This window comes from Cryptomeria japonica, chromosome 4 (assembly GCF_030272615.1).
Source record: "Cryptomeria japonica chromosome 4, Sugi_1.0, whole genome shotgun sequence".
Taxonomy (NCBI): domain Eukaryota; kingdom Viridiplantae; phylum Streptophyta; class Pinopsida; order Cupressales; family Cupressaceae; genus Cryptomeria; species Cryptomeria japonica.
The window spans coordinates 628,710,009-628,782,097 of NC_081408.1; the positions used below are offsets into that span (position 1 = coordinate 628,710,009).

At 36.1% G+C, this 72,089-nt stretch overlaps 1 protein-coding gene across 4 annotated transcripts; it reads right to left on the reverse strand.

Moving 5' to 3' along the window:
- Nucleotides 1-7,268: 7,268 nt before the first annotated feature.
- LOC131079037 (probable E3 ubiquitin-protein ligase ARI2) lies at nucleotides 7,269-43,224 on the reverse strand. 4 transcript variants are annotated; one of them, XR_009113897.2, is made up of 9 exons: nucleotides 42,754-43,224; nucleotides 39,963-39,995; nucleotides 39,501-39,780; nucleotides 38,908-39,388; nucleotides 37,644-38,192; nucleotides 37,337-37,533; nucleotides 8,088-8,296; nucleotides 7,902-7,956; nucleotides 7,269-7,768 (listed from the first exon to the last, which is right to left on the reverse strand). XR_009113897.2 is itself a non-coding variant. In XM_058016914.2 (8 exons), exons 1-7 carry the CDS (start codon nucleotides 42,862-42,864, stop codon nucleotides 8,100-8,102), a joined length of 1,848 nt encoding a protein of 615 aa, XP_057872897.1. In that variant the 5' UTR covers nucleotides 42,865-43,224; the 3' UTR covers nucleotides 7,269-7,788; nucleotides 8,088-8,099. The 4 variants fall into 4 exon arrangements, 2 of the variants coding, with proteins under 2 accessions (XP_057872897.1, XP_057872896.1); XR_009113896.2 differs by lacking the exon at nucleotides 7,902-7,956 and having other exon boundaries at nucleotides 7,269-7,493; nucleotides 7,660-7,768; nucleotides 42,754-43,223; XM_058016914.2 differs by lacking the exon at nucleotides 7,902-7,956 and having other exon boundaries at nucleotides 7,269-7,788.
- Nucleotides 43,225-72,089: the final 28,865 nt, after the last annotated feature.

The window sequence follows — 72,089 nt, forward strand, 5'->3', positions numbered from 1 at the left end:
TGCCATCTTTCTATTTCAAATAAATAAAGAATTTTATTTTTTATTTTTTGTATTTTCTGTTTCACATGTTTGTTTGTTTTTAAAGGGGCAAAAAAATTTAAACATAAATGAAAAATATTGCTGTGGAAAATATCTCCTATTTATTATTCTTATCCTCCCCAACTAATTAAATAAGTTTATGAGTTAATTAATTAAGGCTATATGCCTCCATCTTTTCTATGAATGAAAGAGTGCCACTAAAGACATTTGTATCTCACATTTCTATGGTTGCAACAAATTACTATTCTTAGTAGATAAAAATATAGTTGTAACAAATTACTATTCATAGTAAATGCAGTTTTAGCCCTTCATTTTTCAACTAACTCAGTTATGACCCTTCATTCTTTTCTTATGAATGTCCTATTGTTCATTTTCCACCAATGGCCTTCTAATCTAATCTCTACTATCCATCTTATTTTCTAAAAATCTATAAATTGACATTTAATATTATACATTTAACTCATTTTTATTCTAATTATATGTTATCGAAATAGGTAACGTTTGTGCAAAGAACATCCACATACCAAATCATTCAAAACAAATCATAATTGTAATGAAGTTTTGTGGTAGCACTTGTTTTGTTTCCTTTGTTTCAATTCTAGTTGCATATTCTATCTAATGTTTGTGATAGTTTGAATAGGAAGCTTTGTTTTGCACTTGTCCCTTTGGTTCTCCAACTTGTATCTCAACGACTTCTAAAGATTTATTAGGCCTTATACTCAAAGACTCTAAAAGATTGATCAATGAATGAGAGACAAGTTTCACACCATTCTCCTCTACACTTTAGGTTCTACAAGATCAAGGTGGATTCCCCTTTGTGACACTAAATGAAAATACATAATAAAGTGTAACGTAGTACCTAGTAGATATGGAGCTTCATACGTATTGATAAAGATTTGTAAATGTGTACATGTAATTGATTCATTCTTTGTAATCCTTGAAATCCTAGTACGAAGGAAGCAAATATTTATGAATGTTATTGATGTCTTGCAATTTATTATTATCAAATTGTTTGTTGGGTTGAAACAATATACAAAGACAAATTTGTGCCTACCAAGGATTACAAAATCACAATTCTATGCAACATTTGTCCTAACACTTAGCATTTTTTATGGTTATTTCAAATTTATTCAAATATTATTGCCTTACAATAACATGACCTGATGATGGCTTAAATTTGTGTTATTCCACTTAATAATCCATTGACAATGCAAGCAATCTAAATATTTTTCATGAAAGATATTATCGTAGTGTCGTAAAGTATGGCCCCCTTACAATTTCACACTCCTTTTTGTGCCCATACCTTATTGTGTATCCTTTTAACTGTTTTCCAAGCCTATTTCCGACTCTAATGTCATGTGATGTATGGTGATTTGGGCCTCTATCCTCAACTTGTGTACACTAACTCCACCTTTGATTCACCCCATTTTGGGTGGACTAGGGCGCTAGGTGCCATAGTCCTCTCAATTTGGGCCCATTTTTAAATGTCGGTGTACAAATTCTAACAAATTGATTTTCAATCTCGAGATTGTAAAATGATCATTGGAGGTTGGCCTAATTTATGAAATACCTTGGCAACCCTATATAAGAGCATTTTTCCTAATTCAGTTTCATTTGTAAAGTATCAATTACCATTCAAGCAATTCTTAGAGAAAGTATTATGAACAAATATCCTTTCGATTTGAGCATTATGGAGCAGCAAGTTGCAGCAATTTTCATGCAAGTGGTGTTTTCATGATTGAATCTTTTATGCCTTGTCATGTCATGTTATTGCATCAACATTTGTGGGTCTTATTCAAAGAGCATAACATTGCATCTTTGTCTTCATCAACATCAATATCAACAAGCTTGAGGTATAATATTGTGGATCCAACATTTTACTTCAAAGCTTTCCTTTCATCTATTTTCATTAAAGGGTCAATTCCAAACTCAAGGTTTTACTAGGAAAAACCCCTATCAACGCATCTGTTTTTATCTCTTTTGCATGTAGGTGATAGTTTCAGAAGAGAAGAAATATAGATCCTAAAAGTATAGACCGAGACAAATCGAACCAAATTTTGAAGAACGAGAAAACCCTGGACACTAGCAATCAATGAACAGTGTCTGACACTTTTCCAAGAAAACTTCAAGAGGATATTTTGAGTGACATTTTGGTCTTGAAACTATTTCCAATATCCAAATCTGAGACCTTCAAGACTAGGTCATGGAGCCCCATTGTCCAGCACTTCTGAACTCAAATTTTAGGCACAAGTTCCTCTATATTTCCCATTTCCATATATGTGCTTAGTGTCTACATATATGTTCTGAAACTCTTTATTTATGTTGATTATTGTCAATTTTCCATAATTAGCTTGAGTTCACATCATTTTCCAATCAAATCAACTCAACGAAAAAGAAATTTTCAAGAGTGTCTAACTCCCCTTTCAATAGGTCTTAAGTAGGGCCTATTGAAATTCATTCTCCTTAATGAGTTGGGGTGGTAAATGATTCCTATTTTACATAATTAGACTAGTGGATCCCATTTACACAAACCCTCTACATTTTGGTGAACCCAATGTGTCTTATGCTTGCATTAACTTTTGATTTTCATTTTCAGATCTGATTTGCCAGTCTTTAATTGATTCATATTTGCAATCATTTCCAAAATATACCATTTATGCATTTAGAGATCTAGTTCACCAAACCTATACATATTGGTGACCCTGATGCTTCTTACATTTTGCATATTTTTGATTGGGTGTTTCAGATTTGATTTTTTGCTATGAAAATTACAAAATCTTATTGTTCTGCTATTTCACATGTAATTACAATGTTTATCAACTATATGTATCAAAATCATGAGTTGTGTAATGTCCCCTACTAGGGTTTGGTCAATTTTAACCATAATTAATCTATTTTCAAAGTACTTGTGACTTGAACTAACTTGATTAAGAATCGAGACTATTTTAACATGAATCAAATCTGAGATGTTTTATCCTTTCTTTAGTCTATGAAGAATTTGTTGTCTTACTATACTAAATACTTAATCTTATTCTGATCCATTATAAATTCTTTACGTATTTATTAATTACTAATTATATGAATTATTACTAATTTCTAAAGGAATTAATTATTATGTTTAATTATTATCAATATCTATATTTACAATCCTAGGCTATATCAAGGGTTGTAGGAGAATTGCAAATATCTTTTGGTCTTGTTTTTCTTTGGAGGTTCTTTGGCTTATATGGAAGTATCGTAATGATGACATCTTTAATAGCAATACCAGGCACCTCACTGAGTCTCTTAGGAGACTCATTGTTTACTCTATTTCTATGCAAGTCACTGTTATACTTAAGCTGGACTCAAACAAGTTTGACAGGTGGATCAAGGAGGGGGCTACTATTGTTTACATCCATGAATTATCACATGGATTCACTTGGGAGAGGGATTAATTGGGCAATGCTACATTTGAGCAAGCACTGATGGCTTTTATGAGGCACCTGGAGCGTAGGCAGATACACATGGAGATTACTCAGGAGGATGTTGACCTGATTCGTGAGCGCACCTCCCACCCCCATAAACAGGACATACTTGATGGTCGGGTGGAAGTGTGGCGGGATGGAAACTTGGGGTGGGTGGCTTGGATCCCTCCACTGGGAAACAACACTTCACCGGATGTTGAAATCTCATTTTCCTAGACTGATGCATATGTTTCTTACATAGACTGTTGCTGACATTTTTGTTTACAAATATGTATATCTAATGTAATCATCCTTGTTATAGTGGAGGTGCCCGATAACTGCATATTTTTGTGCATGCACCTTCCCTTGGTGCCCTTGATACTGCTGAACTCAGTTTTTCTGATGCTATGTAATGGTTTTTATGATATCTAATCCAAAAAAAATCCTTATATTCTTCCTTACTCTGATTTGGATATATATATATATAAAGTAATAGTACCAATTATTTATGTATTAGCTCATATCCTTCTATATAATTTATATAATACTACTACCAACTTAAAACAATCCTAGTTAGTAATATGTTTGCTGGCTGGTAATGGCAGACAGATCTGACGCATGTCAGATCTTGTCTGCCACTGCCATGATACTTGGTATCCTTACTAAGTACATATTAATAAATACATATTGCACTCTGTTAATATTTCTATTAATATTAAATTCTGCATAGAAACATTATCATACTTCATATAGTAAAATACATTCCTATGCATACCATCAAGGTCAAGATGTTACTGCCTGTGACTTAATAGTCCTGATCTAATCTTTATTCTTAATTAGAACGCAGGCATAACTTAATATTCAACAGTTATTAGTTAATGAGTAGTTGCAGCATGTTGCCCGTGATGTAATAATCTACTAGTAACTTAATGTTCTATTCCTTCCCTAATACGGTCTGTAGTGACAACAATAACCTGTAAGTACAATTCGAACTGTTGTATATTTATTTGCAATCATCTGGTGTGCCAAAGGCAATTGCTCTTAGAAGAGCGATCCAACTGGAATAATAATATATATATATAGCCCAGCATTTGTCAGTATATCCGATATCCTTTTCTGCTCTTATGAGCAAGCCCATACTAGACAATGAAAACAAACATATAATTCTCCACGTCCTCTTGGAATGAATCCAATTGGTGTCTTGTAGTTTGCGAAGTGAACAATTACCTTGTTTGGTTTGAGAAGATATCTCCCTTCACTCGCACCTTTCCATTATTGTTAGTTAGCTAATCAATATCGGTTATATGCATTAGTTAAGGTAATCCCCTGTTTGTCGGCTAGATTCTTTCTTGATCATAAATGATATTGTAGGTATCGGTGGGTTCAGATCCTCCTTGGTGCAGATGTCTTGCCTTAATCGATTATAGATGTCTTATACACAACTTCATGAGTGTATAATCATTGGTATTCTCATGCATATTTGGGACTGAAGAGGGATATCTTTGCCCTAGTTCAATATCTTCATATATTAATTATATTGTTTGCTCAACCCGTACCAACTAATCGTAACTCATTAACCTGTGTAGATTCATTAGTGGTATTTGATACATAGTTATTGGCTCCCTTATGGAAAGTTGAATTACCTTATAATTATCTGACTCGTATCTAATCATTGCATCTTCTTGGAATGGTCTTTGATGAAATTTGTAAGAACATAGTATATGGATTATGGCAGGGACATGGCAAGTTGCATGATCGCTTGTTTCATTTTATGTTGATTGCATTCATTCATAGCACACTGATATATTACATCATGAGGATTTCAAATATGTTTCCTACATTTACTCTATTTCTTAAAGCTTTCATACATGTTTTATGTTGTTATATGATAACATTTTTAAGGAACTTAATGGAATGTTTGGATTACATAAAAGCTTTAGTAGATGTTTCAAGTGATAGCTTTGATAATCCTAGGAATGATATGGAAATGAATCATACTAATACCTATCTTAGAGTATCTCTTATTCATGGGGAAATGGTTAATACTTTCATTAGTGATCTCTGCAATGGAGACGGAGCATTGAAGAGTATGGATGAATCCTCTTCTCACAAGGATAATTTGGTACAAGAGGGACAAGCTAAGCATATTGATAATCAATTTTTTAATACTTCCATTACCTTAGATCTTCCTTACTCTCCAATTACTTATCTTAGCCATCAACATGCTTTGAGACAAGATGATGTTATTCATTTCCTTCATAATCTATTCATTCCTTTGAACCTTAAAAGTATAATTATACAACAAACTTTAATGAGATCTATAATGAAAGTCTTTCTTCTTCACAATTGCATACACATTATGAGATTGGTTATATCCTGATATCTAAACAAGGATATAATGGTGAGTTGCTGCTGCAACTAATTGAAAAGCAGATTCAAAATCTGCTTCAAAGCAAAATCTGGCAGGTAGATGAAGACGTTATAAAAAAACCTTGTTCAGGCAAGGATGCAAAGAAAAATAAGTGGCCAGGAAAAAGTTACTAAAAAGAGAAATCCAGATTATAGAATGAAATGATATCAGATTCTGCATTCGCTCCTACCGTATTAGATCCTACTTCAATATAACATGATAATTAGAATCTGTAGGTAATGCATCGTATCACACTTGGACCAAATAGCAGTTCACGAGTGTCCATGCCTCAAATTCTCCAGTATATGCAGGGAATTTGCCCTCTGAAAATGTAAATGATTGGTGATGATGACTTTGCAGTTCCTACCTTCAGCTCTTTTTCAAATCAGCTCATTTTTTTGTTTATTGGTTGTCTTGCTAAAATGATTTTCTTGCTGACAGGCTGGCATTTCTACATACCAAGATAAGCCCAAATAATGACATCTATGTAGAAAAACCCACCCACACAAAATGCTTTCAATATATCATTACCACATCTATTTAGACATCAAATTCTAGGATAGTGCAGAAACCCAAAAGCATCCCCCACGCCTTTCCCCCTCCAGCCGCCCAATGAAAAAAAAAATTAGTCCATCCATTTTTTACATTAAGTTTTATGACACAGAATGCCATTGCAATAACTATTTTGTGTAATGCACACCATAGAGACAACTCCTATAAATCAACAGCTCATTAATGGGAATTGGAAACCCCTTGACTCATCTTGCCTTCATATTCTGAGGAATGAAAATCCAAGTTCTGACAATTATGTATGTATTGAAAATTCCAATATTAGATTATAGTTAATTCAAAGCTGCAAATAACTCTTTCTTAAATGAGAAACCTAAAATCATTCTTCTAAGCTGTAAAACAAGTATTGTCTTCCTCGATTAAACAAATTGCATCCAATGATATTCCTGAAACATACTTCTGAAAAAAGCTGTTGGGCATAGTCTATGAAGAGTAAGATAACCCAAGTCGCTAATCCTTTAAAATTAAAAAATACCCAGATCATCATTATTCTGGTCCACCATAATCCTTACCCCTTAAAGCTCCAGAGGCTTCAGAAAATCTTCTTTTAATTTTTTAACAGGGTGACTCATTCAAGAACCCTTGATTCAGACACAATCACACAAACAAACTCAGAGACAAAAATCAAGATTTCACTGCTGAGATCAGGTAAGGCATCACTCTCTTTATGAATACCTTAAAAACCTTCTGCCAAACCCTTATGTCATACAAGGTTATATATCTAACTATTACTGAAATCGAACCAGAAATGTCTAAAACCAGAGTAGATAACAATGCATATGTCAATTTGCCAATAAGCCCCAGCAAAAGCAACAAAAGGTTGAACTTTATTAAATTGAACTATATTTGCATTTTAAAATGCATGTCATTTTTACATATCAAAGGAAATCCTTTCCAAGAAAAATCTACATCTTTGGCAGATTTCCTGAATCCAATCATTTAAGCGAGGCGAAACACCAATTGATATTCTTCCAAAGGTCTGTAAGTTCAAGCTATCACCATCAACAATTGCTGCACACAAGCTTCATGTCCTGAGGTTTTTGCAATTTCAATGAGCAAGTGCACCTTAGCAATCTAGATTTTAAATTTTATACTCAGCCCTCTAATCAAGACTAAGAAAGTAAACCACAGTAAAATAAAGCATGGCATTCTTCGTTAATCAAAATAAGCAATTCCAGCCATTTTCACTTATCGTGCCTGTATGAGGTGACCTTATAAATGGTTATAGCATGTAACATCTCCATCCCAAGAAAACTTCAGAAGCTAACTTTGATGACCCTGTTAGTCAAAACTGTACAAATGAAACCTGCACAAAGAATGAGCAGTCTATACCAAATCAGTCCAAATTGTACATCTAAAACTTGCATAGACTTGGGCACTTTACATTACAGTGTGTATTAAAGATTATTTCACTTCATGTATCAAAACTTATAAAATACCTCTTGAAAGATTTCAATCCCACACCCATTTTTATGCCAATCATGCAAATTATCTCTAGAATTCAAAGACATCATTTAGCAGATTGACACCATTCAAAACACTAACGTGAAATCAAGTTTTATATGTCTAATTGGAATAATATTAAAGTAATAAAAATAAATAAAGTGAAGCACATCAGCACTAACCACAACACACTTCTAATCATCCTGCAGCCCCACAGCAGTATCTTTCATATCCATGGTTTCAGCTGGCATATTTAAATCAAATGAAATGCCTCCAGTATTTTCTTTCCCAGCATTATCTTCCCGAGAACGCTTTCTACTTGAGATTGAACAATTCAATACTGGTGAAGGATCTTGATCACTGTGTGACCTCTTTGACATTACTTCTGTACCTGCATGTCCATTATAATATAAACAAATTGAAGAAATGTTTTCTAACATTCACAACAAACAATGCATACCGCAAAAAAAATATAGCATTCAGAAAGCATTTTTATTCCTCTAATGAAAGTCAAGTTTGACGAGCTAATTAATTACAATCAATATATTATTAACTATGAAATAAAAGATGCATCAGAATATAAATCTCAACTTGAAAGACTACACAGTAACTTACTATGTATAACTGGGCTATGGTTGCAAATAAAATAAGCAGCAATTCTAATTCAGTAGAATATTTGCTGCTTCCCAGCATTAACTGAAAAGACTTTGTAAAGTAGATATTATATTTGCTGCGCTCTTTTGTTTGATTTCATAGACTCTTTGAAAGGAGCCTAACACTATGCGAAACATTTCAATAGACTGAAGAACATTTCAAATGGTTACTCATCATCCTTAAGGAGTTTAAAGTTTATGAAGTTTTATGGCATTGAACTTGCCTTCTTGGCTATTGGTAGAAACTTCTAATAACTTTCCATCTAACCGTTCATTTTGTTATTGGATGCTAACATGTATTCAGGATCCTGCATTAGCAAGATTTCAAATTTTACACAGACCTCTTCCAATTTTAAGATTTCAGTCACAAAATTTGAGAACGATGCAATATTCATTATGTCTCACTATATCCATATATTATGAAAGGCTAATGATAAAACCAAGGCAACCATTTTATCAATATATCAGGATAATGACAAATCTGAGACAACAATCCTATAAACAAAAATTCTGTAATAACCATAACAACTTAAAGTAAGGAGGCTCGGTAGGTCTGAGAATAAAGGATCAAGAGACCTGTGATTACTCACCCCTTTGATATCCCAATGGCATTGCATGTTGTTTATCAAGTTTATGTTTGTTGGTCTTAAAGACAATCGTTTCCTGCTTATGTTGTTAACTCAAAATCAGAGCACCTCATACAATAGAGCGGTGTAAGTGTGAAATATGGAATCAATTGTAATGTAAAATCTTTGCAGAAATGACATCTGAGAAGAGTGGAAAAGGTTAGTGTATCAAGAAGTTGTAAACGATACAAATGACCAAAAGCTTTGAGAAGGTAATGATATGAATGAAGTAAAGTGGAAAATTGTAATGCCCCCTCTTGGAATATACCTGATTTTGCCCAAAAATAACAATTCCAACAAATGCAATTTATTTACAAATAGAATTCTATAATAAAATTGCAAAATTGAAATGCCAATTTAGAGAAAATCCTAATTTAGGTCTTATAAACAATACATCAATGCATTACCATCAAGAATCTATGATCATATACAAATAATCTTTATTAAAATCAAAGTATCCTGAAATCATTCATATCTTTTTCATAGCTTATTCCCATGGTCAACAATATCAGGAATCCAATGGAAAAGCTTGATAGAATGCCAGGAGATTGTCTTCCTCAACCAAGCCCAAGGGGCACGAAATGAGCATCCAAGTCATTCGGCCCCTTGGCCCACAAGTATGGCAGGACCTTCAGTCCATTCATCTTGAGGTGGCATGCTTGATGAGGGAAGACCGGAATTGCTGCATCTTCCTATAAAATAGTTCAAATTGATTTCAAACATAATTGCTTGATGGAAATCGGGCAATTAATTACTTATCCTATATTATTTCTTAATAGAATGTCGGAAGACTGTCTTCCTCAGCCAAGGCAAAGGGCACGGAATGAGTGTCCAAGTCATTCAGCCCCTTGGCCCACAAATATGGCAGGGCCTCCAGTCCATCCATCCCAGGGTGGTGTACTTGATGAGGGAAGACCGGTACTGCTGTATCTTCCTATCAGATTTTTGTTGAGATAGATACAAAAATACTTGCATACCAATTACTTCCTTAAATATTATAGACTGCTCTTCTTAATTTCTAACTCAGATTTATTTCTGAATTTTTCTCCAATTCAACTTGATTATTCCATGCCACTTGATTGATGGATTATTGTTGAATGATTGATATTTGTATAAATGATTGATTGAATGAACGAATTCCTTTGATTGTATGATTTGAGTTATCGGTGAGTGATGATTAAGTAATTGTTGATTAGATAATTGACGAGTGATGATGTAATGAATACTGGTTTGATATATTGCTGAAATATGATTTCATGAGTGATGATTGATAACTGACCCCTAAATGCTTGGAATGATTTCTCCTTTATACTTTATTGGTGAAAGGGTCACCACCTTTCATAAGAATTGTCGCCACCCTCCAATTCTGGCTTTTGAGAATAATAAATTATTTTCCAAATTGATCTCCATTGGATGTCTTTCTCAAATGAAACCTTCTCCTCTTTATATCTTCCAATGTGAGGGGGAAGTCACACATCTTCATCATGTCTACCCTTTTGCAAGAGTCGCAACCTCTCAAAACATTATCACCCTTTAAAATAGTACAAACCTTCATAATTTCTGCCCCTTGAAAGAGTCACAACCTTTCACATTTAGCACCCTTTAAAAAAGCACAACCCTTCATAATTTCTGCCCTATAAAAGAGTCACAACCTTTCACAATTAGCACCTTTTCAGAGAGTATAACCTTACTGGCATTGGGTTGTCATTGATGTCAACCGGTATGGGATGACTACCAGTATGAGAGATGTATGTGCAACAATGTCATGCAGGAGTACAGGTTGAGATATCTTTGATATCACTTTGTGTTGCAAGACACCGGTAAGGTAAGGAAGAGAATGTCATTCAGATGGATGACCACTGGTGTTACCGGTACACAAGTTAGTGCCTAACTTGTGTGGATGAGGTAGATAGGTTACCGATACAGTGTATCACCGGTAAGGAAAAGATGTCAATTGGTAAGTGATGTGTTGACATGGAGAAGTCAAATCAACCAAGTGAGTGGTTGTCAGCCTGCAAAAGTCATGACCAGTGTACAAGTAGGATGAGCAAGGTGCTTGGATGTTGTTTGTGATGAAAAGGCAGAATGTTACCTAAATCACATCAACACTGGAGGAGAAGAATGAACAGGTCACAGGTATGCTGTGAGGTTGCAGAACAGCAGGACTCCCACCGGATGAAGATGCAGTCATCATGAGAAGCAATGACTGACAGTGAGTGTGCCCACACCGGATCTATCAATGAAACAAAGGAATGCCTTAAGTGCATGAAATCAGAGTTATACATTGACCATCAGAGAAGGCATGTTGAGATGCCAGTACAGATGAAGTTTGGATGGATGTTGTGTGCTACTATAGCACTACTTCCGGTTGTGATGCAGAATCCAGAAATGAAAGGACCCATCAGCAGCCTGAAAATGGGAAGAAAAATAAGACCAAGCAGGCATGGAGGAAGAAGACCATGGACTGGCACTGTGCATTCAATGCACAAGTGATATCTCCTAAGACCTAAAGGAGATGCAGGATCTAAGGGGGAGTAATACACTGAACTTATCATCAACCCCCAAAGTGGAAGAGAACACATGGAAGAACAAGTTGTTGTCAGGTATGAAGGAAGAAAATGAGATAACGAGTGTGTGTAGAGGCTGCCTTGACTACACGCCTACAGATGAAAAGTTGGATCACTACTGCATGTGTCAACGGATGGAGATTAACAATTGGAATCAGATACAAGGTGACACAAAATGTCAGGAGTCACATGAAGGTGCTCCGGTAGTGATGATGGACTAGTGGAGGAAATTGGTATGTGCAGGATGTTACCGGCATGAATGCTAACTGATACTTGCAGGTTATGTAAGACAATGAGGTTGGAAACCATTGCAATAGCCCTGGTAGCATGGAATGTGAAGCTTATGTCTCAGGTGCTATTGGGAAAGCCCTGAATGACATAAGTTGGCCAAGCGGTTGACCATGCAGGCATGCATGTCTTTGGGCCAACCGGTTTAATTTACGGCATGGTGATGTCATTGTATGGCATTGTGTGGCATTGTGTAGATTTGGGATCATGTCATAGGTTGTGGTGGATATGATGGAGCTAAAGATCATCAAATGATCAAATATGCACAGCTCAACCGGTACATGGAGATGATTGGAGCCCCAGTATTGGACCTGACCAGAAATGAGGACCTGAGAAGTATGACTCAAGAGGAGTTCAAGTGGTTATAATGCAAGGCCGGCATGCTTGAACTTGAAACTGTAAGTGCATTGATTGCCCAAACTGCAGATGATGGAAATTACAATAGGAATACCCAGGAGAATTTCATGGTTATGGGTATCTACTTGTCATTTGGCTGGTTGTATTCATAGTACAATCACATTTGATTCTAGAGAAATTTGGGATCAAACGGCAAGTGATGCAGTTTGACCGGTTGGTGAGTAGCATTCACTGACACATCCCTCTGCAATTGAGTATTTTAACAAACGGTATAAAAGTTGCATGCTCAATTGGTGTCAATTGATGGTTGAGTCCTCCATCTCAAGTGCGGTGACTTGAGAAGATGTAATAATTTGTAACAACTGGTATCAAAGGAGGAGAGACATCCAGTAAAAAAAAAGGGGGAGAAAGAATTCTATCAGTGTCTTGTAAATGCAAGGAGGAATGATACCCTAACAGTGCCCTTTGCCATTCTGTAGTATACAACATACTACATATGTTGAGAATCAATGGATTAGAGACAAGGAGAGAAGGATTATGTAGTATGCCGAATACTACATGTGTTGACATCAATGCCAAAAGGGGAGATTGTTGGCATTGGGTTGTCATTGATGTCAACCGGTATGGGATGACTACCGGTATGAGAGATGTATGTGCAACACTGTCATGCAGGAATACAGGTTGAGCTATCTTTGATATCACTTTGTGTTGCAGGACATCGGTAAGGTAAGGAAGAGAATGTCATTCAGATTGATGACCACTGGTGTTACCGGTACACAAGTTAGTGCCTAACTTGTGTGGATGAGGTAGATAGGCTACCGGTACAGTGTATCACCGGTAAGGAAAGGATGTCAACTGGTAAGTGATGTGTTGACATGGAGAAGTCAGATCAACCAAGTGAGTGGTTGTCAGCCTACAAAGGTCATGACCAGTGTACAAGTAGGATGAACAAGGTGCTTGGATGTTGTTTGTGATTCTAACTGGGACTCATCTGTTGAAGTTGTGGTTCATGGGCCCATTTAGATGCTTGATGTGCTACAAACACGAGGAAACTCTAAACCATTTGTTTGTACAATGTGAGGTGACCCGAGTGTTGGCAATCCTTCTTAGGGAAATTAAACTACGGCTGGCTTGTGTCCATGATATTAAGAAAGATATTAACATGTTGGTCAGTTCTCCACAAAGGCACGATATGTGGTGGGTTGTGGTACACTATCTTGGCCACATTGATCTGGCTTCTTTGGAAGGAGAGGAACTGCCAAATATTTAATAATAAGGTTACTAGCTTGACATCAATTTTGAAATTGAGGTGGTAGTCAGTGAACACATCAATACTAAGGTGGCAAACAAGCAACTCCACACATATACATCTTGGAATGATCACATGGCGAAAGAGTGGCCACTTTTAATTCCCTTGAAGGGAAACACGATCACGAACCATAATGCACACAAGGATGCCAAGTGGTGTCTTCCTCCACGAGGCCGACTCAAATGAATTTCGACAACGCTGCACAAGGACATCTGGGCCTATGCGAAGCAGGTTTCTTAATCAAGAATGACATTGGGAAACTGGTATGGGGTGGGTCCATCAAGCTGCCCAACAACATGAACAATGATGTCGAGTACACCACCCTTATGGCTGATCTAACATTATGCAAGGAGAAAGGAATGGTCAATCTAGACATCGAAGGTGATTCATTAAATGTTATCCTTCCTATAATCACAGGCAATGCTCTGAGTTGGAAATTGTGTGTGGCTTGAAAGTACCCGTGAGATGCTCAAAGATTTCGGTGAATACAATATCAAACATGTCTACAGAGAGGCAAATACAGAGACTGATTTTGTCTCCAAACATGCCATCAATCAGAGCAATGTCAATCATTTCCTATGACCCACGAACTTGGAATGGCTTTAACTTAGCAACAAGCTCAAGTGAATAAATAGTTGATAAGATCTACTCTAACCCATAGTTGCATGGGTACTCGTTCCGAAGACTCGAACGTGTATCCCGCACCGGAAACTTGGTTGGAAATGTCTGCATAGAGAGGAGACTTCCTGCTAACGTATCCGCCCGTCTCCCACTATCTCCAAGCCAAACAAAAAAAAAAACACAGGCAACAAAATAATCAAAATGCAGTACAAACGGAAAAAAAAAAATGCAGGTCACAAGGATTTCTTAAAACGTTGCAACAGCCATTACTAAATTATTATATTATATTTAATTTCATTATATTTAATGTTCAATGTCATTATATTTTCAGAATTTATATAAATTATTAGATTATATTTAAAAGAAATTGGCGTCTCCTATTTCGAAAAAATAGTCGTACTGGTACCAGCACCAGTCTCCAAGTACCCCCGTACCCGTGCAACCTTGCTCTAACCATTGCTGTCCCTCAGAGCAGCAATGGTTACAGCCTGAGTAGGAACAATTTAGAAACATATGAATATATGGTGAGCGTAAATGGGAGCATGCTCCCTCCGGAACAGCTAGAGGGATCCCAGAAGGTCGGTGAGGCAATTAGGGTCTAGGTCTTCTCCCTCTACTGATATGTTTATATCTATTTTTCTTTTTTAATGGAAAGGGCGCTACCGCCCTGAAAGCAATTCGCTTCAAAAAAACATATCACTCTATAATATTTATTATAAAATATGTCATGCCCCTGCCTTGATACCTCCTCAAATCTGATACAGCACCGACTAGAAAATTATCTTATTTATAAGACATCACAATTTTCTTATATCTAGCCAACCTCCTTGAGTTCAATAAAAAAAAAGAAAAAAAGATAAGCTGGCCAACCCTTATGGGAACAAAAACAAAGGGGATAAAAATGGCTGAGGGCTGACCTAGCCTTGAGGAGGTACAGTAGTTTGAAAGCAAAAGAAAATCAATAACATAAGGACCAACTCATATGCTGACCATACCCAAAATAAAGGCATATATATAGGGCCAAGGCATAGGACAATTAGTATACAATGAGCAAGATACCAAAAAGGCATTAAATTATTGCAAAGCAGCGATTCCTAAACCTGCACCAGTATACGGCAATCCATAGGCAAATAAGCCACACAGACTAAATTTAAAATGATTAAGGATTGCTACACCAAATAATTAAAAGTGATTACACCAAACAGCCAAAACCTGGCAACTAAGGTCAACTACTATTAAAAAAGTGAGGGCTGACTAAGCCTACAAAAAATAAATAATTATTGGCAAAAAAGTGAATATCATACAATGGCAGACTAGGCTAAGGATTACGCAATATTTAAATAAGTTATATTTAAGGCCAACTGAGTATTGTTTAAGGCACCGATCAGTTTAAAGAGGCATCTCCTTTCAAGAATAGAAGACCCTTGGTAAAGTCAAACCCCTACATGTCCCTTAAGGGATATAAGAGGAGAGTAACCATTGGAGCAAGGGCATCAAGAAAAAATAAATAAAAACAAGCATCTGTATAAACAGAAGCAGAGTTCATCCCTTAATGAATCTGCGATCAGGCATCTAAATCAGACCAGAAATCCTTAATATTACAGGCAGTGGCATTGTTACCCAGATGTGGTATGCATGAAGATGTGCTTAATATTGTATGCTTAATATAGGAAGCCTGATAATGTCCTAATGCAGAATCTCAACATACTAATAGTGGTTGTAATATGTATGACTATATATCTCTAATGTTAAGTGTCTAGATTTCCAATCTATTTGTCAATCTGCTGCAATCAACCATGAAGACGTTAGAAAACGGAATACAAGGAGGGGAAACAGTTATGAGGTCCTCTTCTAAGCACACCACCTCATGGTGGAAGACTGAGTCCCATTAGGCCAAGGGGGTGCAAAAAGTGCACTGCCCTTGGGCTTAGAAGGGAAGGATGCTCCGAACACCCTATTGTAGTTTTCCCACAAGCTTCCACCATGGTTGATTATTAGGTTAAGGAGTCCCAATCCTAGGAAGGGTGATATGATGAGGGGGAACAGCTGCAGGAAACCTCACTAGGTACTTCACCTCATATGAGATGGCGGAAGGCCACATGAGGCCAAGGGGGATGGTATATCCACTCCTAGACCTAGTGTAGAGGATCGCTTTGGGCACCCTATCATGACTCCTTATCCTAACCCTTTCTGGTTGAAGTCCATTAATGAATTAGATCTATTATATGATTAGGATAATGTTTCTAAGCCTAGTAGAAAAGATCAATTTTATGGGTTATGCTTACAATGATTATCTAACATAATTGTGTGTAAGACATGGACCAGCTCTGATACCATGTGAGATTTTGCCAAGATCAAGAGGCAATAGAAAGCACAAATAAGAGAGACAAAATATATGATAGAAATAAACTGTATTCCATCAAAAGAAAATACTGATCAACTAGATCATCAATCGATGTTACATACAATGAATATGAACCTGCTTATATAGGCAAGGCTATATGGATATGTGAGCACACAAACATGACATGTGGCTCAATAAGAAACAAGGGTAGGTAGGAAATAGGTGTGGGTAGGTAGGAGAAACAATATAATATTCCACATGAGGTGGATCACCCACTGAATGTGGAGTGTAACAACAAGATCAACACCATAAAAGGTGGAAATTCTCCTACACACACTATCCCAATGTGGCACAAACACCCAAGTGTCTCATACCCAAACTACTATGAAATGCATTTCCTAAGTAAACTTAAGTAAAGTGTAATAATATCCATGATGAATAATTATTTACACCAACACCCCCCCTTAAGTGCAACTTAGGGGAATGCACTTAAGTCTACAATGCAACTAAGCAATGCAAGATGGGTCCCGGCTACAAGGCCATGTTAGGTACCCATGTACAAATGCAAATGCAATCTCCCATAAAGCGGGGAAAGAGAGAAAAACCCAATGGGAAAAAACCCTCCCCCAAAAGAGAGATGATGAAAGCACATAATGCTCTCGATGAATGAGAAGAACAAAACTGTGTCCCCCCATAAGAGAGAAGAAGAAGAGAGACTAGAAAGCCCCCCCCTCAGTCTGGAATCTACACCAATGATAGAAGCTCGAAGATGAATGAAGAAACTGCTCCATGAACATCGAACCACATTCCTCCCCTTAGGAAGAAACAAAACCAAAGGTGTATCCAAAAAGTCTCCCCAACCATGAAGGGAAGATGAAGCAAAAATACTCATGATGAAAGGAATCTCTGAAAACTGCTCAAGTGTCCCCATGTCGATGCTGAAAGATACCCCCTCCAAAGGTGGTAAACTGTGCCACACTGCTGAAAAAGGCACTCCAAGATCTAGTAGAGATGAATGTAGAACAATATCCAAAGACTCATATGTCTCCTCAAAAGATAAAGAGACCTCCTCCAAGTGTTGTACAAAAGTATCCACAATCATGTCAACCTCTAAAGATTGATCATGTAGAGAATGCACAAGAGGGTCAGAGTGATCCCTCGCAAAGATCAAAGAAGGATCATCTTCATCAAAGAGAAGATGAATGTCATCAATGGTGTCTCCCAAATCTGTAATGTAGGAGTCTACGAACAAACCTGCAATGTCTGTCAAGTAGGCATCCCAATCAACTGAAGCTGGAAGACATGAAATATCCTGCTGCACTGAATCATAAGAAGACAAAAACGTCGCACTAGCTGCATCATCAGGTGCAATAGGTGGTGTGATATCAATAGAAGGAGATGAAATGCAAGGCTCAAGAACAGGGTCACATGTGAGAATCCCCAAGTTCAAATGCCCAAAGTTCTCCTCAAAATCTGAATCATCAACATAGGAACAACCAACCTTATCAATAGGATCAAAATCTGAAAAAGAGTACAACCGAGATGCATAATCAACCACCCCAGTCACAATGATAGCTCCACTCTCCAAGTCTCTAATGATAACTGAATCAGGAGTGAACTCCACAGTTTTCCTAGTTGCCCCATGTGTGATTTGATAGATGGAAAGAAGATTATTTGTCAAGTGGGGTACACACAACACATCATTGAAGGAGTTATCCCCAATGGCAATAGATCCTTTCCCAATCACATCCATGTATGTATGATTGCCCATCAAAATCTGTGGCATGTGGCAGGGCTCAAATGTAGAAAACATAGACTGTGAAGATGCCATATGATGAGAAGCCACTCAATCTAGAAGCCATCTCCCTGAATCATGACTTGTAGTAGCACAAAGAGCTTGTCCCTTTCATTTATCCTTGGAAGAAGAAGCCGATGTAGACATTCTAGAAGGTAGGTTGATTCTATTCTTCTCAAGAAGATTCTTCAACTCATCAATATCCTTCTTATAACAATGATGTTCATCATGTCCTGACTTCTTGCAATATCCACAAAAAAGATTGTCCTTATATGATTTCCTCTTAGGTGAGAATGTTGAATCACCTTGTTGTGGAGAGGAAGATTGTGCTCCCTCTTGTTGAGGTTTAGACTTAGGTTTCTTTTGATTCTTGCCTTTTCCTTGATTACTTTGATTCCCTTTGTTAGCCACCAAAGCTTGTGACTTTGAAGATTTGAGAATCCCCATTATGGTCAACTTAGATTGCTCAAGTATCGACATCTCCATGAATGAATCAAATGAGGGAGAACTGTATGAGGAACCTTGAGCTAACCTATGGGTGTGAAAGCTAGATACAAAGGCTGCATACTCTAAAGGAAGCTTGTCCAACAAGTTATAAACCAATTGAGCATCCTTTTTGTCAATTCCACAATCCTTTAGCTTTGCTCTTAGCTCAGTTGCTTTTGTGACATAATCTTGGATTGAATCAAAATCCTTGGGATCCAAAGTTGTGAGTTCACTATCAAGCTTGTAGCCCTTAATGTCATCAACTTGACCATACAATTTCTTAAAAATATCCCAAGCCTCTTTAATTGTTGTACACTTATCAATGTAAAAAATGAGGTCATCTGATACATACTTTATAAGAGTTCCAAGTGCCATAGCATTCTTAGTAAGTCATTCAATTTGAGCATTAGGATCAGCCTTAGGATCAGGTGGTACTGTAATAGTTTCATTTACATAATGAATGAGTCCTTTTTCCATTAGTTTACTCCATGCCTTAATTTTCCATGATGCATAATTATGAGGAGTTAAAAGTGGAAATCTAGGAGAACCCATAGAACTAAAATGAAAAAACACAAGATAGAGAGAGGCACAATCACACAAGACACCCCCCCAAAATAGTGATTTTGGCACTTTATACTTAGTGCGTATACAATGGGCCACTTGCAAAACAATGCAAAGTGGACTTCTGATTTCAATTTACAACTTCTCAAAATGAGATCTAAGAGACTTCAACAATTATTGCTAGTGATCTAAACTGAGATCCAAGCAAAATACAAGTACCAAATATGCCAAAAATGGCCAAATACTAAAAGTACAATTTCTACTTAAAATCACTGCAAACAAATGGCAGATTATGAAAGTAGATGAAAAAATATGCACTTTCAAAAAAAATGGCACCTGAAAATGAGTCCATATGAGCCCAAACGAAGCCTCCAAAGTTGTAAAAATCGGGATTTCACGATTTCCGAAAAACCTGTATCCAAAAATCAGAAAACTCCTAGACCACTGTACAAATCATGAAATTCTACCCCAAAACAAAAAGAATTGCTCAAAAAAATGAGTCCGGATGAGTGAGATATCGCTATTTGAAAAATGTCTGCAAAATTATAATTTCTGGAAAATTTCCGCCACAACGTCAAACTTCAAATGCCTCTAGATTTGACCTTCGAAGTCCGATTTGGATGAAACAAAAGGCAAAACTGACTTTCTTGGACCTCTTAAATCCAATGGTAACCTCATATTTGACCCATCAAGCTTCAATAATAACCTGCAATAGAAAACTTCAAAATACACAACCCCAAATAGCATCAAATTTCTCTTAGTTAGCAAACCAATGACACTCTAATGGCTCTGATACCATGTAAAACATGGACCAGCTCTGATACCATGTGAGATTTTGCCAAGATCAAGAGGCAATAGAAAGCACAAATAAAAGAGACAAAATATATGATAGAAATAAACTGTATTCTATCAAGAGAAAATACTGATCAACTAGATCATCAATCGATGTTACATACAATAAATATGAGCTTGCTTATATAGGCAAGGCTATATGGATATGTGAGCACACAAACATGACATGTGGCTCAATAAGAAACAAGGGTAGGTAGGAAATAGGTGTGGGTAGGTAGAAGAAACAATATAATTTTCCACATGAGGTGGATCACCCACTGAATGTGGAGTGTAACAATAAGATCAACACCATAAAAGGTGGAAATTCTCCTACACACACTATCCCAATGTGGCACAAACACCCAAGTGTCTCATACCCAAACTACTATGAAATGCATTTCCTAAGTAAACTTTAGTAAAGTGTAATAATATCCATGATGAATAATTATTTACACCAACATTGTGTGTCTTAACCAGGATTCTTGTTCAGCAATTTAAATTGGTAAATATATCTAGTTCTATTTCATCAATTGCTTTACTTGAAATTGTGATATTGGGGCAAAAACTAGAGCATTTACAAAAGGGGACATTTCAAAATAAAAATTGATTTATAATATTTTTAAAGAGAGAATATAATTGTTATTAATTTTTAATATAATTTTTAGAATAGTTTCTAATATGAATTTAGAAACTTAATTTATTTTGAATATTTTGAAAGCAAGATTGTATTAGTGGGGAAGAAAGCTCTCGTGGGTGGTTTCGATCATAGTATTCCATGTTGAAGATTCAGAGCACTGTCAAGGAGCCGAGCTAGGGCATCCGTGCCCTAGCCCATGAGCAGGGGTGTTGGTTGTGCGTAGGGGGGAGGGAAGCTTATGGTCAGAGGAGCAACGTTTGGTGCAGGTTTGTTTGGGGTTGGTGGCGAGTCAACGGTGGGGGTTTGAGTGGCAGATATGTTGGCATGGGTGTTTGCAGCAGCGTTGTGTGGTCTTTGCGGGGAGAGGTGGGGTTTACGGGGAGAGGTGGGGTTTAACTCGGGATATAGTCTCGATGGATTTTGAGTGGAGAGTGTAACGGGTTTTTTCGGGGAGTTGGGCTTGCTCTTCCTCTTTTTCTTGTTGGGTGGGTTTTGAGGCTGGACGGGATGGCTAGTTCTCGAGAGGAAGCCTCGAGGGCTTCTCCCGGCCTGGATTTTCGAGCAGCCGTGGGTTCGCATTCTCCGAATCATGGTGTTAAGACTTTTGATAATAATCTCTTTGCTCCCAACTCAGGGATTGCTGGTGCTGGTGTCTCCAATGGATCCCAGATTTTGAAGTTTAACGGCTGTCTTGAGAGATGCAAAGAGAGGCCGAAACTGGTAATCCCCCCTAAGATGATTGTTGAGGATATGGAATATTTTACAAAGCATTCGCTTTACTGCAAATTTTTGGGGATGAGGGTTTCTCTGCAGTTTCTGGAGAATAGGGCTCAAAGGATTTGGGAGCCGGAAGGGGAAATGGAGATTATGATGTTGGCAAACAACTACTTCATGGTTACATTCAATTGCGTGGAGGATCGCAATAGGGTTTTTGAAGGAGGCTCGTATTTTTATAACCAAGTGGGGTTGTTCATCAAACCTTGGCATGCAGGGTTTAACCCTTTGAAGGAGCTCCCGAATGGGTTCATTTACCACGTTTTCCGGTGGAATGTTGTCGGGAGGATGTGTTACAGATGCTCGCTTCATTGCTTGAGAAGCCGATTGGATCTTCAACGCAAACCTTGGGGAAAAAGATAATGACTTTCGCTTGTCTCTGTGTTGAAATTGATCTTAGTAAGCCTTTGCCAGATGCTATAGATATGTGTGCGGGCCCTTATTCTTGGGTCCAGCAGCTAGATTATGAGACTTCACCATTTCGGTGCCGTCTATGTCATGAGTATGGTCATTTGCAGCGCAAGTGCCCTAAGTATAAACCGATTGTGTGTCAACCTCAACAGCGTTCGTGTAACCTAGATGGGGTTGATAAAGGAAAAGCTGCCATGTCTAATGAGGTGGTGGGTGGTGATGGTTTTGTCCCAGTTAAGATAAAAAACAGGAATCGGGGACAAAAGAGGTCTTTGCAGGAGAGACAGGAGGAGGATACTTTTAACAGATTCGAAGCCTTTGATGATCTTAGCCAACAGGAGGTGAATCCGGGGTTAATTCCTTTGGATCAAAGTGCATCAGGGTTGGTTCTTGATAGTGTGAACTGGGATTCTACCCAGGTTCAGCAAGTGGTTGGGAGTCAGCAAATGGAGATAGATCAGCTAGTAGTGGCTCAGTTGGGACCCAATTCTGGTGCTGAAGTGAAGTTGGTTGGAGGGGATGTTTCTCCTGCAGCACAGAAATTGGAATCTCCTGGGGTCCAAAGTAATAAGATATCCTTACATCTGGGTCTTCATCAGAAAGACATTGAAAAAGGAGCAACGGAGAAGCTTTCGAAGTTTGGCAGAAAGGAGGACTTGGATAAGATCAAATTGATGGGGGAGAATTTGGTTGAGTCAGGGTCAGTAAAGACTCTAGATTCTCATTTTTCCAATCCCCCAAAATGATTGTGCTATCATGGAATGTGAGGGGCTTGAACAGTGGCCCTAGACAAAAAGTTGTTCGGGAGTTGATAAGGAGTCTGGAGGGGTGGCCTGTCTTTGGAACCCCTTGAGTATCCGTCCTATATGGTGGGTTGCTTCCAAATCTTCTTTATCTGGGGTTGCTTCTAGCCTTGAGACTGGGGAACATATCTTGTTTACTAACATTTATGCCCCCACTAATCTTCAGGGCAAGCAGAATTTGTGGTTTCATATTTCTTTTATGCGAGGGTTGTTCCCTTTTCATCCGTGGATTATGGCGGGTGATTTCAATGCCATCCTAGAGTTGAGTGAGAAGAAGGGTAGTGTTATGCGATTGGAACCTTCTTCCTTCCTTCTTCGGGATAGTATTTCAACCTTGCATCTTGTTGACATTAAGCCCAGTAATGGTCTGTTCACTTGGAACAATAGGAGGGTAGGGGAGTATTGGATTGCAGAGAGGCTAGATCGCTTTCTGGTTTCTAGTTTTCGGGTAGGAGGGGGGTGGTCCACATGCTCTGAGATTTTAGATTGGAGAGGTTCGGACCACTGGCCCATAAACTTGGTGTCTTCTTCTGCTCGGGTCACTCCAATCCTTCATTCAAATTCCAGCTTATGTTGTTACGGGATCCTTCTTTGCAAGATCATGTTGCGGAGTGGTGGAGGAAAAGGAGGCCAGCCTTTGGCACTGCTATGTACACTTTTGCCAAGCAGCTGCAATTTGTTAAGTTTCAACTTAAACAGTGGAATCGTCCATTTTTCGGGAATATTTTTCTTGCTAAGATAGCTTGCTCAATTAGAGTTGAATGGCATTACCAGAGAAATAAGAGAGCAGGGTTTGTCAGAAACCTTGCTTAGGAAGGAAGACAGGGCAGTCAAGGATTTAGAGGAGTGGGAGCTTAGGGGGGAAATCTACTAGAAACAAAGAGCTCGTATTGATTGGCTTCAAGCGGGGGATAAGAATACCGCGTTCTTCTTCAATTTAGTGAAAGCAAGAAGACATGTCAATTCCATTCCTGTTCTGGTTAATGATAGAGGTGAGCAGTGTTTATCCTTGCAGGAGATTTCTAGGGAGTCTTTGCAGTATTTCCGGTTCCTTTTTAGTGAGGGTACTCAGGGGGAATCGTAAGAGGAGAATCAGGTTCTTGCTTGTATTCCTTCTCTAGTTACTAGGAAAATGAATGAGCAGCTTATGGGTCCTATTTTGTTGGAAGAACTTGAGAGGATTGTTTTTCACATGAAGAAGGGGAAAGCTCTTGGACCGGATGGGTTTCCGATTGAGTTCTATCAAGATTTCTAGGATATTATCAAATTGGACTTATTGGAGGTGGTCCAAGAGTCCCAGAGGAATAAGCAGATGCTTCGGGCTTTGAAAGCGACTTTCATTGCGCTCATCCCCAAGTGTGATGGGGTTGACCAGTTAGGCCAGTTCCGTCCTATCTCTCTCTGTAATGTGATTTATAAGATCATTTCTAAATTGATAGTGGAAAGGTTGAAGAATTGGCTTGGGGGTGTCATTTCTGAAGAGCAGAGTGGGTTCGTGGAGGGTCACCAAATCTTGGATGGTGTGGTCATTGCTACAGAGACCATTCATTCTATGGCAAAGGCTTCTGATAGAGTTTGTTGGTCCTTTCTCCAGAAGATTCTTAGGGCTTTTGGCTTTGTTGATGAATGGATCAATGGGTAATGAGTTGTGTTTCGTCTACCTCTTTCTCTGTGCTAATTAATGGAGATCATACTGAGTTGTTTGGTGCATCTAGGCGTCTTCGCCAGGGGGACCCTCTCTCCCCGTACTTATTCATTCTTTTGGTTGAGGGTCTAAGGAGGTTGATTAAGTATAATGTGGGTCTGGGTATTATTCAAGGTTGGAGTTGGGGTAATGACATGCCTCCTCAATCCTATTTGCAGTTTGTAGATGACACGGCCCTGATGGGACTAGCTCGCATCAGAGAAGCTATAAATCTGCGTAAAGTCTTGGATGTTTATCTTGCTACTTCGGGCCAATTGATAAATGAGGATAAATCTTCCATCCTCTTCTTCAACACACCTGGAACTATTCAGAGGAGGATTGCTCATATCTTGAGATTCCAGGTAGGTTCTCTCCCCTTGACTTTCCTGGATATTCCTATCTCTATTCCTAGGTATTCCTATCTCTACTGGTAATCCTCCCAGGGACTCGTGGCAAGGTATCCTAGACAAATTTCGCATGAAGATTGAACATTGGACACACAGATGGTTATCCATTGTAGGCGGGTTCAACTGATCAAGTCGGTAGTTCAGGCTCTTCCGATTTATCGTTGTATGCTCCAAGTGGCCCCAATGTGGTTTGTGAAGGGATTGGATTCTTTGGCAAGGCAATTCTTATGGGCAGGCAACCTGTCCTCCTATAAATGGTGTCTTGTTAAATGGGACTTGGTGTGTAGCCCGAAACAGTCAGATGGGCTTGGCTTAAGGCAGTGTACTTTATTTGGGGAGGCTTTGGCGGCTAAATTGTACTGGAGGTGGTGTGTTGAACAAGATCGAGGCTAGGCTAGGATTTTGTCTTACAAGTATATGCAAAGGATCCCGAAGGAGGAAATCCCAAGATATCCACTTGTGGGAAAAGGCTCAGCGATTCGAAGTACTCTCAAGAAAGGGGATACTCTTATAAAGGAAGGACTTTTTTGGATATGTAAGAGGGGGTAAGAGGTGCTTTTCTAGTTCGACTCTTGGGATGGATACCCCCCCATCACTGATCAGTTTCCTAACCTTAGGAATCTTTGCCAGAGGTTCTTGGAGGCAGGGTGGTCTAGAGTGAGCGACTTTAAGACTGTTTATAAGTGTGGGCAATTGGAGATGGAGCGGTGGAAGGTTCCTAATGAATGGTCGGTTGTTGGTATGGATAAAGTTTGCGCTGAGCAGCATGGCATTTTGGTGAGTAGACAAAGTAGTTCCCTTAAGGATAGGGATGGACTTGCTTGGTCCCCGAATCCTAAGGGCGTTTTTACTGTGGCCAGTGGGTAGCAGGAGCTGTTGTCTCGTAGATTGGAGGGGAGGGAGGTGCACTGGTGGAAATGTGTGGAATAATTTCTCTTGGCCAAAGTGTAACTGTTTTGCTTGGACTTTGGCTTTGAATAGATGTCTAACTTGGGACAATATTTGCGAGCATGGGTTCCTTGGGCCTTCCATCTGTGTTTTGTGTGGTAATGGGGAGGAGGATTCTTCACACTTGTTCTTCAGATGCCCTTTCTGGGTGCTAATCTGGCATTACTGGTGGGGGGTGTGGAAGCACCCTTATGTTCACACGAATTCTTTGGTGGAGTTTTGGAGCAGTTTGGGCAGGCCTCCTATTTTGTCCTCTTTTCTCCAGACTGTCTGGCACATTGGACCCATTTTCATACTTTGGTAGATCTGGCAAGAGAGGAATAGGAGGAACTTTAGAGAGGTTAGACTGTTAGTTCAGCAAGTGTGGAATAGAATCATTGGAATGATCCGAGAGACAGTGGAAGCTAAATGTGAGGTGAATTTTCCTCTGGATAGAGGAGAGGCTGATATTGTGAGTAGGTTGGGTTTGCAGGAGATGTCTCCTGTCTCAGCTTGTGTCAGGAGAGGTAGACAAGCTATGAAGAAGGTTCAAAGGGTGGGAAGGTGGATGCCCCCTCAAGATGAGTCCATCAAGATTAACACCGATGGCTCCTCTAGGGGTAATCCGAGTCCTGCTGGGATTGGTGGTGTTGGTAGGGATCGTATGGGCGATGTGGTTTTCTTCTTTTTGATGAATAAAGGGCAGCACTCTAATAATTTTATGGAGGGATTAGCAATTCTCTATGCCCTGGAGCATGCTTTTGAGTTGGGGTGGCGTAAGGTTATCAATGAATCGGATTCGCAGATTATTGTTAACCTGTTGATTGAGCAGAAGGTGAGTGGGATTAATTGGCAGTTGGCAGGGATTGTTCACCAAATTTTGCAAATTAGTGCTATGATGGAGAAGGTGTCTTTCATCCACATTCCTCGTGAATGGAATAGAACAGCTGATTGTTTGGCAAAGTGGGCCTCGAAACATGGTGATGATTGGAAAGCTGAGGGTTGGGAGCATCTCTCCCCGGATTACTGTCAGGATTTGCATAAGATCTTTGCTGAGGATATGGATAGTTATGAAGCTGGTTGATCTTTGGTTGGGCTTGTGGTTCTCTTCTGGAGCTTTGAGGCTCTGGTTTTCTTATGTAATTCTTGATTCTGATTATCAATAAAGCTTTTACCCCTTTATTCAAAAAAAAATGAATATATTAAAAAAATGAATATGAATTTCGAAACTTATTATAAGAGCTAAAACTTAAGATTCTGACCACACACCCAACCCCATTAATTGGGCTCCACAAGTTTATCTGGTTGCTAATCCAAGAAGTGAAACCATATAGTCTCAACCAAAGGAAGGGTGAATTAAAGTGAATTTTAATGGTACTGCTAGAGGAAATCCAAGACCATCGGGGGCTAGTTGTGTTGTCTGAGATTTTGGTTAGAAAACATTTTGGCTATTGAATTAAAGAAATTAATTGAGGGCATTAATGAGCAAAATTTCAAGCAGCATGGTTAGCCCTCAAAACATGTTGAAATCTAGGTTATCGCCAAATACATTTGGAGGGATATTCTAAAACAGTCATGAATGCAACTAGACAAAGGAAAACATCGAATTGGAAATCAAGAAAGATTTTATATCCAATTTGGCAACTTTTGGAAGAATGTGAAGAATTTCAAATTACACAAATTTTTAGAGAAAACAATAAAAGGGCCAATAGGCTAGCAAATTGCGCATTGCATAGGACGGCGGCAAACAAGCGCTGAATTCTACAGGATATTTGGCATTAGATGGACTTAACTCTAGCCAAAGAAAGAACAGGGATTTCAAAGTCATTAAAGACAAGGAGATTTTAAAGCAAATGGCACAATTGTGTTTATGATGGAGGACAATTTTTATAATGGAGGACAATGATATTGGCAGCTAATGCATGCTAACTATCGAAGCAAACTATTAATAGTAATAAGGGGAATTAGAGGGAGACAAAATCATGGAGATGACTTTCACATTGAGCACTAACGCACGACAAGTTGTGTTTAGAGGAGAAATCACAAATAGAAGATTGTGCAATGTATTCCTCTATCACTCTTCCTGGAGATTGAAGATGATGCTGGGAAATGAATACATACAGCTCAACAACAAATACAAGACAAATGCAAATATAGCATCTCTCTTTGTGGCATGGGTTATGGAGTTTGAGGAGAAGGATATGGCTTAGAAATTTATAGAACAGTGTTAAACTTCAAGAAAAATGGATATAAAATATGAAGGTGTTTTTGAAGATGGCGGTGAAGAATGGTGGTTATAGAGCAAGGGCAGGTGTTGGCCTAAGATTTACCAAAAATACAAACAGCCCCTAGTTCCATTTTTTTTATTTTCACCACGACAATGGTTGAAGACCACTAACAAGCATAGGTAGAGGCGGGTTTGGTATTCCTAAAGTAAAGTTGTTGAAAGTTGAGACAAGGAAAGAGGAGCTAAGTGTGGGAGCAAACATTGGATATTTTTCTGCAATGGGGTTCATTGAGTAAGGCTTGAATGGATGAAGCAAAAATTGCAGATATTTTTTTGGTACGACATTATAATACCATATAAATTCAATAAGCTAATTAATACTATAGTTTTTTTTGCTCCTTTTGGCCAATGATAGACGGGAGGATTGTTAAGAGTGCCTTAGGCACAATCTATGTGAACTTGGGAGTGGCCCCTTAGCCACATGTATACATCAAAAAAAAAAATTAAGATTATGACAATTATTACTAATAGTTATCATCATTTAATATTAATAGATATTCTTTTATAATGTTTATCATTAAAATATAAATTTATTTATAATATTTTCAAAATAAGAATATTATTGCTTTTAATTTTTTGGAATATTTTTAACAAGATTATCTTGAATATTTTTTTAATATGAATTTAGAAACTTACATTGGATGCATTAATTAAATGGACCTCAAGCAAATGATGTAAATTGGAATGAGGTATATAAGACATGGAAGAACGCAAAGTCAAGAAGAGTTCTTAACCTTTGATATCATTTTATTTTGGTTTATTTACTGCTTAATGCATCAATAATTTGTGTATCTCAATTTAAAATAAAATAAAATAATTCCTTTCTTTAGGAAAGTTAACTTTAAGTTAAAATAAAAAAGATTTTTAATATGAACATGGGCAGCAAGAGGAAAACCAGGCGGTGGAGGGAAGGCCGAGGGTTTTAGAGACAGTTTCAGCATGGCGGAAAATCTAACATGAACAGTTGGAGAGAACCTTTGAATCCTGGTTATACTGGTAAAAAAGAAGTGCCATTAGAGGCGGAAGCGGAAGATGTGGAAATTGACATCACAAGCGAAGTTGAAGAAGATTTGGATTTGTGGATAAAAAACGCAGTCATCGGCAAATTCATTGGACTCAGATTCAACAGAAATCAAATTAAAGACTGGATGTATAGCAATTGGGATTCCAAAGTGGTTATCAAATTCATGCCTAAAAGATTTTTCAATGTCATCTTCACAGATGAAGAAGTGATAAATAAAATTTTGATTCAACAGAATTGGTTTGTGGAGGAGTGCCCGTTATATTTGCAGCCTTGGCAACCTAATTTTAATCCATTACCCTTGGCAGTATACAATCATCCTATATGGATTCGTTTGTACAATCTTCCTTTAGAATATTGGAATGATTCATGCCTTGAAAAAATTGGAAGATCGTTGGGCACGCTGATTGATATTGATAATGGAATTATGGAAAGTGATTCATACTTGTATGCAAGGCTGAAGATTGCGGCTGTGAAAAAGATTCCTTCTAAACTATCACTTTTATCAGGGGACAATGTTTGGATGCAGCATGTGGAAGTTGAAGCTTATCAACCGACTTGTGGGAGATGCGGTTTAAAGAACCATCAAAGTGCAGATTGCAGAGTCTTTGTCAAACCTGCAAGAAATGCCAAGAAGTGGGTCGAGAAGTTGAACAGTCAGTTAACGGTTACAAATGCAAACAAAGGTGATGTCGTTGCCAAAACTCCAATTCTGGCATCTAAACCACCATCCCCTAAGCAAAATTGCTCTGGTGCACGCTCAGAAAATGCAAAAGAGGATGATGTTAGATTGTCCCCATCCAGTCCAGATCCTATCAATCACAAAGGCCTTTCGGATAATGAAATCAACTATGATTTGGATTCGGAAGATGAGTTTCATTTGGATGACGAATTGGACAACATCGATCCCAGAAGTATTAGCCAATCCGCAAACATTTTGTTGGGAAAGGCTAAAGGTGTCAAAGGTAGGAAAAGCAATCGCCAGAAGAGAGAAAACAGGGCCAAAGAGAAAAGGATTATTAGCGTGTTGGATTTCTTGAAAAAAGCCAAGGGAGATGGATTCTCCCTTGGTGTGAAATGAAGATACCTACTTGGAATGTCAGGGGACTTTCAGCCCCTGACAAAAGTCGCTTGGTCAAACGCGCTTTGGCTAGAATATCGAGTGAAGTTATTTTGCTGCAGGAGACCAAGCTAAATATGGACAAAGCTTCATGTTTTCTTTTTTCATGCAAAAATTGGGATGGTTTTTTTCAGGAAGCCAATGGCTCTACGGGTGGATTGGCAACCTTATGGAACCCTGATAAAGTTTTAATTAAATTGATTCAGAAATCTGAGAATTGGATTTACTACTAAGTCAAATCTTAAAAGAAGACCTCGAGTTTCCATTGTTTAATGTGTATGGGCCTACCAAAACAGAGGACAAACTAAGTATGGACTGAAATTACAGAGCAAATCAAAACTACAGTTTGGGAGAAAGCGATGGTGGCGGGGGATTTCAATGCATTGCTTGATATTGATGAAAAGAAGGGGGGTTTAAGAATGTCCAAGCGAGTTATGCAAGACTACAGGGACTTTGTTTCCAACAATCATCTTTTTGATGTGGTACTGAAAAACGGATGTTTTACTTGGACCAATAGAAGAGCAAAGTTTACAAGCATTTCGGAGAGGCTTGATAGACTTTTTGTAGGACCATTATGGATCGAATCCTCTTTTAACTTGGAATCAAGTATCTTGCCTATTTCCCTCTCAAATCACTTCCCGGTTCAGACTTGCTTCAACGCTTCTCAAGCAAAGGTCAAGGGGAATTTCAAGTTCTTAAGTATGTGGTGGAGGGATCCTAATTTTCACAAAAATCTGGAGACGTGGTGGCTACATAGCAATATTTTTGTTGGCACACCCAGCTTTTGTTTCTCTCAGAGGATGAAGTTTATCAAAAAAGATAAAATAAAACTTTGGAATGTGGCCTCTTTCAAAAACATATTTGCTGAGAAAATCAGAATAGAGGAGGAGCTTGACCGCTTGAATAGTTCAATCATTGTTAATGGCATGTCGGAAGATGATTTCTTAACAGAAAAATAGTTAAAAAATGACCTTTCTGAAATTCTGCTTCGAGAGGAAATCTATTGGCGTGAAAAATCAAGGGAATTGTGGATTAGCGCGGGAGATGTGAATACCAAGTTTTTTCATGCTTCAATAAAGGCCAAACGAGGTAAAAACAAAATTGACTCCATCAAGAATTCGGAAGGGATGCAATTCTCAAAGATAGAGGAGATTGAGGAAATTGCAGTCGAATATTTCAAACAGATTCTGGGATCGGTGGATGGCCAGACACATGGCGGTTTCTCAAATCTGCTGGAGGTTATTGATAGAGAAGTAACTCCAGAGGACAACAAATATCTGATGCACCCTTTCACGATCAAAGAAATCAAGGACGCCACTTTTGCACTCCATCCCCACAAGGCACCAGGCCCGGACGGGGTGACTATGGAGTTTTTCCAGAAGTGCTGGTGCTTCATGGGAGAAGACATCTGGAAGGTTGTTGAAGAATTCCGCAAGAAAGGTAAGTTTGTCAAAGAAATCAACAACACCATGATCGCATTAATTCCCAAAAAGCAGACTTGCGAGACCATGGCCGATTACAGACCAAATCTTGTTGTGCAATTCTCTGTACAAAATCATATCCAAGGCAATGGTCAATAGATTGAAGATTATTCTGGACAAATTGATCTCACCTGAACAACATGGCTTCACACCAGGGAGAGAGATTGCAGACAGTATTATCACTGCGGCAGAGACCATTCATACCATGAGTAGAGATACGAAGCATGGAATGATTTGAAGCTAGATGTTAGCAAAGCTTATGACCGGGTAATTTGGACCTTTCTGTTTTCTATTCTAGAGCAATTTGGTTTTGAGAGAGGTTGGCTAAATTGTATCAAACATTGTGTTTCTTCCATATGCTACTCGATCATTGTTAATGGCTCGGTGTGCGGTTTTTTTCATGCCACTAATGGGTTAAGACAAGGAGATCCCCTGTCACCCTTCCTGTTTGTTCTGATGGCAGAAGCTCTTGGTAGAAATACTAAAAAGTTAGTGGTTCTGGGTAGCTGGAGGGGCGTTTCAATTCATGAAGATCTAAATCCTATATCTCATTCACAATTCGGTGATGACACTATTCATTTTGGAGAAGCCACGAAGAGGGAAGCAAGGACAATCAAAGCCATCTTGGAGGAATATGAGGTTTGCTCAAGGCATAGCATGAACAAAACTAAGTCTGTGGTCTACTTCATCAATACTAGCAAGAGAACCCAATTGAAGATTGCAAATATTTTGGGTTTTCAGATTGGTGAGTTCCCCATCAAATATCTTGGAGTGCAATTGTCTGCAAGGAGATTCCAAAACAAGCTTTGGGAGGAGGTGATCAACAAATGTCACACCAAAGCAGCAATGTGGAAAAACAAATGGCTTACACAGGCTGGGAGGATACAAATGATCAAGTCAGTATTGTTGGCTATACCTATTTATTATACGTCATGTTTCAAATTATCCTCCAAAGCTGCAAATGATCTTGATGGATTACTTAAAAAATTCTTGTGGGAAGGGTCCAAAGACAAGAAGAAAATCCCTTTGATTAACTGGGATACGGCTTGCTTAATCAAAGATGAGGGTGGGGCTGGTCTGAGAAAAATGAATTTGCACAATTTGGCACTTGGTGCCAAGTTGGCATGGAAAATGTACATGCACCCTCAGAAAATTTGGTGCAAAATTTTATCCAGAAAATATCTTGACTCTCCAAATCTGGAAAGAATCTTCACATTAGCAAATTCAGATGGAGGATCCCCTGTCTGGCAATTTATTTGGGAAAGTAGGAGAATCATTACGGAGCATTTGACTTGGAAAATTGGTAACGGCAAAAAGGCAAGGTTTTGGAGAGACTCATGGAATGGAGACACTCCCTTGGCTGAGGCTTTCAAGGACCAAGATCGGGTCAATCAGGTGGAAGCTACAATCGGCCCCTTTGTTGCAGACTATATGCAACACGTGCCTAGCTCTACCGCCCTGATAGACTGGAAAGTGGTGGGCGAATGGAACCAAGAAAATTGGAAGAAATTGGATGAATTGTTATGCAGTTAGAAAAAGATCCACTACAATTGTGAAGATGACAGTTTGTTGTGGTGTGCGGCCAAATCAGGAATGTATAAAGTGCAACTGGGATACGAATTACAAAGACACGGAGAGAAAGATATTGATTGGCCCGAGGCATTGTGTTGGCATAAAAGCATTCTACCTAAGGCGGGTGCTTTTTTGTGGATCGTGTTGCATGGACGTATTCTTACAGGGGAGAGACTAAAATTCATTGGCATCTCGGGACCCAACGTGTGCACATTATGTAAAAAGGATGGAGAGACGGTCAAGCATTTACTTTTTTGGTGCCCCTACGCAAAGCAATGTTGGGATTGGCTTCTTGATTGTTTGTAGTGTCATTTGGTTAGGAATCAGTCGCTAAAAGTCTTCCAAATGGGGTATTCTTTGGGTTGTGAGTCCATCCATGCTGACATGGCACCTTTGGAAGGAGAGAAACCGTCGTATTTTTAATTATGAGGCTATGGAAGTTGATGTCCTCATTCCAAAGATCAAACATGCCATCGAAGAAGTGGTTAATGTTAAGACTCTTGGTAGAACTTATAAATCATATACTAAATGGGATATGGCTATGGAAAACATTTGGCTATTGTCAAAGAACAGCGACTACAAATTCTCTGACTTGAAATACTGTAGAAAAAATATTAAGTGGACTCCTCCTCCCTCTGGGTGTTTGAAAATGAATTTCGATGGGGCTTGCAGAGGGAATCTGAGTGAGTCTGGTTATGGGGCAATTATCCGTGATGAATCCGGCAATTTGGTGGGAGCTAAATATGGTCCGATGGGTGTATCGACCAACAACATTGCTGAAGTATCAGCACTCGAGGCAGGTCTTGAATGGTGTGTGAAGAATAGGGTTCACAAGGTTATGATTGAAGGTGATTCGCAAGTTATCCTCAATGACATATCCAATCAGCGATTCACGGACTGGAAGCTAGATTGTTGGATCCCTAGGATTCAACACCTTACAGGGCTCATCTCTGAATGTACTTTCACACACTCATACCAAGAAGGCAACACGGGGGCGGATTGCCTGGCCAACATGGGAATATCTAGTTCATGTTCCAGACAATTGTCTTCGGTGGATGAGATTCTAGACGCTCTACTGCAGATCTTGATTCGGGAGAAATCATCAATCCCTAGGTCTGGGATTGGGTAGATCCAATTTCCTTGTCTTTGCGTGATCAGGAGATAAGTTGAGATCGAGGGTTTCATCATGTGGTGTGTGTGATGACACGTACATTATACGGCACTCTCCTTTCTTTTCTTAGACAGCAGAGGCATATTTGCTTGGATTTCGTTGGGGCAGAAACCTCGATATTGTTTCCCGACCAGCGATTTTAGGATGTTTGGATGATTCGCAGAGCAGTTTTTGGTTTAGTAATATAATGCAAAGACCGGGTTTGTTTTTGAGGAGGCTTTCTTCACAATTATTTCAGAATGATGGTTCATCACTTTGGACTGAGATGTACGTGTCGTGATGAGACTTTGGCAGAGCAGTGTGACCGACTGTTCGACATTGATGTCAAAGGGCAAGCAGTGATTGTTGCAATTGTTGAGGACGCACTCAATGAAGAAAGGCACCGGTGCAATGGTTTCATTTATGAGATCATTCTTTGCCTGCTAGTGGACATTCTTCCTTCCAAGGAGGCATGCGTTGAGAAAATGGACGGGTTTGTCGAGGATGTGGATGCCAACGCAATAGGCAATGTCGTCTTGGAGCTGGAAGAGGAATGGACGAGCATCTTGGGTCCTTTCTTCAATCCTGAGTGCTTCCTCTCGGATGTGGATGTTTCAGATTCGGAAGATGAGAACCAGGTTGTTGCGGCAGAGTTGTGGACAAAGCGGGAGAATTTTATGGGCAATGCATGGGATGTTTTTCGTGCAGGGGTCTCCACTGGCGAAATGGGTCCATTTCGTAGGATGATGAATGAAGATCTGGGTTGGCTGTCAGACAACAAAATTGAAAAGGTGGCGACTTTGGGTACTCGTATTGCGACTATTTTGAGGCTTCTGTAGCGTCTTTGGCCTTTGATTGGTTGATGACTGTTTTTGTTTTTCTAGTACGGACCATATCCTTTTTGGGGATCCGGTGCATATGTAATACTTTTTATTATCAATATAGGGCGCTATCCCCATACTCGATAGCACTTATCTAAAAAAAAAACTTATACATGAAGATTTATATAAGATTATTGTACTTTGTATAGTTTCTTGGCATTTTTAAGAATTGTGTACTAAATTATTTGGATTACTTTATTAAAAATAGAAATTTATATTTTTCTCATATTTAATATGTATAATTGATAAAACTATTTAAATATAGAAGATCTCATATAAACTTCTTCATAAATTAAACTTTTTTTTTGAAAATTTATATTTTTCTTAAAACATCAAAATAAAGGCATTTAAATGATCAAGCCATCGTAAAAATTTCATATGACAGGTAAGGGTGACTGTCAAATTCTAGGCCTTGTCATATGTATCCTTAGGGAAATGTAAATTAAATATTGACGCACATCAGAGAGACATTAAGAACTACATGTTTCACTGCTATATCCACAATGTGCTTCCAATTTCATCCTTCCATTTATGATCCATATTCAGGTTCATCTTCATCACTTGGAATTAAGCCCCATAGGTCTTGAACTCGCAGCTTAAATTCTTCCAGACATTGTAATTGTCCCCACTAGACATAGGAACCATACTTGAAGACTTACAACAATGGATTAGAGTGCACCAAAAACAAAACAAACTTTTCCAAAAGGAATTGTGACCAGACAAGAATTTTAATCTAGAAAGGCAATTTGATATCTGATTCTATAGAACTTCCCTAGAAGAGAGGTCCTGTTGTCTGTAACTCTTTTAACTGGATTCAAAAATTTCATAAGCAAATGCATTCTGGAAAGGCCTTGAGATGAACAAAACCAACGGTATCAAATAATTCCAGAACATTCAGAAAAACTTCAAAAAAATGAAATTCTATTATAAATTCCTGAAGTGGTAATAACTTGAACAAAACAAAAACGAAGAGTATGGTAGTGATGTTTGCACCACAAAATCTTCACTTCTTTACCAATCATTAGCATGCAACCATTGGATAAGAAAACTCTCTTCTTTACCAATCATTAGCATGCAACCATTGGATAAGAAAACTCTAAGTCTTAGTTTATGCAAGAAACTAACCACACCTCCAAACAAGAGACAAAACCAATATCACAATCATCTACTAATCAGTCTCCAAGCCTCCATACACTTGCAAGCTCTGTAGGACTCATGGGATCTAATGAGGCACCTAAACATAGTGTAGGTTAGATAAAATTAAAATAGTTCCAACTCAAGCACTTGAGCACAGAATGATAGAGGATTAAGATATAATTAAGAAGATATCAATAAGTACCAATGCTAAGCATCATATAGGAAAGATTAATTTGAATAGAAGATTTAGATATTGTAAAGGGGGTACGTACAAGCACCAATGCTACCTGTTATATAGGGAAAATTAATTTGACTAGAAGATTACGATATTGTAAATAAGGTACCAATAAGTACCAATGCTACCTGTTATATAGGAAATATTAATTTGTATTACAAATAAATTGTGCAATGATTTATATACCCCAAGTATATATAGATGATGAACATACATCAAGATTTAACAATACCTTAACATGCATGGAAATACATTAAAAGGGGAAGAAAATAATGAAGAAAATGAACATTTATTTCTCAATATCATTTATAAATTTGTGTTTTCCTTCAATTTTATGATCTCTTTATTTTTTAGTTTTTACTATGTTTGTGGAAAATCCAGATTTGGTTTTATTATTTATATCCTTGTCCCAGATTCAGATGGACCTTACAACTGGATGTTGAAAATTGTGAATGGTATGACTTACCGATTCTAGTTGATACTGAAGATGCTTCAAAATGCCCATTACAATCTAAACTAGTTTTGGTACTTGATGAACTTGGATCGGGCTCTCTATAATCTACTAGCTCTGATGCCCTCAAAACACCCATAGGATTGTAGGGAGCAATATGATGTGTTGTCAGTTCTAGAGAACCCAATAACTCATTTTCAATGCAATCATACCTGTAAGCAATAAATCATAACATTAGGTTGACCCTCAACACAATTTTAGACAAATCAACAAGACAGCAACAAAATAAGCATTACATATAAACTCCAAGCTAATCGCTTACATTTTTTTGCACAGAGTATCATTGAGAACACTCTGATTGATAACTTGCATACGGATCTCCATAACACAGCTTTGGTCTAGATCATTGAAAGGGCCCTCAATAAACTTAGAGAGCCGCTCTACTGCATTCTCCAACTGTTGTTGTTGATCTTCGAAAAGATTCTGTCTCAGAGTCCTCTGATCATCTGTCATCTCATCCCTAAACAAGTCACCTCCAAACATGTAATATGCAAAAGGATAAGAGTACGAAAGGGCACGCCTTGCTCTAAACAGCCTCTGCAATCCATTTGTTAGCCAACTGTAATCTTTTACTCCAGATTCCATCTTTTCTAAATCTAGAATTGTTGTCTGTACCGATTCCCTCTGTTTTGCTTCAAGCTTCAGTGAATCCATATGTGCCTTCCAGCGTGAATGATAATGTATGTATCTTTTCAAGTCACGTTCTGCCTTTTGTGACTCCTTTTCCCTTTCTTCTTTATATCGGCCACAGCTGTGCCCTTCAATGGTTGTCCAAGTATGCTCACGACCAGTCGCACTACCACATAGCCAACTAAAGCCACAACAATAAGAAATACTTCATCAGCACCAAGATATGAAAAGGAAACTAGCAAAAGAAAACATGATGATGGCTAGTTAAAACTAGATGGAAATGACTGTTGACATCTAATATCCATGCAAAGCGAAGAATGAACACTGAATTTTTTAATGAATTAACTGGAGCTTTTTATAATTTCTTATAAAAGTATATGGAATAAAAGTAGGACAGAAATGCCTACTAACAACGTCCATGGAAAGCAGAGACATTAACACACACTAATTTGATTTGTGCATGACTTAATGGGAACTTTTAATAATTTCAAATTTCTGGTTAAATTATATGGAATGAAAGAAGTTGGTTGGAATCACAAAACAAAATTCTGACCCATGCTAATTTGATTGTACCAAATGCAAAAACTGTCTACCACGCACAGCATCAACAACACAATCAACAGTGCAATTTGTTCTCACAGGCTTAAGCATTTATCAGTCAATCGTCATAATGGCAAAAACTGTCTACTATTCACCAGTATCAACTACAAACTTGACAGTATAGTTTGTTCTCACAGGTTTAAGCACTTATCAGTCAATCATTACTGTTCTTATCTAATGCTCAAATAACATTACAGAAGACTACAAAGCATAAACATCTACTCTATTATTCATTGCAACATGAATGTAAGTGATACAGGCCACTAAAAATTGTCTTCATTATTAGTTGTGCATACCAGAAAGCTTGGCCACAAATGCAACTCACTAGATTGCAACCTCCATTCTTTTCAACAGGCTTGTGACACTTAGGGCAAGGCTTTGTGTGAACTGTTAGCCAGTTAACTGTTTCTGACTCATCCTTACATTTTTTGTCCCAAAGCCCCCACATGATACATGAACAAGGAGAATGTGCTTGAGCCAAACAATTGAAACAGAATTGCTGTCCGCAAATACATTCAACTTCAAAGTGCACATCTCCTTCAACACGAATAGCATTTCCACAGTTTGGAATGCTAGGACACCATTTCACCTTCCCATTGTCTTCAATATAGGATTCTAACAAGAAACGCTCAAAGCGTTCAGCCTGCCCAGGATCTTTTGCACTGACAAGCTTTCTAACAATGTCTTCATCACAGATAGCCTTGCATTTGTGTGCCATGCATCTCACTCGCCTACTCTTTCCTTCATTTATCATAATAACAAAATAATTTGTCCAGCCTGACCATAGATAAAGCCATTCAATTACTTACATGTTTTTAAGATATAGAACAGGTGGAACTACTAGAACCTAATATAGCAGATCTTAGTAACAGAAAGCAACATCTCTTACACTCATTGCAAAAACAGTGGCCGCACTCCATCATGGTGACTTCTTCCTGCAATTTGTCATCCATACAAATCTCACACAAAACAGAAGATGGCAGGGATGTAGAGCACGAACTTGTTGGCTCTAGAACCATAACACCTGCTTCGGAAAGGCATCTATCACTTCCTTTATCTACAAATACAGAAAGTAACTTCTCAACATCCCAACGGTGATGAATCAAGAGTGTCCGAGCATGCTGCTCCTTTAGCCGAAGCAATTCCACCACTTTATGTAAATCTTCTCTCTGTCAATTCACAATTAATCAGCTCATGCATGTAAATGCTTGAATTAAAATAATTATAGTAAGTACATGTTAAGACAAACATGATACATAAACACTGCACTGAATTGCAATTGAAATATAATGAACTATTGATTAAATAGAATTTAAAATCGTAGTACAAAAGCTTGACAGCTATTTAGTACCTGTGCTGCCAATAAGGATGCTTTTGTGATCACCTGAAACCAGTTGACAGCAGGTTAGTCTCAATAACACAAAAATGCAGGATTCAAAATGTCTAGACAGCTGCAAATAACAAACAAACAGGTAACAACTGTAACATAAAAGGATATTGTATTACTGTAGCTTAAGGAAGCACAAAGAAGTTAAGAATCCCTTATAAAGATACATAATATCTACTTTTAAAGTTTTTAAGCCAAAACTATGATCTGTTTTTGAGCAGCACATTAAAGATTAAGGAAAAAGAGCCCTAGAGGTAAACAACAAGCTAAAAACATTATCTGAGTTAATGCTACATCCAACCATCCTGAACAGACAAGGGAGAAAAACTCCAAAGGTCATTGAACAATGAAACGTAATGATACGAACATGAAAACCATATAAAAGATGCTGGTCATGGAGCGTAATCTGAAAATTTAAGCAAATTCTTCTACACAATTTTTTCCAACATCTTTATTCTCATTTATCCATGGATTGTGATAATATTCAATGACAGGCTCTGTAATTTTACCTTAAATAATCAAAATTAAAAACATATTACATCCTACTGATCATCATATGCAACATGAACATGCAAACCATATGCAAGATGATGATCATGCAAAATCTCCAATACAGTTTTTTTCTAAAATCTTTCTTTTCCTTCTTCTATGGATGTGATAATATTCCATGACAAGATCTGTATTTTTACTTCGAAAAAATCAAAATTAAAAACATATCACATTCTACAGATCACCTGAAAAATCAGCAAATAAAGAACAACGAATTTAGACTGAGATAGTCTAAACAATGTCTATATTGATAAATGGCATTGAAGACTAAAAATGCAAATCCAGACTAGAAAAACAACAAAACCAAACTCATACTTCCCAATCCATGGAGAACTTTGACATATTGGTCAAACTGTTAACCTGAGATTTTGCCATTTAATTAGTTTTCTAAACTTGAATCTTAACTTATAACAGCAGTATAAAGAACATGTTTATTTGGGTCCAGAGTCACATATATAGCATTCATGACTCCTCTAAACCAGAGTCTTAGAGGTCTTGCTTGCTACAATCAAGTAGTCGCTGCTCACACTACTTCCCTACACTCTAATTTTGCTATGCAAGCCTACTTCAGTTAAAAGCCAGGATTAAGGTCAATGTCATAATTTTGCTTTTCTGCAAATGCATTAAAAAAGGAGAACAAGTGTACAATAAATAGAAGACAACAGATACATCCCAAATTCTGCATCCACTCCAAGACCCAGTGAAAGATGAAAGTACACTACTCCAACTTCAAATACTCTTGATTTATTATTTAAACAATATAAATGTGCTGTTTGTTTCTACTCTACACCACCATTTGAAGGACAAAACAACACAAACATACTTAATATTTATCCTCTGATAATGGTCTAACCAATCAAAAACCAACAGAAACCATGGCTCTCCGTTCTTCATTGAAACTTTCCAAATATTAGCAACTTTGCATCGATAGTGCCAACAGCCAAACACAGCCGCAGATCATACAAACTTCACTGTTACCAAACAAAAATGCATACAAAGCAACTGGATTCATCTTCAAAATGAATATGTCAGAGGACAGTTCATTTGCAGCAAAGGGGTTGATTATTACAGAAAGTGAACCTATTCGAACCCCCACAACATGAAAAGTGATCATTAACTTGGAGGACATGTCACCAGAGATTGCGGAGTATTGAAATCGGCATAAATAAGGTTGTGGTATCAAAATATGGACTACATTTCTAAATCTATTATCCATGTTCAATCCCAATCTGCAGTAAATAGTACATGATCTTTACGGTATACCCCATGCTTCAATGAGGAAGCCCATAATCACAGTGCTCAGCTATGAACCAGAAAATACTTCAAGCTGACAAGTCAATCAAAACAATAGATGCAGGAAGAAAAATTCAAAATACACTGTTCGCCCATTATACAAACAACTACTCAATTCGTGCCAAAAGGAAACTACCTAAAAACTCAATAAAATATATTACATCCAAAATAAACACTATTCACCAACACAGGAAACTACCAAGACAAAGCTAGTTCAATGTGTTTCATTATCATTTTGAAATCCATAATTGCAGGCAAGACTTGCTAAGCGGAGTAAAATTAGGGGATAAAACAAACTAAACCGATGAAATCCAAGTACGTGACCACACATTGAATATTACCCGAAAATTATTTACTAAACAACCCCACAACTTTAATTAAACCGACCAACGAACCACCACACCCAAAAAGGCTAAAACCTCGAAGAATATTGATGCTTCCAAATTTACAGGTACAAACTACAAGATGCACAAAATTAGGGCACAAAACAAACTAGCCCCCTGAAATTCGAAACCACAACGTCCGATTGAAATATGCCCTCAAGTAATCACTCAATCAAAAACCACAACTTCAAACTTACAAACAATCAACGATAAATTTCACAAATTCAGGCAGAAGATCATAATAACAAAAAAAAAATCCATATTTTGCACCATTAAATCAACAAATCAAACCCTTATTGAATCGAACAACAAATCAAGTATAAATTGCTCTTTTTTTAAAAAAATTGCATTTACATTACTTTAGCCGACTGCAAAGTTTCAAATTTAACGCATAGATCAAAATGGCTTCCATAATTTAAATCAGCACAGCAGAAAATCAAACCCTTCAATTGAATTAAAGCATATCACGAACATTTAAATTGTTGAATGTTAAAAAAAAAAATTAAATAAAACCAATGTATTTGCATTACCTTAATCGAGGGTGGTGGAGTTTCCGCACAACTAACTTCGACATCGTCAGCTTGCTCGATTTCGATGCTGTCACTGTCATATTCATCATCGCTGCACATAAAGTCATCCATGGCCGAAAAAAAGAGCGAAATTGACCAAAACCCGGCTAAATTTAGCAGCCCTACTAAATCTTCGGTAGCACAAGGGTTTCAAATTCACAGGGTAACAATGCAATAAACCGATGTACAAACTTTCGCCAAATTTAGAAAGCCATCTCAGAAGCAAATTATAATCTGAATGAAATTTTGCGTTACCTGCAAATTGGGTGAAAATTGTTTTAGTACACTAAATTCAACTGTTATTATTTCGCCATGGAGAAGCCTTGCTCGCATATTTTGTTTGTTTTTTAGTTCCCTCGGATTTCAAATTGCTACTATTTTCCGCACTATAACAACTTTGGCGTCCAACCTAGAAGTTTTTTGGGATTGAAATAATGAAATTATGATAACATGCCATTTTTCATTGCTTTTATATGTTGTCTTAGTGTACCAACCAATTTTTAAGGCCTCCAATTTGAGAGGCTAACCTCATGTTTCCATGCTACTGACTAATGCAATCACATTTTTTCTATGTAAATTTTTAATTAAGAGGAAAGGATAAATTGATATCTTTTCTTATTTAAGTGGACTAGTTGCTGTTTAAAACTTAAAAATAAGCAGTCGCATGGGGACCTGCCTTAAATGGTCGTTTTTTCACTTTTGAACTGTATTTGACAGCTTAAAAAATTAGTAGAACGTATGCATTGACATGCTATTTTTTTTTAAAATCGTACAGATGATACTTCAAATTATAAATAAATCGTAAAAAAATATAGTAGGTAATATATATCATAGAATAATATAATTTATAATAATGATATATATATTAGTTTAGAATGTTTATTATAAAAATATAAATTTATTTAGAATATTTTGAAATGGAAGGATGTAATTGTTTATAATTTTATAATATTTTAATATGATTTTTTAAATAGTTCTATTTTCTCATATGAATTTAGAAACTTGTCATAATTAAAATGATAGAATATAATTGATAAAATATTTTAATATGAATTTTTACAATATATTCTATTTTTTTATATATGAATTTAGAAACTTAGTCAATTTAATTTTTTTAATATATTTAATAAGATTGTTATAGAAACTTGTCATAATATATATAATTTTAAAATTTTAATGTTTATTATTAGTAAATCAGTAATTATTAATTGATTATCGTCTAATGTTAATATATAATATATATTAGTATATTAATTTAGAAACTTATTTAGTAAATTTAGGATTTTTGCATATATTACTAATTTATCATTATTTTCTCATTAAGACAATGATTTTCATTTCTTCCCAAGAAAGATATGCATTGCATTTTCATGTGGCTTCAATCTTCTACTTTTATATTTTTTGACAGTTAAAATTTTTCTTAAAACATCAAATGAAAGGCATTGAAATGATTAAACTGACATCAAAAATTCATATGACAGGTAGGGGTGACCGTCAAATTCCAGGCCTGCTTGCACCCCTTCGTTTATATGTTAGATAGTTAAATTAAATGAGTGTTTTTCAATTAAAAAATAAAATATTAATTTATATGTCACAATTTTTACTTTAAATAAGATATGATGTTTAATTGATCTATACAAATAAACAAGTATTTTACAAATTAAAAAAAAAATTGTAAAAAAATTTGAGAATGACTACTATATTTTAAATACCCTTCTCTTACATGGATGATCCAAAGAATTGAATTAAGTATTGCTTAATATTTATTCAATTTAAATTAGATTTTGTAAACAAAATGATTGGTTTCCAAAATCCATATTATTTCATTTTAAAAATACTTGTTATATTTCTCTTCATAGCATTATATCAAATGATAGTTCAATTTAATTGTATATAAAAAAAAATCATGAAACAAAAGCATAAAAATTGATGCGGAAAAACATATTCAATAGTGGATGATATAACTCTGTAGGAACTTTTAAATAAAAAACTTGGAGTGAATCTTCTATTGATTTCATGTTCCTAATGTAATTCATCACAATAATCTAGAAAAATAATTTCAATAAATTTATCATTATTTATAGTGAATGCAAATGAGTATTTTAATACAACTTGAACAAAATAGGGCGTGCCTAATCTGGCTCTGAAAGTGCATTGTTGTACGACTGATAACTTTTATGTTATGTGGAGACAAAAACTACAAAATGGCTACGGAGCTCGGCATAAGTGCTACGGTCACTGTCCCCCACTATAATATAACACGAAAGTTATCGGTGTATGACTGGGCGTTTTTGGAGCCAGAATAGCTACAATCAACAAAATAGTACATATGAGAGAGGAAAAGGACACCATAACTCTAATGGAAAACTTTTCTACTTTACTATTGATATAGTGTGAACAAAATAGTAGATAGCAGAGGAAACAATACACCAATAGGTCCAAAAAATATGTTCTTGAGGATGTTTGTTGGAATGTTTTAAGGATTGAAATATTGCCAATGTAGGATAGTTTATGCAACAATTCATATAAAGAAAAGGTGAATTAAAAGACAAGTGTCAGCTTGTTTTTTATTAAAATAAGTCGGGAAGGGCCCCAACCCATTACATATCTACCACCAACCATTAAACGCTAAAACTATAACTGAACTAGTCACTAAAAACAACAAAACAGGGCAACTAGCAAAATAACAGTAAAGCTTGAGTCGAAAAAGTTACATCCTATTTTGAATTAGAGCTTTGGGACTATTTATGTAACAACGTAATCTGAGAAGAAGACTTATTTAAGTAAAAATTATTTCCACATTGAACAATTGTCCGAGTTTAAAAATAAATAAAAATTCTCTACAAGTGCCAAAAAAAACTTAAGATAGTTGTAAAAAAGTTTTTTAAATTCTAAAAAAAAAACATTCTGGACACATTGGACATTAGATGACATTTTCACATGACAAAATAATTGACAAGTCTTAGATTAGTTTAGAAATTGAAAAAAATAAGTTATTAAAGTATGATATAAATGTGTACTGAAATTAAAATTATTCAAGGCAATGAGATAAATTTGTTCTCAAAATTAAATAATTACAATCTTTGACTAAAAATATCCTAAAACTAAAATATTTATACATCCTAGCTAAAATTTACTTGAACCTAAGTTAAATTTTCTTCATAGAGACAAAATATATACAAATGTTCTCTATGTAACATGCATCAACCTATGCAAAATTGAAATAACAACTTTTACATATTTGTAGCAGAAAAGAAGGGAAAAACTTACAACTTTTTTTTTTTTGGTTAACAACAATGAACTGAAACTTGAACTTAAAAAATTGAAATCTTGAATTGTTCAGAGATCTAAGATATGAGCAATATTAGAAGATACAACTAAAAACTTAACATTTCAAATTGAAAATCAAAGAGAGGTTTAGAAGATACATTTTTTCAGATGCCAATATTCTGAACTCTCATAACTTTACCATCAAACCAATGAGGAGGGAAAGTATCATTTGGGCGCTTTTCCACCCAGCCACAAGCATAATAGTCCCTCGTGCCTTATCCAACTGGATTGGCCCGACCCTTTGCAAGGAAGTAATAAAAAGTCTAACTCATACCATCTGAACTAGTGGATAATCCTACACATTATAAGCTACCCCTAACTAATGTGACCTTTATCTAGATTAACAAACTGGTCGACGCTTGTAGAAATACCATCACTTTGGTTGAATGTTTTAATATATTAGCAATCACGCTAATTCATGAAGTCATAGTTCATAACCCTACTTGGTCGAATTAAATTCTCGAAGGTGTTCAAGTCATCATGTTTGTCTCTATGTTGACTGCATTCTGACTCTATGGGGCTCTTTGGCTATCATTTATGTTTGGACCCAAGTTTCACATGCTAGTCAACAAACTCGAGGCGACTTATACTCTTAAGGTGTAACATATCTTTTGACAGAACCCTAGTTTAATTAAATTTGGAGTTCACACTTGTGTCCTTGAGCTAGCAACTTGCTCTCTCATGAGTGCAAGAATGAATCCATGCTTAATGGATATGCATAATTCACCATCCTTCTATTAATGTGTCAATGCCCTGTACAAATTTATTAGTCTTTAAATTTCAGCAATTGAATAGTTCACATTTCACACAGTTTCTATATTGTTTACTCATGAAAAGTAGCCCATACTTGATCTTTATTAGTTGATATTGGTCATTGAGTTGCATATGGTTTTTAATCCTTCGTGGTTGCAACTTGAACTTCTAGGACGTGAATTATACCCTAAGAACTTAATTAGCAGATGCTCATTTGTCAATCACTTGGTTTTCAATCACAAAGTATGTATTTTGAGTTTGAATGTTATTTCTCCACCGAATATCATAGCTTACTTGAAATTAGATTTAGCCTTGTTGTTTTTAAAAGGTATTCTTTTTTCCCCCTTAGATTCACTATTTCATGGTCTAAGTCTGAAAAATATTCCTTAGTGTGAAAAAGGGTAACGTAGGCAACATGGTATATAACCCTCATGTTATAGCTAATTTCGATATTCAACATGAATTATGAATTGGAGTTGTCACTGTTCCATTCCAGAAATCTTAATATTAATCATTTATATTTTAAGGAACACCATCGAGTTCCCTTATGTCTGTCTAACCCTTTTCATACTAAGGATTGATTAAGCATTATCCATAAATGAAAGTTGCTTATTAGTTAACTATGACTCTGTGAGCTTTAGAACTAATATAAATTTTCAATAATCATCTAACAACAGAATTAATTTTAGAGATGTTACCAATGTTATGTCTCTCTCTTGGCCCTTATGTGGATTTGACTTACATGTCTAAGTCATATTCCACAAATATCATTTATTTTTTGAGTTGTATTCTCATATGAGGTTTTTGTTTTAACCTTCTCATAAATCATTGCATTAAGTATTATAAAATATAGCTAACCCCTAGATTAGGAAAGGTAAAATGGAGGAAGAGCAGCCAACTTCCTTGTACTCTTTAAGTTTTGAATGAATATAATGCATGGCATGTCTCTGTTGTCATTGCAATATCTTAGTGTATTTTTTTATAATTGAAATGCTAACCGCATTACGACTATTGATGTTCTGCTCTTACCCATTTTCTTTACTAAGCTAGGTTTTAGTTTTATTCACATGCTAGTGAAGGTTAATCTTAGTTGGTATAATCAGCCTCACAGCTATTGTATTTCTCGGTTTTGTTTAATACTGAAACAAATTAAATAAGAAAAGGAATTCTTCGTAATACAAGTTTTTATAGATATGTTTATCCTCAAATCTAAGTGTCTTTATTCTGCTTTTTCCTTACGAGATAAGCTCACCATGATTTCCAAGCTATAATCCACTCTCATGTATTCGTATCTATATATATTTGTATATATATAAATTGTAGCTTAACCCTATTGTTGGATAATTTTCCATTCATATTTTTTTGATTTAAATAAACCTTGAGGTTCTTTCCATTTCATTTAAGAACTAATTTTTGTCATACTAAAAATACACAATCAATATTGTAATATATAGCTATACGGTAAATATACAACCTTTTTGTAATTACACAGCTATACAGTAAACACACAACCAAACTATCTTTCTGGAGAATATATTAGTCACGCCCAAAATGCTTTCTTGTTAAAAATCCTCTAGAAGAATCGGTTCTCTCCTTATCGACTCTATCCAATCTCATTGAATGAATCTCAATTGGAGATTAAAAATGTGTTGTGCATCCTACCTTTCTGCTACGGTGGTCTCTCCATTCGCTTATGCTAGCCGTGAGTGTTCATATTTTCCCCGTTCCCAAAACAAACAATACTTGCACAATAGTTTATATCCATGTCGTCCATAATAAGGTTTGATATTTATTAATAAAAAGAATAGACTTTCAACGAAAGTCTAAATTCTTATATGTTTATTAGTATAAACTTGGTGCTAATGAAACTTTTCATTAGACTTGCACAAGTAGCATGGCGCCCATTAATGAATTTGTAAAAGACCATATCATAAGATTGGTCAAAATATTTAACAACAACAAAATATGATAAAAGGGTGTGAATTAACATTTATATTTTTATTCATATGTATTATATGTATTAATATAACATGTGTAAATTATATGACCAATAAAATGATAGAATTTCATAATTAAAATAATAATAAATTAACTTGGAATCCAATCTATGACTTAAGAGTCGTGAAACCCTAAAAACTCCTACACATACCTAATTAGGGTTACCTAACACCACTGATTGACGAAAAACATGGTCAACATAAGACAACCTGACTCAACTTACAATTAGGGTTTCGAGATGGCATGACTTCTCTTTCCTTACCTCCCGACCTGATGATACTTTCCCTCCCTTCTCGGAGGATGGCGAACTCCTGCACACACTTGGCTAGTTCAAACGAGAATCTTGAAATCTTGTCATAACTCTAACATTTCAAAAATATTATTAACAAAAATAAAACATCTTAAATATCGTCATGTTAAATATCAAAACATCAATTTAACAGTTGTAAGTCATCATTTCATTAAACTTGTGAGATTTTGCCAATATCAAGAGCTCAATGAAAAGTACAATAGAGAGACAAAATAGATGATAGGAATAAACTGTAGTCTATCAAGATAAAAATACTGATCAATTGGATCATCAATCGTTACATACAATGTAGATGAGCCTGTTTATATAGGCAAGGCTATATTTATATGTGAGCACACAAATATGACATGTGGCTCAAAGAGAAACAAGGGTGGGTAGGAAATAGGTGTGGTAGGTAGGAGAAACAATATAATATTCCACATGAGGTGGATCACCCATTGAAGGTGGAATGTAACAACAAGATAAGACCACAAAAGGTGAAAATTCTCCTACACACACTATCCAAATGTGGCACAAACACCCGAGTGTCTCATACCCGAACTACTATGATATTCATGTGCCTAAGTAAACTTAAGTAAGGTGTAATAATATCCAACATGAATAATTAATTACACCAACAAAACTGAACACAAATACCATCTAGGGCATCATCACTCAGTTATAACATGAAACACCTAGGGCACGATCAACATCGTGTATATAGCATTAACAACTAGGGCACAAACAACATGGCGTAGATGTGGCATAAAAATAACTAGGGCACAAATGGGATGTAACATATACTTCCCCTTGTAAATCATCGTCCTTAATGATTCAAGTATCATTTTAAAATGAACATGAAATTAACATTATTTATCCAATATTAAAAGAAACAAGTTCAATTGTTGAGAACATTAAACAAATGAGGGAATCGTTGATGGATCTCATTATAATCCTCCTAGGTGGTGGTAGGAATTGGATGCAGAAAATATCAATTATATGCAAATAATGATTAAACAAAGGGATGAAAAACACATAAATAACAACAAAGGAGACAATTTAACATGGTTCACCCAAACTCGGGCTACATCCACCAAATAGAGAGTCCAATTTATTATTATCCAGTAAATCAAACCGATTACAACCAGTAATCCCTTGTAACTCGATACCACTACAAAATGCTACAAAATTCTCTTCAGAAAATTGTAACCTTTAGCCATTTTATCAAGACTTATGTTGGTTACAAAATTGGGGTTACAATATGTCAACCAATAGAAAAAATAACACCCGACACCTTTATAAAATAATAAGTCATTTGGGGTCCACGGGTCACTGCCCCTCGACCCCGCCCTGTATCACGACAGGGAGCGCGCTAGGGGCGCTGCCCCCAAACCCATGTTAAATAATTTTGAGGGAAACTGCCCCGATAGAAAGGAAAATTTAATCTCTGACTTTGATTAGGCTCCACATAACAACAGGAGGCAATGTCCTTAGTGTACTGATCCCACTGGACCAAGTTACACTGAGTGACTTCTCTATTACGTAAGCGTTGCTTACGTACCTCGAGCACCCTAATTGGCTCGATCATAACCACCCATAGGTCATGTACCTGCAAGGAGTTCCAATAAATCACGTGTGCAAAATCAGAAACATGTTTTTTTTTAAATAGAAAACATGAAACACATCATGCAACTGGCAAGAGTTGTTGGTAGAGCAATTCTATAGGCGATTGGGTTAATGATCTCCAAGAATTCAAAGGGTCCTACATATCATGGGGCTAGGTTTTACCTGTAGAAGCACTTTCTCTCTCACCACAAACTGTCTAGGAGTACGCTTTGCATCTGCATAGATTTTCTACCGATCATTAGCTTATGCTAACCTTTTTCTGATTAGCCTTACTTTCTCTTCCATTTCTAAGAGCATTTTTGGACCGAGGGATATCCTATATTCTAGCTTAACCCAGTTAATAGGAGCTCTACACCTCCTTCCATATAGTGCTTGGAAGGGTGCCATCTTAATGGATGACTAGCAGGAATTGTTGTAGGCAAATTAAACCAAGGGAAGATAATCTTCCCATTTGTACTACTGATCCATGCAGTACATTCTTAAAAGGTCCTCTAAGACCTTATTGACTCTTTATGTCTGGCCATCTATTTCAAGGTGATATGCAAAGCTAATGTTCAACTAAGTTCCTAAGGCTGCAAATAGAGTATGGAAAAAATTGGATGTCGTTTTGGCATCCCTATTAGAGATTATTTTCTCTGGTACTCCATATAATTGAAATATATCTTGCACAAATTTATAGGCCATGATAGGCACTCCATCTAATAGGTTTCCCAGAATAAAGTGAGCTACTTTGCTTAATCTGTTAACCACTACTAGAATGGCATTATTCTCATTCCTAGACATAGGCAATCCTTGGACAAAGTCCATGCAGATTATCTGTCATTTCTAGTTAGGTACGACATTAGGTTGTATCAACCCTATTGGATGTCGATGTTCGACTTTAATTTGCCGACATTCAAAACAACTGGTCACAAATCTTGCGGCATCTTTTTTCATCTCTTTTTAGAAATACAAAGGTTTGATGTTATCTAGAAGTTTAATAATTCCTAGATGTCCAGAGTAGGGTGCAGAGTGTACTTCTTTCCACACTAAATTTATTAATTTGGAAGACTCGGGTATATACATCCTACATTGGTATATTGGAAGTTCATCAGTTTTAATCCGGAAACCTTCATACATTGGATCCTAGGGATCAAGTTGTAGGGCTTCTTTTACCTATTGACAATATTTATCCCCTCATAATAGTTGTAGGACACAATTTCTGAAATCAGTATGTACTGCAGTGATGACACTAATGTGGCGTCAATGACTCGATGCATATGCCACTCGGTTTTCTTTACCCTTTATGTAATTGATCTCAAAATCATAATAAAATATTAGTTCGAACCACCGTCTCTGTCGTGCATTGAGATTGGGTTGAGTGAAGACGTATATCAACCCTTGGTGATATGATCGAAGCTCAAATGGTTTACTTAGCAAATAGTGATGCCACATTTGTAGGAAACGAACTATTATCGCGAGCTCCAGACCATGCAGTGCATAATTATGTTCATAGTTTTTAGGACTCATATGCTATTACCTATCCGTTCTGCATAAGAACTCCACCCAGTCCTTCCCCCGAAGCATCAATCACTATCATAAAATGGTCTTCAAGAGCTGACACCTTTAGGATTGGATTGGTGTCATGGTCAACTTCTATTCGAGGAGCTCAAAATCCACTAGGCATTTTCAAACCACTCAAATCTATTTTTCCACGTTAAGGATTTATTCCAATTCACTCATAGATTTATTGATATCATCAAGTTCTCCACGATTAACTGTTCTCTAGCTTTATTCACCTGATTAGATTTTCATAATTAACATACTCAACTAATTTAACCGGTTGTATGCTCTTCTTGATCATCAAATCAGAAGGATTGAGAGTGTATCCTAGAGTGAGAAGTTGAAGGTCTTTCTAACCTTCTGGACCTCTTTTCTTCCTTAGTCACTTTATTAGTTGAGTTTTTGGTTGACTTGATTAAGGTGTGCTTCCAATTGTTTTCTAGTTGATGGGACCATCTCCGCCTCTCTTCCGAAGTCATTGGATAGCTTCTGCTAGGGTCTCATTATCAAGTGAAAAAGAATAAAAGTAATCATACATGGTTTTGATCGTCCATAGTCAATGGCTAGTCAGCTCATAGCCCTTTTTTAAAGGTTTGATTCCATATCCAAGGTTCCCAAAGTGCTTGGTTTCACATATTCTATTATTAGAAGAAAATAGATTGTACGATTTGTATTAATATAAAACTTGAGCTTTTTGATAAATATAACTACTTCTACCAAAGTTGCAATCTGACCTATTACTCTTCAACAAAATAGGAATCTAGTCGATTCATTTGAAGGGAAGTTAGTTCTCTATGACCAAAGCATGGAACATATAGCATTTTTATTAAACACTATAAAAAGGTATTCCAATGGAAACTTCCATTTTCAAGAAAAGGTAAAGGTTTAGAGGTTAAAATCATTAAGCTTCCCAATTGGATATTTTCCTTATCAAGCCTCGACATAGTTTAAAATAGGAAGAGTTTTATCAGGGATTTTTCCTTCCTGCCTTAGACTTGGTAGTCTCTTGTGCCCCATTCCCACTGGATGTGGTCTAACCTTGCACGAGGGTGCAAACTAGGGATGAGACTTAGTTGCCAACATTATCATCTGAGCCTAGTGTCTAGGACCTATACAAACTAGTCGGCCATACACTATCGGTATCCCCCAACTAGTACGACACTTTTGTCTAGAGGTGTATCTAGTTCTAGTGATCTAATGGTTGCTTGCATTATGCAGCACCACCTTGGCCAAGGTTTTAACATTGCAAGCACATTAAACACGTTGTCAATAATCACCACCCTTGTTCAACTTGTACATACTGGAGTTCAACTGACTCACATAACAATTAGGTATAGTTGACCCATTGGCCCTTATTCCATTTAATTATAAATTGTCTTATGTCTACTAACATTAACGGTCTTCAATGACCTTCATGGTACCCTTACATTAATGGTCAGCCTATTGTTGTCTACTAATTCTTAACAAACTCACCTACCTCAAGGTTACTATTAGCTAAGTTATTCATTACACTTTAATTTATTGAAGGTGAACTCTCAGAGCTTCCACAAGGAGTGTTATTTTCTTTCCATAATAGTGTTCCTTGTGTTGGAAGGAAGAATCTAATAGTATACAGAGCTCCAATACTTTTGCCAAATCAAACTCCCCAAAAAATACAACAGAAGAATGTGTATCACTCCCCTCGCATGATACCCCTATACCCCACGAAAAGAATGTTTTTTTTTTCATTTTGCCCTCATTTCCTTTGTATATCTCAAGCGAATTTCATTTCCAAGTATTCACACCAAAAATACTCCCGTGTCCACACAAAAATCTCGCCCCAAAACCCTTGTCTTCCTATATAAGATATTAGTCATGCCCAAAATGATTTCTTGTTAAAAATCTTCTAGAAGAATCGATTCTTCTTATCGACTCTATTCATTCTCATTGAATGAATCTCAATTGGAGATGAAAAATGTGTTGTGCATCTTGTCTTGTTGATATGGTGGTCTCTCCATTCGCTTACGCCAACCGTGAGTGTTTTTATATTTTCCATGTTCCCAAAACAAACAATACTCGCACAATAGTTTATATCCATGTCATCCATAATAAGTTTTTCTATTTATTAATAAAAAGAATAGACTTTCAACAAAAGTCTAAATTCTTATATGTTTATAAGTATAAACTTGGTGCTAATCAAACTTTTCATTAGACTTGGATAAGTAGCAGGGCACCTGTTAATGAATTTGTAAAAGACCGTATCATAAGATTGGTCAAAATATTTAACAACAACAAAATATGATAAAAGGGTGTGAATTAACATTTATATTTTTATTCATATATGTTATATGTATTAATATAACATGTGTAAATTATATTAAAGCATGAGCGATAAAATGAATATATTTTATCATTAAAATAATAATAAATTAACTTGGAATCCAATCTAGGACTTAGAGTCGTGAAACCCTAAAAACTCCTATAAAAACCTAATTAGGGTTACCTGACACCACTGGTTGACACAAAACATGGTCAACATAAGATGATCTGACTCAACTTATGGTTAGGGTTTCCAGATGGCATGAGTTCTCTTTCCTTACCTCTCGACCTGATGATACTTTTCCTCCCTTCTTGGAGGACAGCAAACTCTTGCACACACTTGGTCAATTCAAATTGTTAGCCTGAAATCTTGTCATAACTCTGACATCAATTTAATAGTTGTAAGTCGTCATTTCACTGTACTGAGCATAAATACCATCTAGGGAATCATCACTCAATTATAACATGAAACACCTAGGGCACGACTAACATCGTGTAATATAGCATTAAACAATAAGGCAAAAACAACATGACATAAATGTAGCATAAAAAAAACTAGGGCACAAAAGGGATGTAACAGTCTAAAATTATAACAAGATCAAAATGTCCACAAATCTAAGCTAAAATTATTCCTTTGATATAATATGTGAGTATCCAAGCTAAAAATTTCCACTTGATTAAAAATAACTAAAATTACCCAAGGGAGACATATATGAGTTTTTTACTACACAAAATAAAGAGATATTTGTCATTCGAGACTAATTTTGTGTCAAAAATAAAACAACACAAGTATGAGATACATTTTTTAGTTAAAATTGTACCTAAAATAAAATATTTAAAGTGTTTTCAAAATTATCACTAACACTTTGTGTTAGATAATAAATTTATGCACAATGCATGAAAATTTGCAAGTAAAATTGTCTAGAGAAGAATGACATATGAATTTGAGCTAAATTTATTCTTATTTTTTGAGAGTTTAACTCAAGGAGTTTTTCTTTAGTTCTTTAGTCATACATCATATGATTCATAACAAACCTTTTGCAATGAAAGGATCATTTTTATTATTGAATAGCTAATAAAGTCTGCAATAAGAGAAAACTATCGGTTGTCGTGACTAAATTTTATAAAAGGTTGCACCAACTTTAAGAAATTCAAAGATATAAAATTCAAATGTAAAATTATGGAAATCTCTTATGAGATTCAAATTATACTAAAAGAACTTTCAGTGGTGTTTCATTTGGGAATCTTTGGGATGGGGGGTGAGTTTTGAGGATGGCAACTTTTTTTCGGAATTTGAGGAAGCAGGGAGACAACAATAAAAAATATATATAAATTAATGCTTGAAAGATCAATTTCATGGTAAGAGAAATCTCAATTTATCATTTATATAAATGATATGAGTATAAGTGCTTGAAATCTATACTGTGGAAAGGAGACATCTACCTTTGGATTTACCTCATATGTTAGAGCAATTAGTTGGGAAGGATGGGATTGGATAGTTCTTTGTTCTTTGTTGAGTTGTTCGTAATTCTTGCTTTGTAATCTTCTTCTATGTTTAATGAAATTTTACCCCTTTGTGAAAAAAAAAGCTGAAATCTATACAGAATTGTATTGATTTATTCCTAGGGAGCACTTCAAGCAAAAGATGTTACTCCTAGTTGTACTTTAGATGGTAACTATCACCCTGATGGATCAACAAATATTTGATGTTGACAATGGTGATACCTTCATTCTAACAAGTTTCACTCTACTAATATTTTTTTGATTGTCATTTCATCTATTTCCTCTTTAGAGAGTGAATCGACCAAATACAGATTGTACGAAATAAAACAAAACAAATAAATGATCGAACCACATATAGATTTAAAAAAATCCAACGATATATGGATTTCCCAAAAATGATTCACCTGAAGTCAAAATTATATATCTCACTAACCACTTAACTTATTCTTTTTTATTAGAAGATATCCATTTAATAGTTCTCTATGGTATTGGCTTTACTTTTACTACACATGAGCATGCCATTACTTTTTTTATATTTATCACAAATTTGTCACAATTTATTGTAGATAGAAGCTCTTGTAGACCACTCCATTAACCATCTTTACATTATCCTTTTGTGTGGCATGTTGTGGAAATGAAGAAGTAGATGGCTTCCTTACATGCATTATGTGCAAAGTGAACTAAATGACAACCATTCAATTTATAGTGTTTCATCTATAAATCTAGATCATCCATAAAGCCAAGTAGCATGTAACATAGATATACCACATGGGAATTCAATGACAATCGAAATTGTATAGAAAAAAATTACCAGTGATAAATATATCATGGATACCAGGATTGTGACATCAACATTTTGAGCATTTGGCTCACTCTGCACAAATTTGCCTATGTTCTAGTCTAACAAGTAGTCTTTTTGTAACTATGAAAAGAAACTTTTCTAACAAAATGAATCTTCGCAAGTGTCTAATACAAAGGAGAGCCTGCATGAGAATTTCTTAGTGACTTAAAATAGATCGTTTGGTATCATAAATTACAAAATGCAATTAATTAGTTATTATTAATTTTAAGTCTATCAATTTCACAAATATAATTGATCTATTTCAAATGAGCTTGGTACCCCACAAGAAAAAAATACATCTCCCAAATTGATTTCAACCTTTTAATTCATGTATGCCAGTCCTAATTTGGCAAGCCTACTCCAACTCCAAGCCAAACATAGTGTAACTCACCTTGTGTTCATTTAATTTAACTAAAATTAACTTTTTCTATTGTAGTTGTCATTTTCAATAATCTATGCATTTCTAAAGCACCATGTCTTTAATGGTGTGATCATCATTCAAATTAATGTGCAACTCCATTTTTCCATGTTTTCAATTTACAAATTCACTTGATTGACAATCTCACCACAACATTTATATTTGACAAAAGTTCAAAATCATAAGAATGCTACAGAACCCACCAAAACGATATATAGGTTATTGAACATTCTCAAGGTCCTCAAACCAAATGTTATCAATCTTACATTAGAACTAGCTTAATTTGTGTTACATTGAGTACAAGTGATTGTATCAGGTGTTTAATTATATTATTACATGGAACCTGATCATTGAATGTAGCCATAATCACTCAATACACTTCTATCATATGGCTTACAATTTCGGTCATATTGAGTAACCTTTGGTGGGAGAACCAAAAAATAGAATCTCCAGAATATTTAATGTAATTTGAAAACATAATATCCCTGGTAGATAAAAACAAGTGAACCAAATGATATTTCAACTTGTCCCAAAAATAGTTCTTTTGAACTTCATTTGTGTTGCTAAAACAATATACAAACTAATGTCACTCCAAAAACAACCCGATTGTGAGAGGATGAGCAAACTAACATATATTGACTCATATATCCTTTAAGTTATTCCCCTCTTAAGAGTAAATAATAGCATATTTTATCACTTGTCGCTATATATGAAAGTAAAGTGTTACAATTCTTTTCACAACATATTCTCCAACTGAATAAATTTGTTGGTTAAAGGTAGAAAAATTGAATTGGAAATATTTCCACTACTGAAGATTTAAAAATTTAAACTGAATTACTTAGTTATTGCAAAGAACTAATCTACAGTTGAGTCAATGTATCTTTGTATTTTGTCAAATAACCCTTAGCATTTCAAACCAAAATAATTACTTCTAGATGATAACAAATAAATGCCAAAACCAAGGGTCCTCCTCAAAAATTAACTCTATTAGCCTTGCCATATAGGACCAATGTCCAAATTATTTAACAAAATTGAATTAAAATATTTCAAATCTCTAAATATTTTACCATTTAGATGTGATAGTTAGCCAAAACCAAGGGTTCATTTTTTATGCTCCAAAAAATTACCCCTATGAGTCATGACATATAGGGCCAATGCCACAATTTTTTTCTTCTTGTATTCAATCCTCAAAAAGGTAAAGACATGATGAGACAAGAATCAAGTGACACAATGAAAAAATACTAGTAGTAGCTATTGGTTGCATTTGCAATAGTAAATATGTTGTGCGTTTCCAACATCTCTGATTAATCATTCTAGTAATAATATTTTCCCCATTTGATTAAAATATTTTGATTATTGCTCCATTAGAAAATATGTATTTTCACTTCTTACGCCCTCATTCTTTATGTTGACCCTTGTTAATAGATTTCCTCTTTGGTAGGTGTCTATTCTGATAAGATGCTTTGGAATGACCTCCATCCTTGTTTTGTTTTTTTAGCATCTCTTTCTTTTTTACCATTAAAAAAAGCTTCAACATGAAATAATACATGGAAGAGTCTTAAGGTTTTTGAAAAAAGAACAAAATATACAATTGTAGCATCGTAAATTGTATCTAAATACAATTTTGTCCCTGCATAGACCTCACCTTGGCATTATGTCTATCAGTGCTTGATGTCAGCTTTGATGTTCTTCACACCCTCTAAATTTTATATTTTCAACTCCTCTTCTAGCCTTTGTTTAAATTCGAGTCTTGATTAACAGAACCAGGGTGTTGGGGGTGCCCTGATCCTGGCTCAAGACTAGGATGCCCCCATTGCCCTATTCCTCTTAATTAGGACTCAAATTTGGTCCCATCAACAATCATCTCCAATGGGTGGGAATTAAGGTTTTGTGATGGGCTACTACAAAAATTCAAACATTAAATGCAAGGTTAGGTATAAAAGGAAGCCTACCCCCCTCATTTGGGATTAGATCTCTCTTAAGATGGAAATCAATTACATTAGTAAATTCAATTCAAATTCAAGTGAGCAAGCAAACAAACATTCATCATGCATTAAAGGAGAGGTCAAGTCAAGTCCAAGCATTCAAGATTGCTTTTGTGATCAACCTTCCATGAAGATATTCTACATGGCATCCTTAACCCTTTGCACGAGAATTCAAGCAAGCTTCGCCAAGGTATCAAATTCAATTTCAAGCATTTAAATTTAGATCTAGTCTTTCCCTCAAAAGGAAAGCATTTTAATTCAATTCAATTTTATTTCCATTTCAATTTCAAGGTTAATTCCTAAACTGAGGGTTGACCTACAATAAACCCCTATCCACAATCATTTTCTCTCTCTTTGTGTGAAGGAAATTGATTCAGGTGTTGTGCATGAATATTTTGATAGAGCAGACAATGATGAACAAGTTCATATTTTACAGGCATGAAAAGCGAAGGACCAGGTAACTCCCACCATCCTAGTCTCAGAAATTAAAACTAATCTTCTTGCAATAGATTTTGTGTGTCTTCCTAATTTGAAGAACATCCCACTTGTCTATCCTAGAATCTACAGGAGCAGGTCGCTCCCACCCTCCTAGTCTCGACAATTCACCCTAAATTTTTAGCTACAAGTTCTAATCCATTTTCCCTTCTTAGATCTCTATCTACAACTTTGTGTGAAGTCTAGAATCTTTGTCATTACTGTTTTGGTTCAATTCCTCATTGTTTGCCCTATATCTAACATTACAATTCAAATACAATTTAGACTCTCTAAAAGGGGAAATAGAAAATGGAAAATCCAATCAGCATCTAAACCCTGCTCTCTAATTTAATTGTGGCTAGATCTATTGGATTTACCTTCCTCTTTTAAATGTGAAGTTGATATTGTGAAATTGGTGATTTTACTATCGTAATTAGTGAAACCCTAATTTCACCACCTTACAACAATGGACATTTATCTCTCAATTTCAATGGTATATCTCATGAATAAGAGTATAGAGGCAATGATATCACATTAAGCATATAAATAAGCTCTTTGAAAAAACGCACCTTGTTGATGTCAAGTATATCGTAATTATGACTGCATAACACTTTTTGCAATATTTTATCACTATACTGCTTTCACGATTTCCAATTCTTGATCCTTCCACAACTTGTAGAAACTATAAAAAGAGACCATATTTAAGATTGAAAAGGAAAGCATTTTTAAATATGGTGCATTGCATTGTAGAAATGTCATACTTAGCAGGACAATTTTGTTGGGGTATTCTTCTAGATATTAAGTGAAAACAATTCTTAGTATGCCAAGTTTGAGTATTTTTTTTATGTTTTTAGATAATTACTTTAAACTTTAAAGTATTTACTTAAGCATGAATTTAGATAATAATTTCTTAATATTGTTATGCTTAGAAACCAAGAGATCATTACATAATAGTCCAATTGCAATGAAAATATATCTTCATTTTAAAGTATATGTTGATTTAGGACATTGTGTGCAACTTTAAGTGAGCAAGACCAACATGCCCTCGTCATAGTCCAATTGAAATGAGAAGCCATTTTTATTCTAGAGTATTTACCTATGTTGGTACATCATGTGTAGCCTTATCAAGTGAAAATCCCTTCATGCCAAAGTCTTGGTGCAATATGAGTATCTTCTCCCATTTTGAATTTACTTGTGTTGGCCTTACGAGAAATCTTTCCTAGTACCATTCTTTTCTTTCATATCTCTAATTTACATTCTAAAGCATATGCAATTTATAATTATTCCTCTATTGTCATTTGTCTTGTATTTTGTTCAATGCTTGAAGCCAATGTAATTCATAATCGTTCCTTTGTTGTCATTTGTCACATATTTTGTTCAATTGTTTGTGTAAACAAAAAACAAATCGAGAGTGATGAGATGCATATCATAAAGTATTTACATTATTTAATTTACATATTTTCAAAAAAGATGCGTGAAACTGATTTCCAATAATGGGATACTTAAAAGTTTGACTTAAATTTAAAAAATTATCATTCCAATATTTGTATATTAACTACATATTTTATGTTGGATTCTAAAGGTGACCAAAACATTTCATTGTCTAGTTATATTAATTCAATCATAAACTATTTTAATTTTATTTTATATTAATTAAATTAAATAAAGAATCTAACATACATTAACATACCTACAATTAAACAATACTAATTAGAATAATATATACCAAAACAAGCACTAATAATATATAATATATTCCCAAACTCCCCAAAAAAAGCCATTGTCATTGATTTTATGCATGTTTTTTCAAAGAACTTCTTTTTCAAATAGGAAAAGATTGTACACAACTTGAAATGCAAAAATGATGAAGCACAGTTCTATAATCATTTGGTTTTGGCAAAATTTGTAAACCTATATAGTGAAGAGATGGATATTTATACAGGTAAATGAATATGAAATGAAAACCAAAGCTATTAATCAGACCTATTTGTATATGAGAAACTCTTAGTAATAAAAAGAAGGTTAGAACATGTTAAACATTGCAAATCGCAAGGGCTTATCAATTTTGATGAGGATGCAGCCTGCAAATGAAATGTCACCAATGTATCAATAAAACTAGTCCTCACTTTGTTTAGTTTTTTTAATAAATGTGTTCTTGAATTTCCTTCTATTAGTTTTCTTCTACTTTAGGTCTATCATATGAAGAATAACCAGTTGAGAATTAGCCTAAAGGATTTGATGTTGCCTCAAATGAAAAATCATTTGCACTTGACTTCTCCCCATAGAACTACATAAAAAATAATTTGATTGTATCTTTCATAGAAATTTATTAGATTTATCATTAGAGGGGACAATTCACATGCATTATGAGCTCTCTTCGAAGAAGCTACATCTGCCATGTCCGGAACCATGATTGTATTCTGACAATTTGCATCTAACAAGTTTAAGGAATCACCTTGTGGGTTGTGTGTTCTTTCCCTTGGGAAATTACAATCCTTCACTGTCATTTTGTAGAGGCTAATAACAACTTGAAAAAAAAATCATTTGTTAACTTCGTAGCACATTTTTTACTTTCAACCCTCAAAAATGTAAATTGGTACTAACAAAAGAAAATTTATGAATTGGCAAAAAAATAAAAATTAATCACTAGTTACGGTCAACCCATCTACTATAGTTCTAGGCAGGAACTAATAATGAGATGGAAAAGAGAAAATGAAGCTGCTTAGAGACAATACCTTACAATGATTCCTAGGGTCTTTTGGAACTTTTATCCTAGAAGCTTCTTATCAAAATTTCCAATACTAGATGTCGAAGAGCTTGCAAGACCCACTGCATAACCTAACTTATATTAGATAACTTTCATATGGGTTCCCTTTGTCCCTATTATAGGTAAGCTCGTTACTACTAGTTGAATGATATTGTTACCAAAATAAAATAAGAAGAGAGAACAATTCAAAACATTAGAAAAATAATAATTTGAGGAATTAATCAAGATATAAATTGAAAACAACAAAATCTCATCATTGCAACTAACAAAATATGCAGTAAGAAATCATTATTTTTAATGAGATGCATGTAAGAGAAAAATACCTTGGTAAAGTATCATTTTTTTCTACCTTTTTAGGTTCTCTACCTGATTCTTTTGAATTTATTCTTCCTTTTTACCTTTTATAGATTGAAGGGATCTTCACCGGGTTCTACATAAATAATCAATGTAAATTATTACATCTGACAAACATAATATTGTACATACATACACTTCATTTTACTACTAATCTTATATGCACAAGGAAATATAGGGGAAAAGAAAAAAGGGTAAAATGAGGTTATGATATGACCCTACCTCTATAGATCATATATGGCATACAAAGAATGTTTTTCAAAATTTTCTTTTACAGTAAAAAGTCCGAGGCCATGTAAAATATGGACTCTCTCTAGCTATAAATGATGATCAATATGGGCTTTGTGATTAATGGGCCTATACAGTGAAAATGGACCTATACAATGCATAATGCTATACTAGACCATTTACAAGTGACTCATACAGTGACTCGTACTTGATCATACTTGACCATTTACATATACAAGTATATCTAGTGCTTTACCATGTACAAAAAAGGACTATTACATGTCTCAGTAGACCATTACTTGACTTAATAGACCATGTTCAAGGCTTAATTATCAAGTCAGGTGGTCCACCCCAAGGGGCCTTCCATCGAGATAATACTTATGTTCCAATTCTTTGCTCCCAATGCCGCTAATTGTTAAGCATGGTACTCCCTTTCCACACGCTTTCCCTCATTGTTTTCATTCACGAAGGTTGTCAGTGCATTAACAAATGGTGTTCTTTCCACCTTAGACCCAGACCAAGTGTAACCATGAGAGTTTTCCAAGAGAAAGACTTTGGTTGTGCCATCTTCTAAGAACCACTCAAACTTTTTCTTATAAATCCTCATGGAAATTGTCACTTGCAATTCAACATTGTAAAAAATGAATCTTCTTAAAGACTCAGTAAGCAACCTACCCTTTCCTTGAAATTTCTCTTCATTCCTAAGTGCCCAGATAGCCTAGAGTATTCCACATGATAGAAGAGCCCAAAAGAAATTACTATTAATATCATTGTTTGATCTAAAAATAGTATCACAATAAGATAGCTTATCAAAAAATTGAATATCAAAATGATTCCAAATTTCCTTAGTATTAGCACTTTTAAAGAAAATATGTTTAATGAATTCAATTTTTTTGCAAACACTACAAAGATCATTAGCGTGTTGTGTATTTTAATATATAACCTGTGAAGAATGAATAACCAATTAAACCCTTTTTTTGTATGATAATGTTGTCCCATAACATGGTAAACACTTTTTTTCCAGTCATTACTATTGTACTCCAGATTCCAAATAGAATTAACATGAGTAATCGGGTCCACATACAACAAAGAGCATTGTAGACAACCTTATCCTTAGTGTTCATCAATAAAGTGTCATCCACCCATTTGAATGATGTGAACCTATCTTCCATAACTAAACATTGCTTGGGCAAGTGCAGGTTGCTACAAGCTTCTCGCAATATGGAGTAGGTCCTCCAGTTAGAGGGAGGTAGTTGATACTTAAAACTGAGATCATTCCAAGATATTAGTTAACCATTATAAATAATATCATTGAAATAACAAATACCTTTAGAATTCCAACTTCTAGCAGAACACCCTTGAATCAGGGCAAGAGGCCTACCCTTGTGGGATAAATTTCACTAGATAGACATTTCCCCACACAAAGTATTATCAATATTGAAGATACCATTGTGGGAAACATGTCTTCTAATATATTCCCAAGCCTTCCATATCACCTTAAACACATTAGAGTTGGTCAGGGAAACTAGTAAAATTACCAACAATAAGGTCGCTAAGGGGGAGCAACTTCCATGTCTTGGCCTATTTAGGAACAACAAAACTAATATTATTCCTAATGAGAACCTTCCAAGGTTTATTTCCTTCCAATGCATGGAGGATCCATTTAGCGGCTAGAGAATTTCCTTGCATTCTGAGATCCTTCAATCCCAGACCACCCATCTTCTTATCAAGCCAACACTAACTCCATTTAACAGACTTTCATTTCTTGTTTCCTCTACCATCTGACCAAATGAAACTCCTAAATTTTTTTATAGATATATTGATTTGATAATTGTGAAACATCCACACAGAGGCATAATAGAGACTTTAGGATGAGAGAATTTTCTAGAATACCTGCATCCTTCCACCCATTAATAGGTAATGCTTATTCCATCTAGCCAACCTATACTCTGTCTTCCCTTTAATCCATAACCACATCTCTTTTAGACATGGGTTGGTTGCAAATGGTATACCTAGGTACTTGACTTGTTTTGATGGCCCCCCCATTGATAGTTGCACTTGTTGAACCAGGCAGGAGGGCTATCTTCCCACCTAAGAAGGGTGGATTTGGTATCATAAATATTTGCCTCAGAGACATCACAAAAGAAGTTAAGATTCACCATTAAGGATTCCATGTTTTCGTCGTCCATCTCAAGAAACAAAGTCATATCATCAACAAACTGAATATTAATTAGGTCTTCCTTATTATGCAAGGTGATGTCTTTGATCCTTGCAGAGAGAGTGGAGTCTCTGAGACGGTAATAAATAGCATCAAATTCAATTACAAAAAGTGCAGGGGTCAAAGGACACCCTTGCTTAATGGATTTTTCCAAGATAAAGGGTTGATTGTGGGATCCATTAACCTCCACCAAGACAAAGGCAACTTTAAGAATTACTTGAACCATCTGACATAACTCCTTAGGAAAACCAAACGATTCCAACAACACGATAATAAATTCCCATTCAATCCAGTCATATGCCTTTTCAAAGTTAATAAGAAACATAGCCACTCTCTAATTGGTATATTTAACCCATTTCATTGTTTCCCAACTCGTAATAACAATCTCAAGAATGTTTATGCTTTTGATAAAGCCAGTTTGAGTATTGAGCACAAATTTGGGTAGGATGTCCACTATTGTGAGAGCAATAATCTTAGATGATATTTTATACGATATGTTTAATAGGGTTATGTGTCCAATTTTTAATAAGAGACTCATCCCCATTTATGGGGAGCAACTTGATTACTCCTTTGTTAATTTCTTCTCCAAAAGTGTCTTCCTTTAAAGCTTCCTCATACACCTATAACAAGTCCAACCCTATCTCTTCTTTGGTATCTTTATAAACTCAATGGGCAAGCCATCAGGACTCGGGGCCTTGTCATTGTTAAGAGCGATGATGGCCTTGAGGTTCTCTTCTACTAAGATTGGTTTATTGAGCATATAAACCTCTTTATCTAAAATCTTCTTAGGAATAAGGGTTTTACACTTATCTCTTGTTGTCGACTAGAAGCAGAGTTCCCATCTGATATAAACAATTTTTTATAGTAGAGAAAAAACATCTTTAATGTCTTTATTGTTTGCTAACTCTTTGTCTTCTTCCTAGACTCTATTAATCCTCTCATTGAACTCTTTATGTCTTAGTAGATTAAAGAAAAACTTGGATCCTTTGTCTCCTTATTCCAACCAATTAATACTGGCCCTAACCTTAGTACCTTGGATCTTATGGTTCTAAATGCCCCTAGAAAGGTCCTGGTCTAGGACAGCTGAAGCACCAGATCCTGATTGGAGGGGTCCAATTGAGTTTGAGATTCTACTCTCAAGAGGTTGTCAACCAAGTCCTCAAACTTCCTCTCATATTTGGCTTTTTCCTGCCTATCATTTGCAATGAGTTTCTCCAACTATTAAAATTCTTGTTCCATCTATCAATGACTAAATTAGAATTGTTGTCCCATTTATTAATCCGTCGGATCATATATAGCTCATCTAACATCTTTATCCATAAGAAGGGTAGTATTGAGGATAATTTTAGCCTCCCTTGTGTTAGGCATGCCATCATTAGAGCTTATTGCTATTAGAGATTTGATAGGATGGTGATCTAAGGGGGTGGATGGGAGTACCCTAACAGTGGAGCTATCATCCTCCTATTTGAAGGAGACAAAATCCTTATTAGCATGGAATCTATCAAGTCTACAGTAAATTCCACTTCTTCCTTGTTGGTAGTTACACGAAGTGTACTATATGGACCTGTATCCATTCTTCTTTACTTCAAGGGGATCAAACAACATAAGTTTCTCCTTCATCATATACTAGTATAACTTCTCTCCACATTTCAATTATGATTCAAAGCCTCCTAATGTATCTTCCTGATTCTCAATCATGTTGAAGTCCCCACCAATAATCTAGGGGATATCTGGGAGAGTGCATAACCACTTCCACAAGCTAATCCCCTCTTTGTAATCATTAGCTACATAAAGGGAGTAAATTTTAAATTTAGAGTCGTAATCGCATATGATGGTCCACACGACCCTATTGTATGAGGAGCAGCCATTATCCACAACTTTATTTTTCCATTTTCCCTCTTAGTGTTAGGGTTTCAAGCAGATCTGAAGCAAATATGAACTAACAATTATATGCAGATTTAAATACAAAAGATAAAGGAATAAAACAGGATACAGATAACACGGAGATTTAACGTGGTTCACCTAGAATGGGTTACATCCACCATACACAGTCGTCCAATCTTTCTTATTATCCAGCAAAAACAATACATCAACATCACAATGCCTTAAGCATCCCAGTCGCTTATAACATGCGTTTTTAGGGCACCAAACAAAGTCAGTCTTTTTAGGGTTTTATTACAATGTCGGTTTTCATCAACAACAAAAAAACATAAAAAAAAATGACTCCGATGAGGATACATGCTGAGTGTACAGTACTTTGTTGATTAGTCGCCACATATCAACAATCTCCCACTTGGAGACTAATACTAGACGACACCACTGTACTTGTAGCATCCGTTGGATAAAACACTTGGACTTGACTGGTATAAATTCCACAATTATCAATCAAGAAGACAAACAGAAACTGATGAAGAAATCAGCTTCTCCTGTGGAACTACCTTCGTGAACATATCGACAGGATTCTCACTTGTGTGAATCTTCTCAAGCCGTAACTGACCCTCCTCCAAAACAGTCTGAATGAAGTGGTACCTGAGCTGAATGTGCTTTGTCCTTGAATGAAAAGCAGAGTTCTTTGCAAGATGAATGGCACTCTGGCTATCAGTATACAATGGCCAATCCTCCTGTGTTTGACCCAATTCCTCTAGAAAACATTGTAACCAAATCATCTCCTTGCTCGCTTCTATAGCAACGACATACTCAACTTTAGTGGTTGAAAGTGCAACAACCTTTTGCAGCCTAGAAATCCAACTGACTGCAGTTCCCCCTATAGTAAAAACATACCCTGTAGTACTCCTCTGTGAATAAATATCACCTACCAGATCAGAGTCAACAAATCCACTTAGAGCAACATTAGATCCTTTGAAACATAATGCCTTCGTAGTATTTCCTTTCAAATATCGAAGAATCCATTTCACAGCATTCTAATGTTCCATACCCGGATTACTCATAAACCTGCTCACAACTCCCACTGCATGTGCAATATCTGGCCTTGTGCATACCATTGCATACATCAGACTGCCAACAGCTGATGAATACGGGATGTTAGGCATTTTATTTACCTTTTCCTGTGCCTTTGGGCACATCTCCTTAGTCAATTTGAAATGACTAGCCAAAGGTGTACTAACTGCTTTTGCACCCTGCATGTTAAATTTTTTCAACACCTTCTTTATATACTCACTTTGGGACAAATTCAAGGTTCTATTTTTCCTATCCCGTGTAATCCTCATACCGAGAATTTGCTTAGCTGCACCCAAATCCTTCATAGCAAATGACCTGCCTAATTTCTGTTTAAGATCATTTATATGTTGCATGTTAGACCCAACAATAAGCATGTCATCAACATAAAGCAACAAGATAATATAACCACCATTATCGAATCTCTTAAAATATACACAATGATCAGAATGACATCTATGATAACCGTGTTCAACCATGAAACTATCAAATTTTAAATACCATTGTCGGGGTGCTTGCTTTAGGCCATACAAACTTTTCTTCAACCTGCACACCAAGTTCTCCTTACCTTTGACCTCATATCCCTTTGGTTGCAACATGTAAATTTCCTCCTCCAAATCTCCATGGAGAAAAGCTGTTTTGACATCTAATTGTTCAAGATGTAAATCATCTGCAACCACAAGACTAAGTACAGTTCTAATTGAAGTCATTTTTACAACTGGAGAAAATATTTCATCATAATCTATACCCTTTTTCTGTGCAAAACCTTTTACCACAAGTCTGACCTTATATCATTTCTGGCCTCCTTCCTCCTCCTCCAGCCTATAAACCCATTTGTTAGGCAAAGCTCTTTTTTCTGCAGGTAAAGGGACTAAGTCCCAAGTCTTATTTTTCATCAAGGAGTCCATCTCCTCTTTCATGCCTATCTCCCATTGTTGCTTGGCATCCACCTGCATTGCTTCTTCATATTCTTCTGGTTCACCAAAATCAGTTAATAAAATAGAATACAAAGAAGGAAAAAATCTTTCAGGGGGTCTACTTAACCTTGTAGAACGTCTAACACTTGCAGGAGTTTGTGGAACAATCTGTTGTTGCTGAGCATCAGGTACCTGTGGAATTTCATTTTTAGGAATCTCATCCAATACCATATATTCTTGTTTGTCATGTTCATGCTTCTTTTCCTACATCTGTTCTTTATACATGACCTTCTCATTGAATATAAGGTCTCTACTTCTAATTATTTTCTTATTTTCAAAATCCCATAACCGATAGCCATATTCATCTATCCCATATCCAATGAAGGTACATTTCTGAGATTTATCATCAAGCTTGGTTCTGTTTTCTTTATCAACATGGACAAAAGCTTCACAACCAAAGGTTTTCAGAAAGGAATAATTTACCTTTTTTCCAGTCCATGCCTCCTCTGGAATACCACCATCCAAAGGGGTTGAAGGTCCTCTATTAATCAAATAGACAACAGTATGTACAACATCTGCCCAAAAATGTAAGGGCAATCTAGCATGCAATCTCATGCTCCTCGCGCATTCCATGATAGTCCTATTCATTCTCTCCGACACACCATTTTCCTGTGGAGTTCCTGGAACTGTCTTCTGCTTTTGAATCCCATTTAAGGAGCAGTAATCTTCAACTACTTTGCTGCAATACTCACCTCCATTATCCGATCTGAGACACTTCAACTTTTTTCCTATCTCATTCTCAACCAAAGCTTTCCATTTCTTAAAAGTTTCAAAAACATCTGATTTTTGTTTTAGGAAATATACCCATGTTTTTCTGGTTGAGTCATCAATAAAAATAACATAATAACAAGAGCCACCAAGAGATGATACCTGAGCCACCAAGAGATGATACCTTTAGCTACTACTAATGATCTTTTAGTGACCTTCCAGATACTGTCTGAGAAGGTAACTATGCAACCTTCACTACCTAGTTGCCCTACAGAAATTAAATTTTTTCTTAAATGAGGAACATGTCTTACCTCCTACAGAAACCAGTCATTTCCATTCTGCAACTTGATCTTTATCTTTCCTTTTCCAACAATTTTGTAGGGCTCATCATTACCCAAATATACCTGTCCAAAATCACCTTGAACATAATCTAGAAAATATTTTCTATGGGGTGTAGCATGAAATGAAGCCCTATAATCTATTACCCAGGAATCATTAACATTATCCAAACATAAGATTAAAGGATCTTGTAAAGTATTGCTTGCAATATTAGCTTCCTTACTGTCATTTTCATTTTTGTCTCTTTCTTTGTTTTTCCGAGACCAACAGTCTTTCTTTAGATGACCAGGCTTTCCGCAGTATCAGCAATCTTTCTTTCCTCTAGATTGAGAGTGTCCTTTCTTTGACTTCTCTCATGACTTCTCATTCCCAGGGCCTTTTCCTAATTCCTTTGATCTTCCTCTGTTCTCCACATTCAAAACACTACTTGATGATGTTGAAGTCTCACCTGTGCTTTTCCTTCGCATTTCCTCGCTTAGGATAACACCAACAATATCATCAAATATCAAAGTATTTTGACCAGAGACAGAGTTACTTACAGCCATAACCAAGCTATTCCAGCTTTCTGGCAAAGAACATAAAATCAAGAGAGCCCTAACCTCTTCTACAAAGGTAATTTTTACCGAAGACAATTGACTAGTAATTGTATTAAATTCATTTAAGTGCTCCGCTACAGATCCTCCCTCACTCATTTTCAAATTAAACAAACGCTTCATAAGAAATACCTTATTCGAAGCCGAGGGTTTCTCATACAACTTAGCCAATGTCGCCATCAAATCTACAGTTGTTTTTGCTTCTGTTATATTGAATGCTACGAACGGTGCAAGGCACAATCGAATGGATCACAGTGCCTTTCTATCTAAAATGTCCCACTCTTCATCTGACATTGTGGTCGCTTTCTTTGTCTTTCCTTCTAACGACCGCCACAAATCCTTTTGATACAGGTAATCCTCCATCTGCATTTTCCATAACTGATAATTCTGGCCATTAAACTTTTCGACCTTGAATTTGGAATCCTCCATTGCTCCCACTCAAATCTGAGAGTCTTGCCAATTTACAGAAAACCTCGCTCTGATACCAATTGTTAGGGTTTCAAGCATATCCGAAGCAAATATGAACTAACAATTATATGCAAATTTAAATACAAAAGATAAAGGAATAAAACAGGACACAGATAACACGGAGATTTAACGTGGTTCACCCAGAATGGGTTACATCCACCATACACAGTCGTCCAATCTTTCTTATTATCCAGTAAAAACAGTACATCATCACAATGCCTTAAGCATCCCAACCGCTTATAACATGCATTTTTAGGGCACCAAACAAAGTCGGCCTTTTTAGGGTTTTATTACAATGTCAATTTTCATCAACCAAAAAAACATCCAAATTTTTTTTTCCTCGGGGGTTGCCGCCCCCAAACCCCCATCGTGTGTTACTGCCTGCATTCCCAGGGCCTAGCCCAACCCCAAACCCCAGCGATGATACATTATGAGTGTACAGTACTTTGTTGATCAGTCGCCACATATCAACACTTAGATCCCCTCTTAACTTTGTCATGATTGGTAGGGAAGGGCAAAGCATCTATCCAAATATATTTAAGCTTCACATCCAATGTGAATTTGGTAGCCTTCACTTTTTGCAACATCAATATATCAACATTTCTATATTGCATTAAGAATTTATTAACAATA

What these genes read in the sequence shown, in the direction of transcription:
- LOC131079037 (XM_058016914.2), bottom strand. Translation starts at nt 42,864, where the DNA reads ATGGATGACTTTATGTGCAGCGATGATGAATATGACAGTGACAGCATC. An exon ending in CATCCTTATTGGCAGCACAG is followed by an intron (nt 39,781 to 39,962) that starts GTACTAAATAGC and finishes GTGAATTGACAG; the next exon opens with AGAGAAGATTTACATAAAGT. An exon ending in TTCAGTATCAACTAGAATCG is followed by an intron (nt 8,297 to 37,336) that starts GTAAGTCATACC and finishes ATGGACATGCAG; the next exon opens with GTACAGAAGTAATGTCAAAG.